Raw genomic sequence first — 72089 nt, 5'->3', positions numbered from 1 at the left:
GCTTGTCCGTTGCCAGTAGTTTGTTAACAGTTTCCGATAAAAAGTGTGCATATTTCTTAAGCTTTTCTGTCACATATATGAAAATATCTTTACTTAGAGTTAGTCTATGCATATTAATAACAATTAAGTTTTTTTGATAGCAATTAAAACGTGACTAATGCAAATTGACAAAATTAACGTGACGAACTTTTTATAAAACTTCAAAGTACTAAATAATTTCCTAAGCAAAAAAACCCATTTTCAAATGTTATTAAAGCAAGTCTTCAATTATAATTTAAAACAATTCCACATATAGCAAGAATTATAACTTTTGGACGTCCCATGTGTTGAAAACTGAAATAATTCAAGTATTTTGCTGTAATATGACAACTTATTTACAATATCAGCAAAACTCAAATAAAATGTTTTATGAAATGCTGCACTTAGAGAAATGCACTCTTTGTAAATTAGCCACGAACAATTAAATTAAGAAGGGAAAATAAAATAAAATTCAATATTTCTGCGAGGCAGTATATTCCTGTATTATAATAGTTTTATTATTAAAGTAAATGCCACGGGAAAACATATGAAATTCCAAATGAAGCAAGGGAAACAACTTTTCTGGGCATTCTCTATGTTGAAAACTGGACAATGCAAGTGTTAAGTTTTTATACAAACTTTATTGCAGCACATACATGTAAAAAACTATACAAATGATAAATATATAACAAAAAGCAAATGGGTTGGACAACAAGTTTTAGCATCATTAAATTATGCCCTTCCCAATTAAAGTGTTTTGGATGTAATATGACAACTTATTAACAATATCAGGAAAACTCAAATGAAATGTTTTGTGAAATGTTGCACTTAGCGAAATGCATACTCTGTAAATTAGTTACGAAAAATCAAATTAAGATGGGAAAATAAAATCGGGGTTAATATTTCTGCCAGTTATTATTCTTCTGTAGATTTTTTACTTTTAAAACAGTAAAGATAAACGCCACAAATAATCACATGAATTTATCAAATTTTTAAACCACATAGAAAACTGGGAAGTTTACGTAGGACTTGTTTGCATTATATGTAAATAGATTTCATCACTTTGCATCTCTAGCGTAGAGTTTAAGGAGCTTGCTCGTTCTTGAAATAATGTACTAATACACAATGGGGGATCTGAGGTCTTCCTCCACTAGCTGGAAAATCGCCGTAAGATCTTAACAGTGTTGGTGTGACTTAAAACATCTAACAAAATACAAACTGATATTCTAAACAAAAATATCAAGACTCGATTTTGACCGCAAGTCCATGTTATCTTGAATAATCAGTCTTGATTGCAATTCCTGTAATTACCAGTTCCGGTGTCGTATGAGGAAACATGGTTGTGGCCCAAACAGGGCTCGAACTTATAAGCACTACATTGCGCACCATTATGTCCACACTCTCCTCTGTATTTCTAGGTGCAATAATTTATTCACTTTTATTGTCAATCTTTTAACAGTATTTTACTATATTGATTTGTTAATGTTTGATGCTTATACGATTTTATGCACATTTAAGAGTAATGTTGTTATTATCAATTATGAAAATATAAAAAAATAACAAAATTACTTTCGATAGAAATTATCATATCATATTTTGATGCAAATTTATTTAAAGTTAAACATAGGCTTCATTTAATGCTTCTTTCTTAGTAGGGCTTCAGTAAATATATTAAGATGTTTCGCAATTTGTTGCTACTTTGACACGTTCATAATTTGATATATATTTCGCTAAAATGTTGATCATTTGATTGTTTTTGACCTCTTGATCTTACTTTTATGTGAACTTTTTCCAGTGTAGCATTTGAAACTTCGCTACAGCTTTGGTAAGAATGCAAATAAAACAGATCTTATATAAAGATATAACAAATACTATATAAAGCTATAACCTATGCTATCTTCAGCAATAATAGATGTTATATAAAGCTGTAATCTATGCTATCTTCAGCAATAATAGATGTTATATAGAGCTATAACCTATGCTATCTTCAGCAATAATAGATTTTATATAAAGCTATAACCTATTCTATCTTCAGCAATAACAGATTTTATATAAAGCTATAACCTATTCTAGCTTCAGCAATAACAGATTTTATATCAAGCTATAACCTATTCTATCTTCAGCAATAACAGATTTTATATAAAGCTATAACCTATGCTATCTTCAGCATTAAACAAATGTTATAAAGAGCTAAAACTTATGCTATTTTCAGCAATAACAGATGTTATAAAGAGATGTAACCTATGCTATCTTCAGCAAAAACATATGTTATAAAGAGCTGTAACCTATGCTATTTTTAGCAATAACATATGTTATATAGAGCTATAACCTATGCTATCTTCAGCAATATTAGATTTTATATAAAGCTATAACCTATGCTATCTTCAGCAATAATAGATGTTCTATAGAGCTATAACACATGCTTTCTTCAGCAATAATAGAGGTTATACAATGCTATAACCTATGCTATCTTCAGCAATAACAGGTGTTATATAGAGCTATAACCTATGCTATCTTCAGCAATAATAGATGTTATACAATGCTATAACCTATGCTATCTTCAGCAATAACAGATGTTATATAGAGCTATAACATATGCTTTCTTCAGCAATAATAGATGTTATACAATGCTATAACCTATGCTATCTTCAGGAATAACAGATTTTATATAGAGCTATAACCTATTCTAGCTTCAGCAATAACAGATTTTATATAAAGCTATAACCTATGCTATCTTCAGCAAAAACAGATGTTATATAGAGCTATAACCTATGCTATCTTCAGCAATATAAGATGTTATACAATGCTATAACCTATGCTATCTTCAGCAATAACAGATGTTATATAAAGCCATAATCTATGCTATCTTCAGCAATAATAGATGTTATATAGAGCTATAACCTATGCTATCTTCAGCAATAACAGATGTTATATAGAGCTATAACCTATGCTATCTTCAGCAATAAAAAATGTTATATAAAGCTATAACCTTTGCTATCTTCAACATAACAGATATTATATAATGCTATAACCTATGCTATTTTCAGCAATAACATAAATTATGTTATATTAAGCTATAACCTTTGCTATTTTCATCAATAACAAATGTTATATAGAGCTATAACTTATGCTATCTTCAGCAATAACAGATGTTATATAGAGCTATAACCTATGCTATCTTCAGCAATAACAGATGTTATATAGAGCTATAACCTATGCTATCTTCAGCAATAACAGATGTTATATAAAGCTATAACCTATGCTATCTTCAGCAATAACAGATGTTATATAGAGCTATAACCTATGCTATCTTCAGCAATAACAGATGTTATATAGAGCTATAACCTATGCTATCTTCAGCAATAACAGATGTTATATAGAGCTATAACCTATGCTATCTTCAGCAATAATAGATGTTATACAATGCTATAACCTATGCTATCTTCAGCAATAACAAATGTTATATAGAGCTATAACCTATGCTATCTTCAGCAATAATAGATGTTATATAGAGCTATAACATATGCTATCTTCAGCAATAATAGATGTTATAATAAAGCTATAACCTATGCTATCGTCAGCAATAATAGATGTTATATAGAGCTATAACCTATGCTATCTTCAGCAATATTAGATTTTATATAAAGCTATAACCTATGCTATCTTCAGCAATAATAGATGTTCTATAGAGCTATAACATATGCTTTCTTCAGCAATAATAGATGTTATACAATGCTATAACCTATGCTATCTTCAGGAATAACAAATGTTATATAAAGCTATAACCTATGCTATCTTCAGGAATAACAAATGTTATATAAAGCTATAACCTATGCTATCTTCAGCAATAACAGATGTTATATAAAGCTATGATCTATGCTATCTTCAGCAATAATTGGTGTTAAATAGAGCTAAAACCTATGCTATCTTCATCGATAACAGATGTTATATAGAGCCATAACCTTTGCTATCTTCAGTCATAACAGATGTTATATAGAGCTATAACCTTTGCTATCTTCAGTCATAGCAGATGTTATATAAAGCTATGTCCTATGCTATCTTCAGCCATAACAGATGTTATATAAAGAGTTACAATATATGTTATAATTATATAGATGTTATGTATTGATATAACATATGCAAAGACAGTCTTATAAAATAATTATATTTTAGTTCAAGTGTCTGTTCGTGCTGGGAATGGATATTGAATGCGCACCTGTTTCATCATTTGAATATACTTAAAATTTTCTTATATTAACATGCTTAAGTGGCGGGAGTTCAAGAACAAGGTAATAAAGGAGATATTTATTAAAGTATCTAATTTCGTTTTTTTAAAAAAAAGCGCAGCATAGCGCCAATTAATGAGACAATCACTTTGTAGGAGGCCTTTTCCAAAATGACATGCGACGGTTCATAAACGAACGATCTCCTTGAAATGTTGGGAAAAAAATACTAAATTAGTAGGGGACATAAAATGAAGACTTAACATATTCGCTGTTACAAACAAGTCTTTATAGGACAGTACTGTTAAATGGTCTTTCTTTGATAAATGTTCTAAACTTCAGTGGTCTGGTAAAATGACGTGTCCTTGATATAAAACAAACAACGCAAATTTTGACATATCTTTTAATATATATTTCAATATAAAGGAACATTATTTATAAACCATACACAACAAAATAGTCATTTTATCCATACAAAACAAATAGATATAAACATTCATTTTTACAACACATAGAAATTCTAAATTTCTAAATTTTCTGCAATCAGGGATGTACAAATCATTTAAAATTGCATTGTTCAAGAAAAGCACTGTTAGAAAATTTCATTTTCTTATACTTTCATTACTATCAAATATACGAAAAAATGCATTTATACTAAACATTATTATTAATACATATATATGGCTATAATATAGTTGTAGAACAATAAAGTATACAGCAAGTATTTCATTAAATATCACAGCTATTTTGATGGTTTTTGGCGTAATCGTAAAGGCACGGTCGGCAATACATTCCCCTCTACCCCTCCTCCACTGCTCTCACGCTCTCGAAACATAGGAACACATTGTATTGTATCAGCGATTGGAACGTGCGTCAATAAAAATACTCACGTAGCGAAACTAAAACCATGATAAAATATGCTTTTTTACCTTCTTAGTTACATAACCGATTACAATGTTCCTTTGATTTTAAATATGAACACATTCTTTCTTTCTAAAATGGCATATGAGGACGTTGATTAGACAGCCTGCTGTTAACTCTCTTGGGCGGTGATGGTGTGGGTACATTCCACTTGGATGTATTCTCTTACGAATCTCATTTGGTCTAAACTCAACTATTTAAAGAGTTATCTTCTTTACATTATCACTGGTACAACATAACGAGATCATTTATGATATATATATAACAAACATTGATGGCAAAATGTACGTGGTCAACCACTACCAATGCAATTGTGTTAATATAGAAATGTTCAACAACCGAACATTTCTTAGCAAGTCGTCACTTTGAGTGACGATTGAGTAAAACTTTTTCAGGAATGTACAATATATCTGATATTAACCGGTATTCTCGTCTCCAAAGCGTGCTTTAAGCACTTTCTCACCATCTAAACCCATATCCGCACTTAAATGCTGGATATTTGTAGTTTAAATAACATACCCAATGGCGAGACTGAGCATGATTTTGCACTATCTGTTTAATCTTCTCATAAAAAGAGAGTTCAAGATTAACTAATGTGTCGGCCAGCGACGTTTTCAAAAGTATTTGGAAAAACAAATATTCTTTTGAGCAAACTAGAAGTACAATTGCCAGCAATTGCCTCCTACTTGTACAGTGTTTGTAAAACAAAACAATTATTGCTGTGTTCATAGTTTGAACATTCCAAAATATGTCCTTGATGCTTCTGTAGTAACGTCTTGAATTCTTGATACCTTCACATACAGTTCGTCCCCCTTGTGTAGTCTTACAGCCGCACCAACGTAGCTTGTGTATCTCCCATAATCCTTTTGTTTCTCCCAGCATTGTGTGATGACGCTACGCATGAGTTCTTCATTACCATCTAGGGGATAGATGGCGTTGTAACGGTAGATGGCGTGGAACAGTGACTGTGTCGAATGTGTATTCTCGTCATTGTTGTCGTAATATATCAAGAAACCTGCTTGGCTGTATAAATAGTACAGACCAGTTTCCGGTACAATTATTCGACTATTCTCGGACTTCATCCTGATATAAGACATATGAGTGCCGGGCAAACCTTGACGCCAATGTCTGATTGGATGATATTCATCACCTTCTGTAAAGAACAGAAATTACAAATTTAACATTTTCTAAAGTTGATATATCAGGTATCGTACATTGTATTTCATAGTAAGATTGGTTCAAATAAAAGATACAAAAGCCCAAATATAAGTGTTCCTATATTTGAGATAAATACAGGAACTCTCTATTACATAGTGATCATATTTTGAAGAAAAATAATCTTATTAGTTTGATAAATTCTCAATCAGGAATGCACAAGTTATAATATTTAACTGTTGGATTTCAAATGACAAACAAAACACAAAGCTCGTTTATCATATATCAGCATATTGTTATTTTAGTCCAGTTCTAATACTTACTTCCGCTTTGTTTTTCACCCATAACCAGATGGGCGGAGATGCTGCCATTGGCTCTAGCAGGTGGTATGCCAGGCGAAGAGGGCGTGGACAAGTTGCAAGAGGCAGTTATATTCTCTTTTTCGAGTGATTCTGAAATTTTAAAATTTGGAATAATTTAATAAACATATCATTATACTAGTACAAAAATGTATATAAAATTAGAAAAAAAGTCTAGCGTAAAAATTTAACTTATATGTATGCATATACTTAATATGGTTATGATAAACATAAACATCGGTTCAGGAAAGGAAGTAACCTTGTTCATTACATAATAACACGTGCCTGTAAATCATTAACAAAAAAACACACAAGTAATCATATCTTTAGTGTAAAATTCCAAATATCAAAGCCGGGTAGTTTACATTATAATACCCCAAACAAAAAAATACATCAACAAATTATATCAAAATTGTGAATAAATCTGGAATAAATCATGTTTTCCTGATTTGTTAATACAATTTGTTCATGATTCATTAAATGAATCATAAATAAATTGTGCTTTTACTGGAAAGAAAAGACCCCATTTATTATAGATTCATTACAAAAGTCAGATTTATTAACCATTGATTACAAACATAAGATATATTCAATACAACTTATTGCAAATTCATTACACTTGAACTGGAATGTATACAATTTATTCATGATTTATTGGAAATAGAACTTTTCCCGACTGCATTTAATACCATTTATTACAAATTCATTACACTTTAAAGTTCTGAGATATTCACAAGTTGTTCATGATTCATTAAAATCAGAGATTTTCCAGGATTTATTCAATACAATTCATAACATATTCATTGTACTTCAGATGTTCATAATTTGCTTAATTATAACAGAAATTTTCATTGATGTAGGTCCTTTTGTTTTACTGTTCATAACAATTAAACCCCTCTCAACTATACAAATATTTTTTTTTAATTTCCCTTTACTCATTACCGTACTTGTTTTTAATCAGTCACTGGAAAATATATATGGGTTTTTCAAGTCTCTTAGTTTAAGCATCACCATATTATTAATTCCATGCTCAGCGCAAAACGTAAACAAGAAAAATATTACATACATTCGTATGTAATATAGGTACGATTGCATACTACTTTTTGTGAAGACTTTATGTTTGCTGAATTAAAGGTGTAATGTAAAATGAACAAACATGTCATGAGATATTTCATATCTTTAAACATTTTCATGGAATGTAATTAATGTATCACCATATTAAAGTTGCATGCTTTCAGATGAGAAAAATGATTTCAAGGAAATCAAAATATGAAAAGAAAATTCACGGTCAATTGACTGCTTTGAAGCATAATCACAAAATAAAATTACAGGAAATTAAAAACCTTTTTAATACACTTAAGGTAGAATTTCATTGTAAATCATAGTCAAAGATTTGAGATATGATTATTTATTCATATTAACCTCATTATTGGTTATATATTGATAAAAAAAAACGAAAGACACAGTTTGTAAATATTTATTACAATAAAATATGAACAATTTAAGGTATACGCGCCGAGGTTAGCTATAATTAAAATTCCCGCGCTAAGTCGCTGTGGTGCTTGAGATAATCACTCGATACTGTAAATGGCAGCCATTTTACGATACGAATCCTCGAAAAGTTTATTCTGCCGAAAAGATATGAAAAAATACTTGCAATTCAAAGTTTGCTGGCTACTTAAAGATTATCGATTTACTCTTTGCACACTTTTTCTCTGCCTGAGTAAAATAATATTGACGTGTTTTCATTGGCTTAAACCATCACGTTACCAATACACATGTAGGTGTGAACTAATTTCGTGTTCATTAAAATATTCCGTTAATAGACATATAACAATCTTATTTACAAATGAATTGATAAAACAACAATCCCAGAAGCATTTAAGATAATAACAATCATTGGAAAAAAATAAATGCATATAAATTGTAAATTTGTGTATGACAACTCAACCCCCTAAACAAAACATAATAGACTCAACCAAAACAGGCGCCTGCTTCTTCACCTAACTATGTAGTTGTGTGACCATGATTAGCAATTTAGCGAACCAAATCTAAGAGATAAACCTATTGTAAAAATAATACTATGACCACAGCAGGTTTCGTACAGAAAAAGAGTCAATTATACAAACTCGTTTTACTGTTAAATATGTTTAACTAATTTGCATTTAGATTTTATTTTTGAGTGATCAAGATCAGTTTTTGTCTTTCTTAATTATTGTTAATACGCAATCTGATCCATACCCACGGCTTTTTATGATTAGATCTATCATTATCAGTAAAAAAACTGTCGAATAGATTAACGTATATGCGTAAAAAGGTAAAATGTCGTAAAAAAAAGACTTAATTCTCTCGCGGACTTAACATCTGTTGTTAGTTTATTGTTTTGAACAGCATGGCTCCCAGCCGCGCGATTAAACGATAAGATCTTGCAGGGAACTGCAGCCTACCGAGCGCCCCCTATCAGCCGACAACAGAACAAGATTAATAGGAAACGAAATTTTTTGGCCATTTCAGAAAAAAGATAACTTACCATACAAACAGTTTTCTTTCTTTTGGATATAACTAATGTCAGAAACAAACTAACTTACAACAGATTTTGTCATTGCAGCTGCAAAATTAGGAACTTTATACAATACTATAGTAGCTAGGAATAACATTTCGTTTGCATTAATTCTATGCATAGGAAAAAGGCGGTTATTTTGGAAGATGAAAACTTGTGGTGTTACAAAAAAATATGGATAAAAAACAATATCAAGGCATCTAGACTACTGATAGATTGTATACTGATAGACGGTAAGTTCAAAATTTTCTTTCGTTCTACATAGCGTTTTTAATAACCTTCTAGATCATATGTAAGTTGGCAAAAAATAAAATTTACTGGAGAATGTGCAGATTAGGATAACGATCGATTCGCCCCATTACGACTCGCCCCATTTTTAGTGACGATTCGTCCCCCCCCCCCCCCCTAATGGCACCACCTTAAATTAAATATTTTTTTTATTCATTTGATTTGGATTGAAAAATATTTATGATACAAGATACAAGTTTTAAAATATGCACGCATGTGGATATCTATGTACAGCTCATTTTAAAAACATAAATCTGCATTGTTTCACACTGAGCTCATCTGCACATTTGAATGCGATGAAAAATGATGTTCTTTTTTATTGAAGACTATTTTTCTTTTACTTAGTTATCTCGCAGAAAACTGAAAAGAGCAAACTGAAAAGAGCAGCAAAGAAAGGACAGAACGTAAAAATCAGCAACTCTGATGAGATGGTAAAAAGCAGATGAACGGGAGATAATAAAATGCAGATGGACGGCTCTTTGATCGTGAAGAGTTTGCTATTAGTTATGGGACGAGGGCATTCCAAGGAAATGACATATATGAGTCTTTAAAGCGTAAGTATAGGGCTACATATATATTAATCATTTTAAAAACGACAATGTGCTTTTTAAATATTAAGTACTAGTAAATGATAAAAAATAATACTTTTCAATCTGAATTTTGTTCATGTACATATAGTAATTCAATGTCATAGCCTTTCAATTTCGTTTTAAATTTAATTGAAGCAAATGGTAAAAAACTGGACTTGCTACAAAATATTTGTTCATTCCTCTGTTGAAAATGAAATCGAACATTCACCGGTTTGTTTTATCAACAAATATTTATCTATCATCAGACTTTGTGAAATATACTGCTAGCTGGTTTTTATTCAATAGAACATGTACAGTCCAAAGTGGTTGAGTCCTTTAGTGTATTTGGCTCGAGTTGAAATTCAAATTCAGATTGTATTGCAAATAGAACAAAAATATATTATACTTTTTTCAGAGTGATATATCAGAAGTCTAAGTTTAAATTTTGATATTTTATTTATAAATATGATACTTTTTATGAGAATTTTATTTTCTATTTCAGAGTATGCCATTCATTGCCTCAGTATAGAGATTCAACATTTAATGATTATAGGAATAAAAAAAGGTGTAGCTTCAGACAGACACTGAAAAGGAAGGCAAAGATGTTTTCAGACTGACATAAAGCCCTAGTTTCTAAAACTAGAAATATATTCCTAACAGCAAGCACGAATATTTCCAGAATTATTCCCCTTTACATGTTTACCTGACATTACCTGTTTTATTTGCAGGGATATTTATGAAATGAGCTATGCACGTACATTATGAGTTTTCAATGTTATGATGTGGTGGCATAGATTTTTTCACAAATTTTAATCTTGTTATATGTTCTTGATTAATCTAGTCAGCTTTTGTTTGTAAAAAAAAAAGAAAAATAAATAAAATTTATCAAGATATGTTATTATTATTATTATTATTATTATTATTATTTTCATATTTTTCTCCGGAATTGACACCATCATTGGAACCTGCATTTATTCAAAATCCATTAAATGAATATAAGCAGGCAAGCCTGATTTGTTAATGATTCATTAAATACATTGAATTTCGGTTTATGGAAGAAGAAAAAATACAATTTATTAGTGATTCATTAACAATTTATTTGCAATTCATTAATGAATCAGTTGGTCAGCGAACCTAATTTATTGCCAATTGATTAACCTGATTTGTTGATAATTCATTGACTAAGTCAAGAAAAGGACCAAATTCATTACCCATTTGTTAACCTGATTTATTAACAATTTATAATAAGTTGGTAAATGGACCCAATTCATTACCAATTCATTTCACTGATTTATTAACAATTTATTCATAATGCATTGGCTCATTTGCATGTCATTTCCATCTATAATAAATTGGGAATAAATGGTAAATTTGTTTATCATTTATTATACTGATTCATTCCTATCTTTTTTTTGTTTGGGTAGCCAATCGCAGCAAAGCTGTCAATACAAGGAAGTTTGGATGATATCATGAAATAAATGTATTCTTTACTATATCAAATAAAGCTTAAAGTTTCGGTAAAAAGAAATACACATTAATGTGTACCTAAATATAAATTATAACAGCTCCATTTTTATCTGAACATTAAAGCCGCCTTCAGCTTTTCTAAAGGCTAAATAGGTTATTTTTTACATTAATCGTTTCATACAATTGTCAATTCAAAAGAATTAACTTAAAGGTGGAAATTAAAATTGACGCCGATGAAATCTATAAATAAAAATACCCCTGTAATCAACATGTCCGCTTTTCATTTAAATTAGTAAATCGGAAAAATCGTTTCCGATCTTCTAATTTTAGAAACGAACAGCGATATGATGCACTTTTCCAAGTGATTTTCAAAAAGAAAGTAAAAACTGAAGGTCCCTTTAAAACACATAAAGTTATGATACCTTGATATCATTAAAGAATGTTATCAGTCCTTTCAAGTATTATGCAAGGACAAATTTTGATATTTAATTTCAATCCAATCTAAATGTCATAGCATTTATATACAAAACAAAATATTGCTTATTAAAGACAGTATTTATTGCAATATATTTACCTTGAGCACATGATTCCATACGCTTTCGTTTAGCAAACTGAAAAAGAAATAATATTTGTATGAATCATATTCATTAAGTCGAGAATAAAATAAATAGTAAACGGAAATTGACCAGAATAATTCGTGTCCGCCTAAGAGCACTTAAACATTAATTCTAGTTACTTTTGTTCTTATGTTGTTTTTATTGTTTTAATGATGCTTCTGCAGCTGCGGCTGATGCTGTTGTAGTTGTTTTTGTTGTTTTGATTTTACATAAAAAGAAAAGAAAGTATGAACACTTACTAGATTCAGTATTGTTGAGAATTGTGCAGCAGTTTTTGCACAGCAAGTCGGAACGCCGTTTTCTTCTCTTTTAATCAGTTGTTTAAGGTCTTCATTTTCCTCCTCGAAAGGTCCCTGAGAAAGTTCTGCGCATGGAAGACACGTATGAAGATCCTGTTGCGCAAGTGAATATGACACCTGCGTTTCATTCAACTTCTTGTTGAGTTCTTCATATTTTGACCACAGATTTATTGTTAACATAATGCTTACAGAAGCTATTAAGGTGGCTAATATCGCCAAAGCAGTTATAATATAAAATGAACACTTTGAAACGCACTGTTTATCTACGCCACCAGCTGAGCTTCCCGTCGACTCGCAATCTTTGTTGCGCATACCGTTGGATTCCACATCCATGTTCCTCTGTGGATCGAATTCTAATGTCATGTACCCGGAGGACTGAACACTGTCCTGAGATAAGAGATCCGCTGTTGAAGATCCAACCTGAGTATAAGGATTGTTGATCTCAAGAGTAAGGGTGGTGTCTGGCTTGGTTTTTACTTGTTGACTTGTAGGGTCGAACACCTGCTTCGGAACTGTGAACGGGTCTGAAAATATAGAGAAACACACTTGTTTAACTTTCTTGCAGTATGATTTTTTGCATATTTGTATAATCTAAGAGTTTATAAATTATGTTATTATTTTCTAAATATGTTTCAATCTCCACTATTTCACTATTAACAGAAGTACCTACAGCGTCACCTGTATTACCTATAACTACTTCTGTTGTTGTTTTTTTTTGGTTGTTTTTTTTTTTTTTTTTTTTTTTTTTTTTTAATTTTCTTTACATTTTCGTTTATATCTTTATATATTCGTTTATTTATACTTTATTCGATTTTATTTATTTTCATTCTTTTAATTCTTGAATTAAACAGCATCATTGTCGCCATTATACATCATAAAATAGAATACCTTGACAAACACCATCTATAGTAAAGACAGTGGAAAAAGTGCTTTCATTGTCACCAGACATTTTATCCGCTTCTCGGCGCAAACCTTAATGACAAAATTTGGTAGATCTGTTTATACCAGGAAGTCGTTAAATACGATTAAATTCATATTTAATGTAATCGCACACACATGTTATCCAATAACATGGCACGTCATATATTGGTTAGGTTTCGGGGTAGTGCGCATTGAACTAAAATAAAAGTACTTAGTACTAAAACAAGAGTAACATGTACCGCACGAAAATGAAAGTTTGTGACTCGTAATATGTTTTTTTTCTCCAAGAAATTGCTGTGACCCGTTTATGCTTTTGACCTATTTTACTGAATGTGACGTGATAAAGTTACAGGTCGGACTATAACCAGTGCTGGTGTCATATGACGGGAAAATTGCCAAAAACAAATATGTTATATCAATTATATTTTACTAATGAGACTATGCACTTAATTTTTGTAAAATTATGTGTAAGGTATATCACTGTTACCAGCTTAAAACTAATCGTAAGCTAAAAGATGCATGCCTACAGATAAACCAAAATATTATAAGAAAATCAAACTTCTAAAAAATGTACTAAGATTTTAAGAAAGGTGAAAGGAGTCGAGATTAAAGTAATAATTTACATGTTTTGTATGATTAATGACTGATTTTGCAATATTTATCACTATATTTCATCCGTGTGACTAACGCAGTATGGACTGTTTTTCCTCTTTTCGGTAATTTACGTTGATGTCGTTTCCAATGTGTAATTTATTTTTTATGAAAATAAGCATGTATCTGGAGGCTGCTGCTTTAAACCGATTTACAAGTCATTTTCGCGCCAATTCGAACCCCAACAGTTTTATATATTAATGTAAATCCCAACCTAGTATTTGATTTAACGAGTAACAGCCTCAGTTAAATAAACAGAATCTTTTAAGGTGTAAATTTGAAATTTTCTGATTTTCTTTTCTTTTTTTTTAAATTCAATTTTTAAAATGTACCTCAGCCTGTGTCAATCCACGACGATTTTTTCTTACCCCTATTATTATATAAACAGTATAAATCCGATCAGATATGTGCCCAGTGATTGTGATGATTTAGACTGTTTAGACTTGATGCTTTGATTATATAGTTGAAAATCTTTAAAAAGAAACAATTTTGTTTAAAAATACGTCTTTTTATTTCCTTACTTAATAATAAGATTTAAGAATAGCTAGTTACGTAACAAAAAACCATGAGCTAATGTTTAAATCACCGAGGATGATATTTTGTTAAGCGACGAATCATGTTGGTTCATTTCCAAACAATTTTGGCGTTGTTTTAGCTACATTTAAAATAGCATTAACCGCAAATGAAGTTTTAATTACAGTCAGGCAATAGTTTAGGTGTCTTTTCGCTTAACAGAAAAGATTGACTTTTCAGGAAACCCTTTTGTATTATATTTACTTTTCTATAATTATACTAAGCTTGGTGGTTGGGAGATGTCAAAATCGGTTGAAATACAGAGTAAACCGCTTCTGTTATGTTTTTTGAAATCATTTATTTGTTACGCTTCACTTTATTGCATTACATTATATTAAATGGCATTACATTACATTACTTTTTAATACAACACATTTGTAAACGAAGCTTTTCATTGGATAATCGTGAAGTTTATATAAACTATATACACATATGAAGTAGACCTATTTGTTTTCTCAAAAGAAGTAGGTTCGCTGTTTTATAAGTTCTTTATAAATATAATTGACTGTATAGTTATGACTATACAGTTGTTTGCAATATAGAATAATAATTGTGTATGCCAACAACCGTTTATTCTCGGCCATGAAACTTGTCAAAAAATCTTCAGAATTAATGATAAAACAAAATTTATTTATGACATAAAATCAATTCAACTTTACAAAAGATAAAAGGGGTCAAAACTTGTTTTCATCAATTAAATCATTTGAACGACAGACTATGTCATGCTGTCTGGATATGTTATCTTAAATTAAACATCCTGTTACTATAAATATAAATAGCTAATACTATTCGGCTAAAATTCGGTAACGTATTCAAAAATAGAAATAAGTTTGCGTCATCGATTAATAGGTGGTTTTGTGACATGCTTTAGATTTCGGTCAAGGTTGTTTTTAGACTTTATAATTAGGCTTTAAAAACTTTGGTTGAGAAAGCGAAGAGATTTAATAATCAACTTACCTTATCAGATCTCTGCATATATAGGAGATGAACATATATAGAGATAAAAGGTATTAAACCTTGAATGCATAATATTTACTTAATATGACCCTTCTTGTCCATTGTTGTTGAGTTGAGGTTTGATACTATATATTATTTTAGACTGAAGTACACTGACTGTTTGATATGTATAAGATAGCCGTGTCATTATTATAATCACGTATGAACCATGTACCGAATACTAATCGAAATGGAATTGTATTCACATTCTTACTGTGAGAAGAGATTCATGTAAATGAAACAGACTTGTCACACAGAAGTGAGTTTTTAAAAATGAATAAAAAAAGAACGTCTGAAAATGTTAAAGTTTTATATATAAAGTATTATTTTACAAGTGAAATTAATTGACGTAATGATGGAGTTGTCTAATATCTTCATCATTGCCATTACTCTTCGCATTTATGTAAATAAATGTTAATTTCCCATATGTCAATGAGAAATATTCTTACTGTTTATTTAGGGGTACCATATGACTACAAATTTTGTATTGTGACATAGGTAGCAGTATTTTTTTTTTCAAAGTAAAAATCTGAAAAATAAAAACCTATAGAAACAGTACCCCAATGAAGTATTTGTTCAGGGTAATAAAATAAATAAAACATACGTTTGTGAGTAATAGCAAAAAAACATATATATTTTATTTATATAATGTTGAAACAGCAGATAAGTCGTAAAATACTATCACCAGTTAAAACAAATTCAAACGATACTTGTTTATTCATTTATTTGCACAATGTTTTTATGTCTTAAGATTGCGTTTTCTGAATTCCCCCTGCTGTCAAGAGACACGAAAAGTATGATATAACCGAGTCGGAAATGACGTGAACGATTCTTTAAGTTACGGAAAGTCAATTTTATTGGGCATCAGTTTATTTTCAAATAAAAAAGACGCCCAATAGCATTGTCTTTCCGTCGTTTCCGTTTCAGATAATAGTTTTCGCATTTTTTGACAAAAACACCTTGTTCCTGATAGACTGGTTATCAAAATGCATAGTACTCAACCTAAACCCTGCTAACTTCTATATAACGGTGGAACATCATAAACAAAAACACAACCACCGCTACCATCATCATCATGATCTTCATCATTATTATATTATTATTATTATTATTATTATTATTATTATTATTATTATTATTATTATTATTATTATTATTTGGTACTACGATGGAGACTACATAATTAATCAGCAATGCTTTACTATTTAAAGATAAACTTATGATCGAATGCCAAATAAGAAAAAATATGCGAAAAAGATCTTACATGTCTTAAAAAATGATAAGCCATTGTCCGTCATACTTTAATTAGAACTATAAATGTTTAAAAACAAAGTGCCTTTTCTATCAATAGTTTGAAGTTAAATTCGAATTAATCATCATAGCAACGAAAACTAGTTTTAAAAAAAACAACATATTCCTACCTCTACTGATTATGTACGGAGTTTCCATCTTGGTTATTGCAGAAAAAATGTTTGGTTATGAAAACTTATTGCAAAAACTAACTTTTATACACTACTTCTTATCAAATGAACTTCAGATAACTCAAGATAATGAAACTGAAATTAATGGGTCAGTTTTATATTGTAAATACAAAAAAGATAAAAAGATAAACAAACTTACGTAACTTTTACATTCGTTTGTTTATATTCGTTTGTTTGTAAATATTGAGTATCAAACTTTGACTAAATTTAATTGATAAAAATTGACATTTATCTATGCTCAGATCCCGGGGTTTTCCCTTTTCATTTAGCATTTGCTAACATACAATTGATAGATAAAACGTGCATTATAATTACGTTTTATATAGTACGAGATCCGATATTGTTAAAATGACGTGAGTTCAGTAAGATGTGCCCAAGCTCAAATTTTTCCAAAATTTTTACTGTAATCATTTCCTTTTATGTTCCGAAGACATATAATTTCATGACAATATAACATAACATCAAGTGTTGGGCTCACACTATCGCAGAATTGCCAGTCCGATATACAGAATAATCCAATATTGGACTACATGAAAAATCAACACTTCATCTAGTAAATATTACGAATGAAGAATGCTTTTTTTATGTATTTCCTCGTTCAATGCATATATTAGGTTAAATTAATTTGTTTTCTAAAAACAATGTTATGTAATAAAAGAAAGTAATCAATTAATTTTCACTTACTTTATGTTTATTTTCATCCGTGAACATTGAGAAAATGAATATTCCCTTCATTCAGGGCGGTTTATATTTATATCAAACATTATTTGTTTATATTTAAATAAGTACAAATAAAAGATATGTGAACTTGGTATTTACTATGGTGGCTGAAAGTTAAAAATACATATTTTTGCATTGTTTATAAAACTTGCTTGTAATATAACAATAATTTGGGGACTCGATGTAGGAAATGAGCCGTGTCACGACAAAACCAACATAGTGGGTTTGCGACCAGCATGGATCCAGACCAGCCTGCACATCCGCGCAGTCTGATCATGATCCATGCTGTTCGCTATCAGTTTCTCTACTTGTAATAGGGTTGGTAAGCGAACAGCATGGATCCAGATCAGACTGCGCGGATGCGCAGGCTGGTCTGGATCCATGCTGGTCGCAAACCCACTATGTTGGTTTTGTCGTGACGCGGCTCAAATATGGCGTTCGTCAAATATCAGATCTATACGTCATATGGAATGTTAGTACAATAATGGCGCCAGTAGTATGTTACAATCAGTCAATGCTTGTTGATGGAAATAAACTGACAGAAATCAGTCAGGCGTCATCTGTTAAGCTTAGGTTTAGTTCCGATACAGGACATTGGCTATTTGTTAACGTTATTTCTTCTTAATTTGTTTGTTGAAGATGTATTATATGTGTATTTTGACGCACATGGGTTACATATATGTTAAGGTTCATGGTTTTCTTTAAACGTTTTCGTCGGTAAATAGATGTCGCAATAGATTCTCATTGTTTGTCAAAGCTTACAGAAGAATCACAAGTCTGAAACTTTTACTTTTCAATCTTCTGCTTAGTAACATGAAAAATAAACCCATGATAATAAAAAGTAAGCCAGCATGTAAAGGTCATCCCTTTTCCCCACATTCTGATACCACACTTGCCGATATTTTGATCAAGTAAGTATATATAAAACTTCCCAATTACCAAATGCACACGTTTCTTTTTACAATTGACCGTTACGTTATATGATGATTTATCACTCTAATATTTCTGAGCTTTCATCGCTAAGTACAGTATTTTAAACATCAGTGCTTGGAGCCAAAGTTATAAGCTTTGTATACAAAAATAAATAACAATATAATACATTTAAAATATTGAATGATTTGAATGACATGAAAATACGTATAGAAATTCTAGAATACTTAACTATGTGTTGCAAAAATCTTCATTCATATACATTTGATGCATTATATATTTTTTGAAATCACTTTTGGTATTTTTTTAATGCATTTACAATATATATATAAACATTAAAATATCAAACCATCAGAGAGAGCATGGGCTAATACTGGTACAGTTCAAACCATTCAATGTAAAATCTGCTATTTGTTCTTAAACTTTATAAAAACAGCAAAAGTCTTTCACTTTATTCTTTATGAATAACATTTGAAGTGTGCAAAAAATCATTATCTATTATTTTTTAAGATTGACAAAACAAAAGCGCCGCAATGATGCGTGGCCACTCAAAAGCGCCGCAATGATGCGTGGTCACTTATATTGATTGATAGACAAATATATAAATATACAAACTCATTTGCCGAACATATTTAAAACAACAGTCACAGTAACCATTTCCCTAATCATATAATATTATTCTCTTACCAGTTTCTGTGAATACAGGTGAGTCCATATTCTTTCCACACTTTTAATCTACTTAACAAGGGAATAACCGTCATGGGCATTTAAGTTGTAAGGTTCTAACTTGCTGTTAACAATTTTGGAGTCCGGATTCGTAAATGTCAATATTCTAATTTTACTACCATTACTTTATCTAGGGTATTCACCCAAAATTCGTATGACTAACTCAATAATAGGAAATCGTCTTCCGTGTTTTAATAGGTGATTGTAAGTGCTTTAAATTCAAAATTAACCAGGTATCAAATTGTGCGTCTACCTTACTTTAAGTAATACATTAAAGCGTTTCAACCGCAAGTTTTTTTTGTTCACTACTATAGACTACTACTGTTAACCCCTCGGTAAACGTCTGAATGAGTGTTAAACTTTATTGATATAGATAAGAGAGAATTGTAAAGAAAAGGTGTTTAAACGTCAGTGGAAATGACTCATGCTTATATTTACTTTAATACACCTAATAATAATAGTTTTAATTCTTTAATGAAACTAAGTATGAATATTAAATAAGATATTTAATATTATAGCAGGCGAAACCGCAGTAGCGGGTCAAATAGTACATAGTAATTTATTCATTTGTTCAAAGTGGTTTATTCGTTCGACCTTGATCGTTTGATTTATTTACTCACTAACCTTGCTAGTTAAATAATTGATTTATTATCTGGTCTCTGAAGTTAGAAAACTTGAAACATAAATTCAGCACTTTTGAAGCACCAACCTAGGGTTTCAATTATACTTATGATATAAATGATAAAAATAATAATAATAATGATAATAAAAATATAATAATAATAATCATAATCATAATCAAAATCATGATGATGATGATAATGATGATGATCAATTAGGATCACATTGAAAAAAGGTTTTTTGATTTCATAGGCTATATAGGGCATATTTTGTTTGCACACATATCTTTTATATATGTTATATTTGTGTAACAGATAAAACGTACGAGCGGTACAAACTCTTAATGGTTGTACTGGTTTTCAGTTTTTCTTTGTGACCTCTTTGATAGCTGAACATTTTTATGTTTACATTCTGTGAAATCTATACAACCATTGAGTGATACAACATGCTTGATATATTTATGTTTTATATATTTTACTTTGCATTCTTCAAAATCTTAGAAACATTTCCTGATACATTTATGTTAACATTTTGCGATATTTTTGATATCTTTTAGTTAACATGTTGTGAAAACTTTAAAACATTTTTTGATACATTTATGTTAACATTTTGCTATATTCTGCGATATATTTTAGGTTACATTATTTACAGCATTCCGTTATATATTTATGGTAAACCGAAATAAAATAAGTTAAACATTTCATGACCAGTTTGGTCTATTTATGCATGTAACAATGTTAACTTATAAATCTGACATACTTAAACTTTTTGTCTTAGATCAAAACGCAACCATTTAAATGTGTGCCGGGTATCGCCCATAATTTTATAATATACGGTAATACCAGAAATTATTACAGATCGCTGCATCAATTTATTTAGGGTGAAAAGGATGTTCTAAACAGTCCGAACACTAATCCCAGTATCAACAATTATATAGATATTTCATACTGCGTAATATCGACGAAAATTTAGGCTATTGTACTTATGTAAATCAACACGGGACTTAACCAATATTATCAAATAGACACACTACAGTAAGATTAACTTCCCTTTAACAATTAATTCTACTATGGAATGTTTAATTCACAGTTATTGCGTTCGTTATGAGTGCAACATTTGTTTGTGTACAATGAAACTTGTATAAAATACCATTCATTACATGCTTTGATAAACCACATAAGTTGTGATACATATTTTGATAGTATAATAGTGGCAGCAGAACATAAAAAGGTACATCCAGTATATACACTGAGTGCGACCGTAAACTTCTAATAAAATAAAAGGAAACTTAAATATGTTAATGATGCAATTGACTTTATTTAGTTACATTGAAATTGTGTGATTGTTTGATGACATATCTCGGTAACTTTCGTACAAATAATATAAAAAAAAATGCCGATCATAAAGCTGAAACTTGACCGGTAAGAGCAAACATTTTAACGCCCACTTAAGATGAATGACCTATTAGCTCGGTAAAATTATAATGCTTAGTCACAGAATTCTTGAAACCATTATCTATACATTCACGAATTAAATTTCACATTTTATTTCAATTGTTATTTTTCGACAAGTATAGGATATTAACCTACGTTTTCTTTTTAATTTGTTCTAAAGTTTAAAGGGTCAATAGCCTTCAATTTCAATCAGAATCGAACAGTAAGAATGTGATAATGAAAGTACATATGTATTGTCATTTGAAAACTAAAATGGATATCATGAAACAATTTCAATAAAGGCCAAAGACCTTTATAGTTGCATGCCTCCAGATTAGCTAAAAGTATTTCAAGAACACCAAACTTAAGAAAAGTATATACAGATTTTTCAAGAAAATTTAAGATTTGATTCATAATTTACATATAATGTGCAATAAATGACTGATTTTGCAGTATTAATCAATATATTTTTACTGCGTGACTAACACAGTAAGGACTAATCTTGCATATTTTTACCTCCTTTTTTTTTGGTAATTTATGTGGATTGTAACTGTCGTTTACAATGCGTAAATTAAGTTCTTTGTTCCTTTCAAAATATTTCACTTTAAAATTCATTTAAATTTTTTCATAAAAATTAGAATGAATCTGGAGGCATGCTGCTTTAAACTAAGATGGCGTTTACATATATTGTATTTGTAGCATATACCTTTAAACTGTTATCATTATATATTTATTAAAAATAGATATATAGAAAATAAGTGTTTCATATAAGCACGGATTTATATTACAAATTAAGATTCATGGTATAAGTAATAAATTTCACAATTTTATTTCTGCATATTGACTATTTATAGTGCAATACGAAAGGAATATAAAAACAATTTAAAATAGTTAGAAACAATACAGAAGACGTAGATGTAATGACAATTTAAGTCTAAAAAGAAAACATTAAAACTGGTCTTTCCAAATTTAACATCAAATATTTGTAAATAATATCGTGAAATATTATAAAATATTTACGTGATACGATTAAATAATATTTTTTCTTTGTAAAACCAATTTCTATTTTGTCATTGAACAATGAATAGATTCCAAAACTGCTTATGAACTCTAATATGAGCAGGAGATTCTTACACTGACACCGAGAACGAAACATTCCTAATTTTCTTGCAAATCTATAAAAGTGTTAGTTTTTAAAGTAAAAACTGATAATGTAATGAAGCTAGGATTAGTTTTAATTATTGTTGCTCTATTTGATTTTTGAACAGTGATACACTATGCCAGATCACGATTGGTAGATAAACTAATCATGTGAGTCAGCCGAGACATCTTTGTTCGTAAAATTGGTCAGACTCCAGGCCATTCTATTTGAAAGAGCCTGATTAAAAGTATTTTAAAAAACGTTAACTATTATATTTACTCTATATTTGTTAACTTTGACAATGGTACTATGTTAGATTACTTAGCAAAAATTCCACCATCATTACAAGTCATAATTAACAATGAAACCTAAATATGGTAAAATGATATCAGGGGAAAAAATATATGAATAATTTAAAGTCCATACTGATATTTAGTATTGTAAAGTCTAAAGTCACAATTGTATAATTTAATTATTCATGAAAACGGATCATGTTTATTTTGTTGACTATATTAATTTAGGAAATTGCGTCAGAACACATTGTTAATAATGTTGGTGAAAATTAATGTGTCTGTGTGTTTTTACATACATTTAAGTTAACCTTATGAATGTGTTTTTAAGGAAGCTTATCAGGGCCTCCACTTATCTAAAGGTTTCACGTCATGTCAACTTGTTTCTTCTCGTTTTGACCAAAAACATTCCATGAAAACGTTATGATTAATACGTTATACATAAAACATTCTATGAAGACTTTATGATTTATACGTAATACGTAGAAGTTTTTAATCATTGCAACACAACTTTGTTGAATTATGTGAGCTATTTGTCAATGCGAGTAACGTCTTTGCGTCTTACTAAATATTTCATCAAAGTCGTGAAATCAAGAAGTTTCGACAGAATTGTTGTCGAAGAAACAAACACTTCAAGCTTATCGAGAAAAAGTCAGTTGCAATGCCTAAAAGCTTCTCATCTTTGTCAGTAAATATTATTGAGAAATGCAAAAACATCTTATCAATGCAAATAAAAATAAGTCGACTTAGCGCAAAACATCTCACCAATTGTAGGCCCTGATACGCTTCCGTATTTTTCTTTTCAAAACGATTATTATTAAAACTGATTTTTTTTTTAAAGATAACCATCTGCTTTTCTTGATATAACGAGTATTACGTTTACACTAATGCTGTCTTTATTTTCTCTAATTAAAAGTGACTTCAATAAAATTGTTTAACCAAATAAAAACAACTTTATAACAGTTAAATAAATTGTTCACAAATATATTGTGTTTTTCTAGCAGAAATCAAATAAATCGTTCTCACCTGATTTTGTAAATTTTGGCGGGAAAATCACAACTTCGGGACTCTTCGGACTATTGCACTCTCCAGACGTCAGCGAATATTTCATTATCACAATATTTTGGTAAATCGTCTATTAAAACTGTCTTTATCCTGTAAATAGTTGAATAATAAAAACCCATATTCATATCAAAGAAAACAAGAAATAAAAACACTTTCGAATTATCCGTGAGTTTTACAATTGAAATTATGTATAATTTAAGTTTAAATGTTGTTTAAATTCTTTTCAAAAATGCTTTTTAACTAATAAGTTCCAACAAATTTTAACACTATTCATTCAATAATGAGCGTAGATCTTTATCTGTAAGAAATGATTTTTTAACAACCTTATTCATTGCACGTATTATTATGATGCATAAAACAATATATGAGTATGTGCACAAGTATATGTTCCGTTCCGCTTGACATGAGATCATAATTATTTTTGCGGTACTGTACACTTTTAATTTTTATAGACTAGTAATCCGTTTGGGATGCGCTTGACTTTTTCGTCAGTACATTTGTTACCTATGCAATTATGATAACAAAAAATGAACTTAGTTAATAAGCTTACCTGAGTAATATCGCACTTACCAAACAAGATTTAATGAGCCAGCTCGGTTACAGACGCTGCACAGTCGAAAATATCGAAAATCCCTTTACTATTATGTTCTTTGAATATTATTAATAATAATCCACAACAAAGTACAGAAAAAAAGAACGGCGAGCTAACCTAGCACTTCTTCAAAACCACACACCAGACGAAAAACAATGTAACACTCAGAATGGTTGATTTGCACGTGATGGCAGAAGAAGTTCAACAGAGTACACGCGCGTTTGCGTACCTGGCTCAAATGTCGTCTGCAACTGATGCTCGTCTGCTTTCCTCGTTTATAATTTTAAAAACACATCATGTTTGCCCAGAGCGATTTGTAAAATGATGTAGGTATTTAAAATAGACTTGTGTCCAACGCCTCGAATTGTTATGTTAAGCAATTAATTAAATATAATTAAGTAGAAGGGTTGTGTGTTTGTAAAACCACTCACCTACGCACTTCCTGAGTTATCTTAATATAGAATGATGAATGAAGCTTATATACTTAACACAACCGTTTATATACTATTCTATAGTAATTCATAAACTGTTTATATAAATATATGTATATTTAAACCTTGGTATCATTAAATGTTGTATTTCACCAGCATAAATTTCTTTTTTTATATTTCTAGATAAAAACCAGCCTTTCCTCATCACAGCTGTAAGATATTTAAATAAGCGAAACGAAACTTGACACTTTAATCCATTCAATCTGAAAAATTAACAACAAAAAAATGAGAATTCTTGCTCTATCGTTCGTTAACCCTTGAGTACCTTTATTCTGTCATTTACCCGTGTAAAATGGTCAAAACTTCGAGAAGTTCATTATAATATAAAAGTTAAACTTATCGTGAATGTGTCATGCTACAATGATAAAGGGATAATGATTCAACATAGTCTATAACCTAAGGATGTAGGTATGTATATATGTATAAAAAAACTTCCTAACTTGATGTGATGATAGATAGAAAAGTCAGCAACAATTTACTTATCGTAGCTTTCACTGCTTTGGTTAGTGAGTCAGCGTTTATAAATAACGTTTATCAAACAGTAAATGCATATACACACGACGTAAGAACCCAGCCCACCTTGTCTTTTGTCTAATTATCCCTTTTCTCCGCAGTTTGACCCTCAATATTTATATACGCAAAATTAATACTTAAGAGTTTTATATTTTAAACAACAATTTCATTACTTAAAATAACGAATTTCGTTCATGATAGAAGGATTTTTTTTATACTTAAAACGAGTTCCAAACACAACATGATAACAAAATAGGTACACAAAGACAATTAAATCAACAAGTCAATAATCTAAAAATTAAGTAATTTTTTTCCAGAGATTAAAATTTGTTATATAAAATTCTTCACATGCCTTTCTTTCTCTCTTTCTTTTTTTTTCTTTCATTCATTCATTCCTTTGCTTTCCTTTCATTTTCTTTCTTTCTTTCTTTCTTTTCTTTCTTTCTTTCTTTCTCTCAATATCATAAAAATAACGTTTCATATCGCATTAGTTTTCACACTTGATTTATCTCTTGAACTGGTTAGTACTTAATATGTTGAATGAGAAAACACATTCGTTACCATTAACGCTCGAACCTCAGGGCCAATGATCGTGAGGGAGACGCCTTTACCTTGTGTCTTATTAGTTATTACTAATATTTTTGTATTTTTTCCTTTTAAAAATAGAATTGCGTCTATAGTGTGTGTTATATAAGATATCATGTGGGAATGCATGTATAAAATGAAAACCACATGATTGTATATAATAAAATGTTCAATACACCAATAAAAATACATTTATTATCTCATACTCATAAAATCTTTTTGTAACTTTTTCAAAACTATAAAACAGGATCTTTACAAATGTTTGGGGATTTTTTAATGCTCCGCTAAATACCACAAGAAAGTTTAATTTGCACTAGAGTTGAAAATGGCCAATAAAGTTTGAATATAAAAAACAGATGCAACTGATAGTTGTGTGTGTTCATTTTATAGATGGGTAGGAAGGTCTTGATGGGTTTGACAGGAAGGCCACTCGTGCGTGGTTTAAAAAAAATATGTTCTTCATTTATGTTAAAACTTATTTGAAGAAGAGTCTACTTGCAACAGAAGCACTTGGTCTAAGCAACAGATTATCCAAATAAAAATAACGGAGGATTATCTGTGTGCGGGTTCTTTGATGTTTCGTTTGAAGATAATTATAAGAAATATAGCTACACCTGTTAAAAGGAACTGTTCAGAAACACTTTTTACTTGTGGTAAAAGTTCAATCAGAATATTCCAAAGACAGCTGCGAAATGGGAGGAAGGGGCTGGGGTAAGCATTTCTTAATGTAAAGGAAAATGACCTATTACTGCCGTTTCAGGTCTCTTAACGACAATTTTCACACACCTAAAAATATACGGCCGTTGACAGTCAGGTAAATAAGAACGAAACTCAAAGAAAAGCATGCCATTAAATTAAGACAAAACGTAAAATATAATTGTCAAAACTATGTACAGAACATTACATGTATTAGCGTTTCAGAAGAAAGAAAATCATTCGTTTTATTTGTATCCAATGCGCAGGATGTTGGTTGGATAGGCTAGCATGAGAGAGTTACTTGTATATATGAGCCATGTCACGACAAAACCAACATAATGGGTTTGCGACCAGCATGGATCCGGACCAGCCTGCGCATCCGTGCAGTCTGATCAGGATCCAAGCTGTTCGCTTACAGATCCTATTACAAGTAAAGAAACTGATAGCGAACAGCATGGATCCTGATCAGACTGCGCAGATGCGCAGACTGGTCTGGATCCATGCTGGTCGCAAACCCATAATGTTGGTTTTGTCGTGACACGGCTCATATTTGCCTTCAGAAAAAAAGCTTCCGTTTGAGAACTATTGAGTATTGATGAATATTTACGCAAAACATATAACAAATCCGCCTACTTACGAAATTCTTTAAATAGCGGACTTTGTTTTTTTGTCCTGTTTTGTTGTTGTTAGGTACGACCTTTTTCACAAATAAAAATATCTGATGCCAATTTAACGAAAGGAGGCTCTCAGATGAAAGAATAAATTGTAAATTTTAAGAGAGAATATAAAATTTTGGAAACTAGAAATAATACTAATTCGCCTTCAATCAGCATTATCAGTTTTATTTTTATATTCGTTTACTACGGCGAAGGCTTAATGTACATGATGTAAGAAAGAACATAAATCGGACTTATATACGAGTATTATTCAGTTAAACGTAAAATATAGGTAAACGAATGTCTTATATTATTTTTACAAACTAAAGTTTAAAATGACACGATTATGTCAATTACTTCGGATTCATCATCAAAACATAATGTGAATGACCCGAATACCAGCTTGTGATAACTATTCTTTAATTGCTTACTTATCTAAAATGGATATTTTTGTCATCTTCAACTAAATGACCACTTCCCATCTACTTAGATAATTAGATGTTTGTTTCCGTTGACCTGTACTAGCATTACGAATCTTGATTTCTGATTTCCGCTTTTCTAACATTTTTTTGGTTTTATCTCCTTATTTGATCTAAGATGCTCTATTTAATAAAGTGAAGGAGGATAGCTAATTTACCAGGCATACGTGTTTTATATTTACTTGTTGTATTCTAGAATAAACATAATCCGCACGTACGACATTCCGACAATATTTCAACTAAATGGTGCAGGGGATCAACAAAAGACAAAATATTAGATCTGAGTGACCGCAACATTTGTTTCAAAATATTTAATAAGTTCATACACGAGCGAAAAATAAATGAGCCGCGTCACGACAAAACCAACATTGTGCGTTTGCGACCAGCATGGATCCATCCGCGCAGTCTGATCAGGATCCATGCTGTTCGCTATCAGTTTCTCTACATGGATCCTGATCAGACTGCAAGGATGCGCAGGCTGGTCTAGATCCATGCTGGTCGCAAACGCGCTATGTTGGTTTTGTCGTGACGCGGCTCAAATGCTGCTTGGTACAATTCAATAATATGAAACTATTCGCGCATTCATTGCTTATAGTCCTATAATGTCCCGGATATGATTTTAATTTTATTTCTCAAAAGCTATCATTATTTAAACCTAAAAATACTCATTTTTACCCTTTCTAAAGCAGGAAAAAACAATTATTTCTGTGGCATAATGTGTCTTTAAAATAGTACACAATATGTTTTATTACCACTTCCCATTCAGAATCACACATAAAAAGAATATGCCCAATCTTCATGAAGTTATTTAACACTTTAGAATACGCCAAATTTCTTAATGCTAGAATAATTCTATAAAACAATTATCATAAATTTTAAAACCGCTAACCAATGTGTCAGTCATGCATTTAGATTTTATACAAAATTTTATCAATGTTTCTTACTAGATTTGTAGCAGATGATAACTTTGAATGTTAAGATACTTAAACTCTTTCTGAAGAAAAACAAATGCTTACAAAACAACCGGAGGTTTTTGCGAATTTTCGATATACTCGTCAAAATACATTTGCAAAAATATATTTATAATTTTCATCATAAACACCCAATTTTGTATTATTGAAAACTTACTCGTTATGCTATTTTATGATATTCTCATAGACTTAAAGAGGGTGATTTTTCTATAAGAATGAAATGACTGACACCTAAAAGTGATATTTTTACATAGAGGTAGCAAACCAAACTTTTTGTAAATTACTTAAAAGAGAATAGCTCCCTCCCCAACCCCCTTTCATTGAATTTTTCTGCTGATCACGGGACTGACATATACTTTTTATAGATGCAAATATCCAAGTCACAAATTATCGTAGAAAATTATGAAATATTCAAGTATTATTTGGAGCAAACAATGCAGTGTTAGTTTCTAAATTAATGTTAATACTAAAAACATCCCATTATCATCCAATCACTTCATGGCTCACTGAATCTAAAGGTTTTTCCCTGCACTTGTTTTTCAGCCAATCGCTGACCATGTAACAATCTTACATAATTTCCTGAAAACATGACCAAATGAAATTGGAAAATGTTATATATTTTGCTACAATATAAAATTGTTTTCCACTACGGGACACTATTTCAAAAAGAAAAGTTTGGGTCGACATGTGTTCATTTCTCATTATTTTCTTCTTATTTTTGTCTCAACTCAAATAAAGTTTCCTTTTAAAAGGAAAGGCTTGCACAGTTGTGCCTTCATCCCAACATATTTATTTGTTTTTATTTTTGTAAAAACGAATATTTTTGTCAAAACGATTTGAAATCTATTCTCTATTGTATAAAACTAATAAAGAAAATAATCAATCGTAAAAATACTAACGTGAAGATCTATCATACTGAAAGGAAACAAGTGTGCACATTTCATTTAATTAATAAGCATGTTCCCAGATACGATGCGCTATCTATAAATCATCACGTGGTAAGGTTAATGATATGCATGGGCTATTTTTAGATTACCTCACCAAGTTCAGTAGATCTAAATATAACTCGATCATGCACTGTGTGATTTGGACCACCCTTTGAAGACGGAATACTACTACAGTCAACATCCACTATTGTGTAAAACTAATACAGACAAAAAAACAATTATAAAAGAAACTAACTTTTGCGTCTTGAAAAAGAACTGAAACGGAACAATTTCGTTTATAATTTATTACGGTTTAAATCAATAAATCAAGTAAAAATACGAATCCTATTTATATAAACAAACTGGGATTACCGAAGTAACTAAAATAGCTTAGATTTCCGTAATATTACTTCGTCTGATTCCGCAGTATGACAGAATCGCCCGAATTGTCACGATTGCAATCGGAAGTACATCGGCTATTATCATTAATCCGAAGAGTGACGGAAAAGGCCGAAAAGTTGCGATTGGCACGATTTCAGCTGGTTTCCCGTTCAATCATGCACTTATAAATGTAAGCAGAAAACCACCTAACCGGAACAGGTTTTCCAAATGAAATGGCTTGCAGCCGTGGCTGCAAGCCAAAAAAAAGAACAATTCTTAAATATTTGAGAAAAATTTCAATAGCCTTATATATGGTAATAAAACGTAAACGTGAAGTCGGTACTGATTCCATATTTATGTCCAAAATAAGTATATGGCTCCATCATTGAAATGATATAGTATGTCACGTGATCGATATCAATGACGAATACTTGACACTACAATGTCCAGTTAAAACGTGCGACAAGATTGAAAATTCGAATTCCATATAATTATGTTTCTGAGCAGGTTCATTTCACAAAATGATTTTGAAAAAAAAAGTTGAAATGAAGCAAGTCATGCTAGAATATTGTATATAATCATATAATCATTATAAAAATCAATGATTACACGTCAGTTTGTAACAGGATCCTCTCAGGCTGTATGACGTAGATAAATCCTTGTTACAAGGACAATATAATGACCTTTAAAACAATGACTATAGTAACGTTACTCTTTCTTTACGGATATTTCCAAGTACCTTTTATAGTATCATTTTCTGTTACAATGTCTCAATCATGATGAATAAACAAATCACCGTTATCATTATGTATATAAGAACTGAAATATTTTTAGAAATAATAAAGATATACATGTATATATAACAGACGTATGTATTTAGTTAAGTAAGGTAAATGATGAGACAATTGTTTGGCAGCACATCGATTAAAAAAAACGTGAAATTAAACAGCCTCTGTCCTTATGCAGAGTGCATGTCTTCCCTTGATTGTCTTCTTATGTTTGTTTTGGTTTAATTATAATTTATTTTCTTATTTGTTTGTGTTTGTTTAGTTTTGGTTTTTAGCGGGGGAGTTGGTTTTTTTGTTTTGTTTTTTTTAAGTTCTATCTTAACATATGTTGAACTTATTTCCTCAAATGCCTCATTTCATACCTTTTATCGATTCAAACTTTCATAAGAAAGAAAACTTCATTTTTGTAAGTGTTAAAGTGGCTTTTAACAAATTCTTTACAAAAGAAATAAGTTTCATTTTATTTGGTTTTCAATAGGCCCCGCCCCCCCCTCCTTCTCCGTTTCCGGCCTAGCAATTTCCGACTTTTTTACCATTTTCGTCCATTACGTCTATTTTACCAGTAAGTCATCCATGTTACTTCATCAATCAGAGAGACATTCGTTTTCTATGCTAAACAGCATTTAAAATAGTACAGCGATTTATGTTTTGAAGTTCTGCCTGTTGTTTAAAGTTACATAAGAGAACTTGCGACTTTCAAAAATAAGCAACACCTGCATAAGCAAGACCCTATTCTAGGTAAATCAATACTTCTGAAAATATATTTTGTAGACGACACGGAAACCTATGGGAAGTTTTGTACCCGTAATAGTTGCAAAGGATACGCAACGACGTCTTGTTCACGGGCTTTGATGGTCAACTTTGACGTCGTGTGTTCAAAAATTGGCTGAAAATATTGGAATAGAATCAATGTGATCTTATCAGAAATGTGGTCAACTTTCTGCATGCCAATTTTCAAGACGCTACTCGAAAGTTCGCAAAGTGTCGCGTTCTACCTTAATATTGTTTACTGATACTGAATTATATTTTAAAAAAGATCCGAAAAACTGCTTTGAATTTTTAAATAAAAGAGGAAAAAGAGGAAAAAGATGTTACATTTCAGACCTATATTCAAATCAAAAAGTAAAATTAAAGAGCAACATTAAAACATGGCAATGCTAGACAGATACCAAACTTTGCCTTGTCAAAGTTTTTTACTCTTCCGTAGACAGATTTTTATTTTATTGGTGAAAAAAGTGCTATTTGGAACCGGAAATTGCTAGGAAACCAGTATATGATAAAACAGCTTTCTGAGAGGAATTTGTTATTTTTAGATTGCCCGAAGTAAACGTGAAACTAGCCAGCAATCTACATTATTTCGTTTAATCAATTACATTTTGAAATTCGATTTTACCATTGTGCAAGTTGTCTTTTCCAAGGGAGGATACTTATTAAAATTTCGGGATATATATTCTTGCATAGTGGTCTCCCTGCTCTTGTGATATTTTCATATAACATGCATCAAAGAACCGAAAGTGTTGTTTACGTAAAGCTTGAGTTAATTTCTTCATTTTCTTCATATATATTTTAACTGCGATAAATAAATGATTTTAAACCATTTCGTTCTGCTACAGAATTTCGGTGTAACCAAAGCTTTGCCTAGACAACAGATCTATGTAACATTGTGAGGGGCGCATATGTGTGTAAATTCAAAAAAAAAAAAAAAAAGATAAACCCTTAGCCCATGATGGTAAGAAATCCTACCACCCAGATCAGACATGGGTTTATACCATCTCCACCAGGTATGGGTATGGGTTTTATATCATCGCCTCCAGATCAGGTATGGGTTTATATCATCACCACCAGATCAGGTATGGGTTTTATATCATCGTCACCAGATCAGGTATGGGTTTCATATCATCGCCTCCAGATCAGGTATGGGTTTTATATCATCGCCACCAGATCAGGTATGGGTTTATATCATCGTCACCAGATCAGGTATGGGTTTTATATCATCGCCTCCAGATCAGGTATGGGTTTATATCATTGCCTCCAGATCAGGTATGGGTTTATATCATCTCCACCAGATCAGGTATGGGTTTTATATCATCGTCACCAGAGTAGGTATGGGTTTATATCATCGCCTCCAGATCAGGTATGGGGTTTTATATCATCGTCACCTGATTAGGTATGGGTTTTATGTCATCGCCTCCAGATCAGGTATGGGTTTATATCATCACCACCAGATCAGGTATGGGTGTTATTTCATGGCCTCCAGATCAGATATGAGTTTATGTCATCACCACCAGATCAGGTATGGATTTTATATAATCGCCACCAGATCAGGTATGGGTTTATATCATCGTCACCAGATCACGTATGGGTTTCATATCATCGCCACCAGATCAGGTATGGGTTTATATAATCAAAACTAGAAAAGGATTATTCAGTTTTTTTTTATTTTTCCATATTACAGATAAATAAAACCAGATTATTCTGAGAGTGAAATACATATTTATCTTTCCAAGAAATGAAATTCATTAATGTTCGAAAATTACCACCTTACAAAAGATGTATTTTATTTCATAATCTTGCAATGACAATAATACAAAAAAATTGTAATTATATGCATTTTTATTATATGCTTTTCAGTGAATTACTGATTTATCCAAGAAAATTGTATTTGATAATTTCACAGTGAAAATTATCAAAGTAAAATTTCACACTTTTCAATGACGAAACTACATTTTTAAGATTTTCCCCATGTGGTACCTCAATTTCATTTTTGCTGACAATTCTGACAATGCTAGGGCTGTTTCGAGAAAATCGAAGGTAAAATTGATAAATAACTTAAATGTCAAAAGAAATAAAAAGAAGAAAACTTACATCTATTCATTCAAATTACCAATCATCAAATATCGTCTCTAATTTTTTTTTACAGTCTGAAAAATACATTTCTTCCACATGCAAAACTGCTCTTGATGACATTTAGGCATATTTAAGTTTCCTGCGAGCAGTTACTGTCGTATGCTTTATGAAAACTTGAAAAGCAATGACAGACATCAGCCCGAATAAGAATAAGAATAAGTTACAACCCAGCGTTCGTCAGGCAGCCTTTCAAAAATTCCATGTTTTCAAATTTCCTTAATCATAGCGCTTTTTTAATGTTTACACATCTGTCAACACTTCTTTATTGTCTGTTACAATCCTCAAATAAGTTTTCTTTCTTCTAAAAAGGTGTATGACTAACAAATCCAAATGATATCCCTCTGAATCAAACACAATTATTTTCCTCCCGTGAAATACACAACTTATAAAAATGGCGGTCGCTTACATTTCACAGAGTCAGCGCCGTAAGTAATAGAAATATAGATGGATGGTTTGACTTTTTCTCCTACTAGAATTGTTTGTTTTTTTATTATTTAAACAAGCGATCATTCATATTATTTGAATAAAATGAATAATATCATCGCTATTCAACGTTGATTGTCGAACTTTTTTTATTCAACCCAAGACTTTTTGCATTTTATGAGAAATTCGGGATACGGACAAAAGCCCCCCCCGGACGAAAGCCCCCCCCCCCCATCTAAAAATGAAAAGGTGGACAAAAGCCCCCCCCCCCCCATAAAATTTCCACATAGGACAAAAGCCCCCCCCCCCCCACATAAAAAAGCAAAGGTAGGACAAAAGCCCCCCCACCCCCCATGGTCCATCAATTTTACATATAGTGTAAATGAATTAATAAAAATGAAAAGAATTTGTTTTAATGTTTATTAATACTGTATATATTGAAGTGATAACAAAGTATGATAATAGATGAAATAATGCATGCATGCGATACTGAATTCATAGCTTTTCTTATACACAACAAGCGTCAGAAGAGAATTATTATCAATTATTCTTATTAAAGATTAACCTATTATCAATCAATTATTTCTATTATAGATGATTATAATCTAATAATCAAGCTAGTAATTAGAATACCTTAACAATAGCTGGGAATTATCAGTTTTGATCTTTAATCAAATTCAAAAGACTTTTATGTAAAAGTGGTGAATAAGGGTTTCATTTTGAACAAATTAACAAAATAAACAATTTTATTGAAAAAAAACATACATATACAAATATATGTTTTTGTTTTTGTTAATTAGATATATATAACAAAATAACCAAATTAATTAAAAAAAAAGGCAGATATTCATTTACACTAAATGTAAGTTTGATGGACCATGGGGGGCTTTTGTCCTACCTTTACTTTTTTATGGTGGGGGGGGGGGGGCTTTTGTCCTATGTGGAAATTTCATGGGGGGGGGGGGGCTTTTGTCCACCTTGTCATTTTTAGACGGGGGGCTTTCGTCCGGGGATGGCTTTTGTCCTACACTCAGAAATTCGACCAATGCATGTACATAATATAGGTTACCAGTGGGGAAAACAGATTTTAATAATGAAGTTAATATCAAGGAAATTTCGTTTTAACTTTTTTCAAGCATAAAATAAAAAGAAAATTTGTTTGTTTGTTGTGTAAGATGTAATTTTATTTCATCTCGTGAACTTTAAAAAAAGTATTCTCACGAGTATTTAAAGTGTTTTTAAAGACCACTCGATGAAATAAAATTTCATCTTACACACAAACAAACAAATATCCTCTATGTTACATAAATATAATAATCATAGTTCAAAGTATTTTTATTAACGACGGAATTGCCTTTTGTCAAACAATTTTTAATAACCTTCTATTTGACTTCCAAAAGGTATTTCGTCAGACACAAACTCTTTAATTCTGTAACACCAGTCTAATCTAAGACCCTCGTGAGGTGTAAGAATAAAGTCACATGGAAATTTTACAAATAGGCGAATAACACATAAATGGCAATGTAAATAGGCAAATTCACGTGAGGTATATGTGTTTGCGGATAAACAGCTTTCTATTAAATAACATTTAAACAAATGAAAACAGGTTAGGAACACGAACGAGAATTAAAGTGTGTTGCCACTTTCAGGAATCTGAGATGAAGTATAATAAAAAATGAAGACAACTAGCAATCTAGTAAAATATGCGAATAATTCTTGCGGAGATCATTAGACCTTATTTTATCTCGTTTTGAAAAAAGAGTCCATAAATGTCTTAACAAGTTTTGTCCGGACATATTGTTTATTGAGGTATTTTGTTTTAAATTTCTGTTCTTATCCATTCCCAATTACATTGATTGTATTGTTTTTAACATATGCTTTGATTTTAATGTACACATTATTTTTTGTTGTTCGCTTTTGGAAATATACCTCTATTTTAAGTAACAAAGTATAATGGGTTTTTTTTCCAGAACTATCAAATTTACATTATAAATTAGACTTCTCTACGGATGCCACAATGATTATGCATTATCCAGAAAATACTTGTGATTTTTTACACAATATGTTGTTCATATGAATGATAAATTTCATTTGAAAATTTAAAACTGCATCAGTGTTTTTATTCGTCGCCAGAACATTTAAAATCTGTTGCATCAGAGCCAGGCTTTAACGCGCCATTTTGTTGACACCACTGTAGGTCAACCGTATGACGACATGCGCAGAAACCGCCGTGAGGATCGAAAAATGTTCCCGGTGCGCAGTATGAGGTAAATACTTTTCGTTTGTAACAACGATGGAAAATGTCACATCTTTCCCTGCTAACAACATAATAATCTAGGTCGTCTGTACACTCATAGCCACAATCTGTAAGTAAACAAAAAACGTTGTTTGTATCTAATATAACTACCTAACAGATGCCTTTGTGTAACGTACAATTAAAGGGACCCCGCTGAGGGTTTTTGACATGATGGGACTGGAAATATTTTTGTGAGATTAATATTCCATTTGATGCAGTTCTAGACCAATAACTTGTGTACACAATTTCAGATCATTCGCTCACTCAATTTTATTCCAGAATGGCGTTGCAACGTTTTCACACAAATCGAGCTAAGACTAACACAAAAATACGATTTTAAGTTTATTTCTGAGTATATTTAGAAATACATAATCGTTTGCATATCTTATTTCTGATCTATGACAGAAATTCAAATTTTGTGTTCTAAGGGTATTGGACATCAGTGGAGTTCCTTTAATCCATTACTTAGCACATTGGTGGTTTAAAATCAAATCTGTACACGGACACAGAGCACTCGATTAAAATTTTTCTCCCCCAATAAACTGACCAAATATTCCAAATTTTATTTGATTAGAAATTGTTATAGAATAATCCAAATAACATTATCTCATACATGTGTTTACGGAATGTCGGGGTGGAGGTAAGTCATCTAACATGTTGCCACTATATCCTTTGTCAAAACAGAGTTGAAATCCCTCACTGTCTCTACCAAAGTCCAAAACATGTGATCATTACGCATTTCGATGTGATAAAAGAATACAGGAAGAACATCTGAGGTGTTACCCCCACCCTGTTTATATACCAAAACACTTCATATAGATATCAGCCAAAACAAAAAACATGTTCAATGATAAAATAAGATGAAACAAAAAGATGGGGAAAAAACGTACGTTTAGTAAGATCACATTCTGGTAATTCAATTTCTACTTCTAGCTCTTTTAATTTATCCTTGTCAAAGTCATCTAGGAGTGATGATCTTGGACGACACGTGATCCTCTCGAACTGGGCCATCAAATAATCTGGTATGTTACCCATACAAGACACGCTATAGCCATCATAGTCATTGTAATTTATGATGCATGAAAAATTTACTCCTGAAAAAAGTTATCAAAGTTCTTCACATAAAAGCATAGTCATTGTACTTTATGATGCATGAAAAATTTACTCCTGAAAAAAGGTTATCCAAGTTCTTTACATAAAAACATTTTGACATGCATATCTTTCAATAATTTTATGTCCTTATCTTGTTTGATGCTAGAGAAGTAAGGGATGTTAATTTTTCCATTTCCCCCCACGAATACACTCAATCAAACCGTGTCTGCAATTTTCAGGTTATTTGGTTGTTTTCATTGTTTCGTCTGATACCTTTAACTACAGTACTATATTTAAGCAAACACAGTAATATCATGATTGTATAAACATTAAATAATTTCGGTTTAGATTTTTTAAACAGAAGATAACAACAAATCAGAAGTGTAACCATGAACTATTAAAGAAAAGTTGATATCACAAACTAATTACCTAACTCAATGGATAAAGTGAACAAGACTACAGTATATACCATTATTACCGATGGATTGGAGCAAACCTTTTGAAAATAGAGCGGAGTAAAGGCCAAACAGGAAAAAATATCTTATTGATTGCTACCAAGCAGTCCGCACTATTTTTCTACTTTTATTTTTGAGATGGTCTCTAAATTCAGTGGACGTATTTTCTTTATTGTGTAGTACCTTTAAGAAACTGTTCCTCTTTGTTTATTTCTGCAAAGAAATCAACAAACGACTGCTCGCATCCAGAATTTGTTGAACAACCAAGGGTAAAGTCCGTATCGTTGTTTTCCGTATTTTGTGTCAATGAAACATTTACTCGTAACACCTCGCCTAAAGTTACATAAAATAGAAGAACGAAAATATTTTAACACTTGTGGGATATGTGTTTATAGAGCATGTAAAGTTTATATATATATTACAGAGTGGCAGCATATGCAATATTGTCACGAGAGGTGTAAGTGCTTAGATTTAAAATATCCGTCCTTGTGTCACATTTCGGACACCTTTGTACCAAGAATTGTAAAGAAATATATAAGAAAGTACATGTATAAAACAAGAACATATAAAATACTAAAACAGAAATAGACCTACATCAAAAATCGACCATGTTATTCTCTAGGCTGTATTAAGATAAATAAATTACAAATAGAAAACAATCTTAAGTAATGAATCATACTTTTTACAGATATATGCAATGTCGTATCGTATTTCGTTGATTTTTTGGTATCTCGAAACCCAATTTGATATTCTCCTCCAGTGCTGCATGTAGCCTCGGGTCCCCTCACCCTCAGTATGTAATGATTGGCATGTACGTCAAAATAAGCTGACCATGTAGCGTTCTCTACTTCCTGTAATAACAAAATATAACAACGGTAGTTAGAGTATAATAATCTAAAAATATAATAACATTAGCTCTCCTGTTTCACAGTGAGTTGCCTTATAGCCTAAAATCAAACAAATGAAACACTTAGGTACACACAATGTGCTTTACATTCCTTGTCTTAAAATTAGCAGGTACTTTATAAAGCACCATGCCTCAAGATTTGTGCTAATTTTCATGACAATTTTGAAAATACATTTAAAAGTAAAATTTATTAATTGAACAAAAAGCGCAATTAACAAATTGCAAACGACATTCACAATTTACGAAAAATACCAAAAGGCATAACAAAGAATACAATGCTTGTGATTCTGTATTCATTTTTAAGCTAATATTCAACGTGAATTATAAACATGCAAAAACAAGTTTAAAAAAAAACAACAGAAAATTTCTAAAGGATGGAAAAAGAACCATTTTAGAAATTGATGCTTAACCTTGTCCTGAACTTGTACAACAAATGGTTTCCCTTCATACAAATACAGTGGCGGTTTTATATATACTTCATTAAGTTTTTCTTTGTTGTAATTTGCCATTTTTAAACTACAGTTGAAATGAATGATGTCCCTCAATTTTACATACACCTCTGGACAAATACCTACAATATTCAGAAAATGTAGATTACATGCAACAAAATTAAATATCATTAAGTAGGATGGTATACAAGAAACAAATCATAAGATGATAGGTTTAATTAAAAGAAAATAAGGCATCATTTGTGTCCAAGGTAATGATGGAAGATGAAAAAACTAACACAGAGGTGGAACATATTCACAAATCTTTTCTTTTCTTTTTATTTTTATTTTTATTTATTTATTTATTTATTCATTAACTAATTTATTTATTACTTTTTACAGTCTAGTTTTGCGTTAACCAACAATGATACCGTTTGACTGATAAGAAAAGTGCTCATAAAGAACTAAACAAACCATGAAATAAATAATTTATCTTCTGCTAAATAGAATGAATTGAACGTAGTTACCGAACATTTCTTCGCTTTACAGTAATATCTAAATTACCGTGTAACCGTGAAGAATGAACTTGAAATATTTGAGCCGTGTCATGACAAAACCAAACTAATGGATTTGCGACCAGCATGGATCCAGACCAGCCTGCACAGTCTGATCAGGATCCATGCTGTTCGCTTACCAACTTTATTACAAGTAGAGAAACTGATAGCAAACAGCATGGATCCTGATCAGACTGCGCGGAAGCGCAGGCTGGTCTGGATCTATGCTGGTCGCAAACCCATTATGTTGGTTTTGTCGTGACGGGGCTCATTTATCTTAGCATTGCAACAATTTGAAAAAAGCGTATTTTAATTCTTAATAACTAAGATTTAAAACAATTCAATGATTAATTATGTGTAGATTCTTCTTACTTTTGTAGATCTCTTCTATTTCTGAAATTATAAATGGAAAATAATGTCAATGTATTAGAATATTATATATTTGTATCAAATTAAAACTCATTTATTATCATTTTTGTATTGAATAAGACAATCATATTGTTTGTGCAGCATTATTTTGGGGTTTTACGTCATACCAACAGAGTAAAGGTCTGGCGGAAGACATCATGCACCATCTGTGCGTTATTTCAGGCACAAAATGGCACTTAAGTAGAACCATTCGTATGCTAGCCGGATAGCCTTTTTCACATGAAAAGATGCTGGCGGGATTAGAACTTACGGAGGTGAAAAGCAAGTGGATGGAAATCAACGACCACAACCACTCGGTCTCGAACACTCCCGTTCAAAAATAATAAGTCTTTGCAAAACCAAAAAGGTCTGAACACCAAAAAAATAACTTTAAAAAACAAAGAGCTTTGCAATGATATCTACTTTAAGGACCCTGCCTTTTGTTCTTCCAGAGACTTTTATTACATAATAAAGCTCCATGATTCTCCCTATTCATGCATATATAGTTATTGCGGAATCTGGAACAGTATTGTATAGAATGATACCTAAATGTCACTTTGGTTTACTTTGAAAAAAGGTGGTTCACCAGAGTGTTTTAATTGAAAATTTCTGTTATTATATGTTTTTCATATAGGCCGCCAACTTCAAGACGCCAGGCCGCTGGACCGCTAGGCCGCCAACTTCACACATTAAGTTAAGTGATTAGAAATTTATAAGTTGTATAAGTTAAAGAAGAATTACCTTCCGTTTCGTCGACAATTACCCGACCTCTCTGTTCTGTTAAAAAAATAATAAGATGTAAATATGTAGCTACAGTCCATACTCGTTATTGAGCATTCATAGTGATAATAAATGGTTTCATGTTTATTTTCCTTATCTAGCAAATGTGACAGGGGTTCATATATTAGCTATCATAGAATACATTATTTTTCAATTAGAAATCGAAACCTGCTGAATTGTTTAAATTGACTTGTCTAATATTATCAATTTTCAAATTTAGGGATATCTATGGTGGCTGATTTGTGCCATTCATATTTTATTCGCCTCGCGCACTCACTATTTAGTGTGTTTTCGCTCCGCACCCCCGCCATTTTTAATTGTTAATTCTCGACTTTTCGCTTGGCGGGGTCGCGGGGCGAAAACACGAATGGCACAAATCAGCCACCATAGATATCTATGTGAGCCAGGTCTGACTAATCAGAAGTACGAGCTAGATCGACCACAAAGGATAACCATGTTCGGGGTACACGTACAACAAAGAAAGTGTTGAGTAGTTTATCAGTTATTTACCTTCTTACTCAATTTTATCGGAATGGATGGATTTTTCTTTCAAATATTATTATATTTTATAAGCAAGATAAAAAATACAAAAATCAAAAAAAATAATTATATGGAATGATACTTATAAAAGGTAATAGGCTGTCTTATACTGTCTTACCTCCGGGCTTGTCTTCTTTAAGAAAATAAACAAATACAAACACTCCTCCAACAAATATTGCAATTATCAGTATAAACAGTATCAACTTGGGTGCAAAGAGAACCTAAAAGAAGCAAAAAGGAAATGTATAATGTTAATTTGGTTTTTTATACAGTGTAAAGATTTCTATTTGAAGATCACTTCATACCATCTCTTATAATTCCATATGGAATGGCATTGCATTTATTTATTTTGTTTTTTAAATATATATGTATGTTTTATCATGTATATGCAATGATGAGATGTAAATAAAGATACTACTACTACTACTACTACTACTACTACATGTGGCAATGCTAAAACATATAATTAGACACTTTTTGAACATCATAAGCTAAGAGTACCTGATAAGTACTGATATTATTTTCGTTATTTTGGACAAAATTTAAACTCAGATTTTGCGTAAAATAAACAATTCACTAAAAGATATAATGAGATCTGAACGCAAGAAGTATTGTTAAACAGAACTTAAATATCTAAAAGCAAATTTAACTAGAAAGTTAAAGAACTATCCTGTACATTTTATTTCAAAACTATCTTTTACATTTTATTCAATAATGACAAGAACTATCCTTTACAACCTATTTTAGATTTGTCAATGAGATTCCCAAATGACATTTTGTTATTTTAAAAATGATCAATGAAAACTCTTCTTATATTCAGTTCATCTATGTAAATTTTACAGGAAGTCAAATTGAAAACTGACCAAAACTGAAAACTGGCCGGCCTTTGGTCGGAAAAAAAAACTGAACACTAGAATAAGAAATAGTTCTTATCGTAAACGTGTGCTTGTCCCATTAAGACTTGTTAACACTTGTTTAGTTTAAAACAGAGTAAATAAATTACAATAACACTACTTACTTTGTCTTCTTTTGGGTCGGTCTGTTCTGGAGATGGTTTCTCTATAATCTGATTAAAATATATAAAAGACTTTGATTAAAAGAAATCATTAATGAACCTCGTCACGAGACAAAACCAACATAGTGCGTTTGCGACAAGCATGGATCCTGATCAGACTGCGCGGACGCATGTTGTTCGCTTACCAACTCTATAACAAGTAGAGAAACCGATAGCAAACAGCATGGATCCTGATCAGACTGCGCGGATGGGCAGCTGGTCTGGGTCCATGCTGGTCGCAAACGCATTATGTTGGTTTTGTCGTGACACGGCTCATTTATTAGATGCGATGGTTTAACTGTGCTCTAGTGTTTTCAAAATGGTTTTCTGCCGTGATCCGTAGGGTAAACTACCAAAACCACCAGCACAAATCATGTATTCATAATGTATCAATATATAACAGAACAAACAAAAAATACACATGCCGAAATAATTGTTATCACATTAATTGTTAGATAAATTTACAGATTATCAATTAAATAACACGTGTTAAGTTGCGCATATAAATCAGAACAAACTTGTGTTATATTTGAAATGGGGTAAGATCTACAAAGGATACTCTCCTGCAGTATTGCTTGTTTAATAAGTTAACTATTGCTTGGGTTGAAGAATAAAAAATTGATAAGGAAAAAAAATATTTTAAACAAGTATACCTCACTAAGAATATGATCTGTGACATTATGTCTGTCGTGCTTTCTTATTTCACCTCTCATTGAACGTGTCATATCACTGGTCCTTGAGTCGTAATTCTACAAATGTATTGCACAAACATGTCCTTTTATATCATTATCAAATTTGAAGAATGTAGTTTTAGTTAATGAAATCGACAGTTTTAAAATGTCGCCTGCGCTCCAGGGTGGCGTTTTATCAACGTTCGTATGCCCAGTCACAATAAGTCAAAGGCAGATTATGCCTCAGAAGTTAATATCTTATATCGAAGTGTCAAGCAATAGATGTTATATCTATGATACAATCTATATACATGAACCTTGGGACCAAAAATATACTAGGACGGATTACCAGAGATTAGCGAGGCGTGAATTTCATTCAATCAGGTGCCAGCACAAAATAGTTCATTTTTAGGTCATCTGCTCCCGTAATGCTTGACATGAAAAGTTATAATTTCGTTTATTTTAGGGGGCTGAATTTATATGACGGTAAATGAATAAGATAATTCTGTATGTATCATCCTGTTTTGTTATTTTTGGTCCCAGGATGAACACGACTGTCACTTTAGCGATGTTTTATTATATTTTATGGTGTTAATAGTTCACATTTTCTACATGTAATTAAACTGAAAATTTCTTAATTTTCATTTTAAAAATAATTTGTGAAATACAGATCAACAACAAAATAAAAATTCTACCTTCTGAATTTGGGAAATATTTATACTATGCATTCCTCCATTTGTGAAGATCACCCTAGATCCACCATTTTCAGTCTAAAAATAGAATGTAACAATCAATTCTTACTTTTCTCCGGCTGTTGCGTTTTCTATTGTATTAATCAAAATATGTACACATTTTGATAAAATTTGCTGTAAAATATAGCAAATATGTATGAATACAAAGATTTATAAGATTCATCGATTGTACCCAGACAAATTAACAAGTATTGATGTCGTATGAGTTTCGCCGACAAAATGCACGTGTCAGTTTTACGCGGGAAATGCTACCGCAGAGAGCACAAGGACTTACCATGTCTGGAGTTATTGCTTCCCTGTCGCTAGGTATTGTATAAACTGGTACTTTATCTACTTTTACTTTGTCTTTTGCCTCATTGTCCTACAAAATAACACACAAAAATAACAATAATAATGGTCACATTTAATACTGAATTATTCTCAAAATCTTCATCTCAAATATTGTCATATCAATTCATTATTGAACGTTTTATTATTAAAAAAGCACAGAACTTTACGACATGTGTATTAGCTCTATCTACCGTCTATTGAGTCAAACACACGAAGGAGACCTAGCTCTATATCAGTTAAAAGACTTGAATTGAAAGTCAGGATGGGGTTTATCTAAAGTCATGTTTGATGCATGAAACACCATACGTTACGTTATATAAAGTCCCATCACCAGTTATCTTTGTAATTGTTGTACGAGAATATCAAGATCTTATTGAGATACATAGAAAATATATGATTGTAAATGATCTGTCACCTAGATCTAAAAGATTAATCACACGATAATCAGGCAGATATTTAGTATATTGTTGTAATTAACGTCGATAAAAAAGAAACATGCAAAGCGCACTACGTTGCAAGAGCAAAAATATTTTATATTCAAAGATTCTCACGGCAAACATTTACAAGTTGTTATCTTAATAGCTTAACACTCGCAAATTGTGTATCAAAACACCAACCAAATGTCTTACCGTTACATCCTCGTCCACGTGTACAAAAGCTTGTTCCTGAAAGTAAGAAATAGAAAGATAATAGATTGTCTATTATCAAATGGTTTAAAATATGATTGTATCATAGTTTGGAGACCTTTCTGTTGAAAATGTGTCAGGGTTAAATCGTATACATATACATGCACAGTGCGTTAACTGGAGTGCGGGTATTAGTTACCCGCACTCCAGAACATGCCCATTGATTGGCTCATTTTTGCTGGGGTTTACATATTGTGACGGCAGAGAAAGGGAAAGCGACAGAAATATCATATTCAGATGTTCGTTCATTGGTTCATTTTTGCCGGGGTTTCATATTGTGACAACAGGGAACGTGTTTTTATGTTTGACTATGATACAAAAGAGAAAGAACACCAAAACACTCGGTAATCTGAGTAATACTCGGGGGGCTACGCCCCCTCGTACAAATCAGATAACCTCGTGTTTCGGTGCTCTTTCTATTACTTAACCGAATGATTTACAATGCACTTCCAGAATGTATCTATTTTGCGATTTCATACTTTTTCTTTTTCTATGTTTGTTGTACTTTTACGACTTGAGTGTGATTTTGCTGCTACTGCTGCTGCTGCTGCTGCTGATGATGATGATAATGATGATGATGATGATGATGATGATGATGATGATTATGGTGATGTTAACAATGATGATGGGCCCACAATGTAACTATTTTGCGATTTGATTTTTTTTCTTTATTGTATCATACGACTCGATCCAGTCTATCGGTGTAGGCGCTCTAAGTCTTGACAACCATATAAAGGATATTTGTTTAGTTTAGTGTAAGATCGGATTCGGGAATATATTTCACCGAGTGAGCACCAAAAGGTATATTTCACGAGTGGCGCAGCCACGATTGAAATAAGAACTTTTGGTGTTCACAAGGCGAAATATATTTCGATCTTACACTAAACTAAACAAATTTTCTTTTTATTATTTGCAAAGAAACGTTTTAAAAAGACATTAAACCTATTACTGAATGAAAAGCGCGCCAAATAATAATACAACGTGACGTCATTTACGTTAAATTAGTTCCCAGTACTGTGCACGCTGGTATTTCACTGAAACAACGTAAGGGGCTTAAATTCAATTATGCACTTTATTTAAAACAGTGAACTTACCAAATTCGTTGAATTTCTTATTTGGACTTGTCTGGCTTCTATTTCTGAAAGAGTCCATTCCCAATTTTGGTAAATTAGGATTGAAATTTCGAGAAAGTCTGCGAGTAGGTAGTATAGAGCAAAGTCAGATTACAAGGATGTTAAGGCTGTCATGCCTCTATACTGGTCGAAACGCCCTATCAATTCTGGTTCAAGGTAACAATTAACTTTTAATATATTTGATGACTTCATAAGTTGGCAAAGATTTAGTACATTCTGTAACACATGATTGGGTTCAAATTTATCAACAAATCAAAATTATCCTGCAAATAATAAATTACTTGCCAACACCGAACAGTTCAAATTTAAATAGAATATATTTAGATACTGTTAATTGATTTTTAGCCATATCCTGCATAACTTCCTCATTGCATGTTAGCCGCTTTTGTTATTTATTTAAATTATTCCAATTGAACAGGTTATGCACTTTATTGTAAATGGTTCACACTATAGTGCTATATACGCATGCCATGAAGCACTCAAAAATATCGTTATGTTTGTTTTGTTGTTGAGGTTTTTTATTGACCCTATTTATCTGATTTGAAATCTATGGATAAAAGCTAACAAATTTGTCTCGTTTGGCAGCATCATTATTAATGGCACGTTTACTTCTGGCATTTTTTTTCAGTCATAGCAAAATCAAAATTTATGTAATAATTTTGCTGCTGCTGCTACTGATGATGATGATGATGATTATGATAATGATAATGAAAATGACGACGATGACAATTATGATGACGATGGTGGTGGTGATGACGATGATGATGATGCTGATGATAATAATGCTGATGATGATGTTAATGATGATGATGTTAATGAAAATTGTTGTTTAAATTATGGTCACATTTCTATAAATCATTTATTCTGAATATTCAAATTCTTTTCCTCTATTTTAATCTGACTTTCTTGAACACCTAGTTTTTAATTTGCCAACAATATTTTATTAACAATTGTTTATACCGGAATTACCCTGAATGACGATCGTAGTCCCTTCTCCTCGGCTGTACCCAGCTCTTGCATACTGCTGCTTTGGCTAGATGGCGCTGTAGAGGCTCCGTCATTGCTTTCACCCTGGAATTATATAGTTTTGCATTTCTGATTTACCAAACGTATGTGGACAGTCAGAAGATACTGCTTATTGTCGAAATAGAACTTAGAAATAAAGCTACATGTTTTCTAACAACATTTTAGTCTTACTTTCATAAGAACTTAATAGCAAAGTACTTCGTACAAGTATCTAGATATGTATAAAATTTTCACTTACAGAATTGTGTGAAATTGGGAATATTGTAAAGTAACTAACGGATATTAAAATGTGTAGATTACAAAAAGTTTCTTTCAAGCTGACATAACATGGCATAGTAAACTTATGACGAATTAAAATTTGTACCGTTTTGAAATTAATATTGTTGAGGTTGAATACGTAAAGTAAGGAATATATCTGCTTCCCAAAATTCTCCAGCCCAAACCTTAACCACCACACATATACACAACAAGTAAAAAATTGCTGGGAAATGCAGCAATGTGATTGTCACGGCGAAAAAAAGAAAAAATACCAAAAAAAAAAACAGTTATAAGTATAATGTTAAGGTATGTCCAAATAGCATCGAGTTTAATTGACAGGTTAACTTGTTAAGAAGGTTTTTGTATTTTCTGATCGTATGATCAGTAAATACATAGCTAACTCCCACGGTCTAACACAAAATTTCCTAACAGTCCTAACAACGCAAAGTAGTTCTCACTCAAAACTGCTTAAAAACCAGCAATTTAAAAGAAAGAATAATTTTTAATGTAGGCATTTAACGAATTACAGTGCATTAAAAGTTTAGATTAGTCAATAGAAATATGAGGTTACAATCACAAATTTCGCGGATGAATATCTTTTTTACCCAATGAAAAATGTTCGGCTATTTCCGTAAAGCTTCGGATTATCATGAATATCATTTTAATCAATGAAAATGCTATTTTTAGCTATGCCAATTACCGAATACTCCAGAGCGTAGTACACAAATAAATCTGACTGTCGAGTAGTGGAATATATACAAAGTCATGTCGGACTGTTTTGGCGAGAAGATTTTCGATAAATTATTTTCATCAGTGTTAAACTGTAACAATATCAGATACTAGTCTAACCTGCATGATTATTTTACCTTGACCTTTATACTATCAGTACTATTCCATTAATGCTTGAATGGGCAGTTCTTATGTATAGACAGGCGATTCCCGCCACTAGCCACTTCTGAGATTAAACTTGAAAAGCTCACATAGATCTGTGTTCTTACTTCAATCTATTCACATTTGTGAATTACTGAACTCCGTATCCATATTAAATATACGTACATAAATTACATGAGAAATATTACAGTTAAACAACACGTTTATCGTGAACAAAATACCTCGAAATTAATAAGGATTACAAACACGAAATGGAAATTCTCAATTTAGAATTACATAATGTATTCGTTTTTATTCAAGGTTCATATGTATAACTTCGCCGTGGTGCAGAGGTAAGCGGTCTCGTTGAGGGTGTGAGAGGCCTATGGTTCAAATTCTAGTCGAGGCAATTTTTTTTCATGCAAAATTCCATATGTAAATCTCAAACTGTTATAGAAGAAAATCAAAACGCTGTCGCTGCGTAAGATGAATAATAGTATATAAACTAAACTTATACAGGAAAGTACATACAGATAGTCAGTATGATTTAGATTGCAAAGATCAGAAAATACCATATAGTCAGTATGATTTAGATTGCAAAGATCAGAAAATACCATATAGAGCTGCAGCCCTTTGATTAAGTATTGTAATGTAACTTGTTACAAGAGCCATGCATATGTGGTAGAGCAGAATAATTTATCATTCTTGTGTACTGCATACCTCTTGAGTGAGATCTATCCACATTTTCATGTTGATATCTCAAAGGCTTTTGTAGTTATGCTCTGGACGAAATTAAGTATGAAAAGTAACAAAGGGCAATACCTGAAAAATAATGCAGGGTAGGTGTGTGCCGCACTCGTCCTCAATGAGATTTATCTTAGACTTATGAAGTTTCATGTTAATACCTCTAACACTGTTTGAGATAAGCTCCGGACAAAAAGTTTGAAAAACAAGCAATTATCATAGTATTGCAAGCAATCCATAAGTCCCCTACCGGTAAGAACCCCATCAGCATTCTGAAGGGCAATTGGCCATTCACTAATGTTTAAGTAAATTTGTTGGAAATGTTCTTTAAAAGTGATCACAGGAAAAAGTTTTTATGAACAGACAGACAGACGGACTGAAGGACACTCTAAAGTTAATATTTGAAACATCCCTGTTACCAAAATATAACATTTTAAAAAGCAAAATTCTTAAAGAGGAGATAACTCTGGAATTAAAGATGCAATTTCATAAAAAAAAATCAGCTCTTTTTGACTAATCACAAATATTGTTATATTTGCCATGTTTTAAGCCTATTTGTTGCCAAGGCAACCAATATTTTTTTCAAAATAGGAAGAACAGATAAGACATGCACAATCTCAAGACTGCCATCTACCCACATGTCAAGTTTCATAAAACTATTTCCAGTACTTTTTGAGTTATCACTGGATTCAGTTTATGTGTAAAATTTGCATATTTTCAGTATATGTGTTGCCATAGCAACCAGAATTTTCAACACAGGAAGAAAAGAAAAAGACGTGTATAATCTCCAGACTGCCATCTACACATATTACAAGTTTCATAAAAATATTTCTATTACTTTTTGCGTTAACACTGGATCCAGTTTATGTGTAAAAATTGCCATATTTTCAGTCTATTTGTTGCCATAGCAACCAGAATTTTCAATATAGGAAGAAAAGAAAAAGACGTGCATAATCTCCATACTGCCATCTATCCATATATCAAGTTTCATAAAAATATTTTCAGTACTTTTCAAGTTATCGCGGGATCCAGTTTTGTGGACGGACTGACGGACGGACAGACAGACGGACGGACGGACTGACGGAGGGAGGGTAAACCTAAAGTACCCTCCGGTAAACCGGTAGGGGACTAATAACAAAGGGCAATAACTCAAAAATAATAAAGGGTATCATTCTTGCGCACAACATTCTTCCTCAATAAGATCAATCCACAAATGAAGTTTCATGTTGACATCTCAAAGACCTTTTGAGTTATGCTCTACTCAGGTGAAAATTTAAGTATGAAAAAGTACAAAGGGCAATTACTCAAAAACTATGAAGGATAGAGTCATCACTCTTTTGCACTGCACACCTCCTGAGTGAGATCTATGTACCTATGAAGTTTCATGTTGATATTTCAATGGCTTTTTGTAGTTATGAAGTTGTAACCTCTAACAATTTTTGAAATAAGCTCCAGACAAAAAGTATGAAAAATAACAGAGGGTTATAACTCAAAAATTATAATGGTTAAGTTATCATAACAGAGGGCTATAACTCAAAAATTATAATGGGTAAAGTTATCATTTTTGTGCACAACATTCCTCCTTAATAAGATTTATCCACCTATGAAGTTTTATGTTGGCATTTCACAAGCTTTTTTTAGAAATATGCTCCACTCAGGTGAAAAATTTAGTATGAAAAATAACAAAGGGCAATAACTCAAAAAATATGAAGGGTAGAGTTATCACCTCCTGAGTAAGATCTATCCACCTATGATGGTTCATGTTATATCTCAAAGGCCTTTGTAGTTATACTCTGGGACAAAAATTAAGTATGAAAAATAACAAAGGGCAATAACTGAAAAAACAATGCACGGTAGGTTATCATTCTTGCGTGCTGCAATCCTCCTCAATGAGATCTATCCACCTATAAAGTTTCAAGTTATTCCCTCTTACACTTTTGAGATAAGCTCCGGACAAAAAGTATGAAAAATAAAACAAATGTCAATAACTCAAAAAATTATAAAAGGTAGAGTTAACATTCTTGTGCACAACATTCCTCCTTAATAAGATATATCCACCTATGAAGTTTCATATTGACATTTCAAAAGCTTTTTTTAGAGATATGCTCCACTCAGATGAAAAATTTAGTATGAAAAATAAAAAAGGGCAATAACTCAAAAATTATGAAGGGTAGAGTTATCACCCTTATGTACTGAACACCTCCTGAGTGAGATCTATCTATATATGAAGTTTCATGTTGATATCTCAAAGGCTTTTGTAGTTATACTCTGGACAAAAATTTAGTATGGAAAATAACAAAGGGCAATAACTGAAAAATATTGCACGCTCGGTTATCACTCTTGTGTGCAGCACTCCTCCTCAATGAGGTCTTTGTTTGTTTTGGGTTTTACGTCACATCGACACAGTATAGGTCATATCGCGACGTTCCAGCTTTACTGGTGGAGGAAGACCTCAGGTGCCCTTCCGTGCATTATTTCAGGCACGAACGGGCACCTGAGTAGAACCACCGACGTTCCGTAAGCTAGCTGGATAGCTTCCTCACATGAAAGAATCCAAAGTCCCTGTCGGGATTCGAACCCACAGCGGTGAGGGGCAAGTGGTTTGAAGTCAGCGACCTTAACCACTCGGCCACGGACGCCCCTCAATGAGGTCTATCCACCTATGAAGTTTCAAGGTGTTACCTCTAACACTTTTTGAGATATGCTCGACTCAGGTGAAAAATTTAGTATGAAAAATAACAAAGGGCAATAACTCAAATAATACATGTATGAAGGGTAGAGTTATCACCTCCTGAGTAAGATCTACCTCTAACACTTTTTGAGATATGCTCCGGACAAAAAGTATGAAACAAATATCAATAACTAAAAAATTATAATCAGTACAGTTATCATTCTTTCGCACAACATTCCTCCTCAATAAGATCAATCCACCGATGAAGTTCATGTTGACATCTCAAAGATTTTTTTAGTTATGCTCCACTCAGGTGGAAAATAAAGTATGCAAAATTACAAAAGCAATTACTCAAAAACTATGAAGGGGGTAGAGTTATCACTTTTTTGCACTGCACACCTCCTGAGTGAGATCTATCTATCTAAAGGCTTTTTGAGTTATGCTCTGGACAAAAATTGAGTTTGAAAAATAACAAAGGGCAATAACTGAAAAAATTATGTAGGGTAGAATCATCATTGTTGTGCACTGCACTTCTCCTAAATATGATTTATCCACCTATGAAGTTTCAATTTGATACCTCAAATACTTTTGAAGATATGGTCCGGACTAAAATGAGGACGGAAGGACAGACTGAAGGAAGGACAGGCGGACGGACGGAGACTAATTTTATATCCCCAACCGCCTTTTTGGCGGGGGATAATTAAACATTTTCCAGCTTATAGCTAAAGGAACTCAGAAATTGCTCACAATAATGAGACATGAATTCTGAATGAAGTTCAGAAGACTTTGTGTAAAAGACTGATTTACGGACCAAATTAAGTTATTGTACAACCTGGTATGGTAAATGCTTACTGTGAAACGCATATGGAAAACGAAGTCTCATTTTAGGGGAAAAAATGTTTTTATTATATACTTATAAATGAAATATTGAGAAATATTGATGAAATAAAATGCGTATTTTCATTTTCCGTATTTTCACTGTAAAAATTTATTTTTCACTGCAGTGAAACATATTTTCCGTATTTTCACTGGTGTCTTGCCGGACTACTTTCTTTTAAATTCTACCAGTACACAAAATTTTAGGGAAAGTTTTTCAAAATTTTATCGCAAAAAAGAGAAAAATGTACATAATAAACAGAAAATTCAAGTTTTTTCTATAAATACATGATTTATTTTCATCTTGTGGCATGAAAATTACCATATTTCACTCGTGGCTACCGCCACTCATGAAATATTTATTTTCATACCACTCGATGAAAATAAATCATGTATTTATAGAAAAAACTTGAATATCCTCTATTTATTGCGCAAGAAAATGAAATTTTTCAAAAAAGACAACAAGAAATCTAAGCATTGATGCAAAGCATCAAAGGGCGACGCCAAAAGAATTTGACCTAAACACTTAAAGCTACATTAAATAAATATGTTAAAATATTTTTGCCGTCGGCCTAAAAACCAAGCATACTACAGTTTCATTAACCTTTTTAACAGTATCGTTGTAAATCTCATCAAATATTGTTCATAAATTAGGAATTTAAATGGAAAACCCCACGGTAACACTAAAGTTCGTATACGAATTTTAACATGCAAATGAAGACTATAATCAGCTCGACGTCGTGTATGCGCTACGTCACGGTGTTATAGTTGCTATCCGGAACACAGCAAAATATAAGAATGTTTAACACACTTTTACCGTTTAAGCTTCACGGTGCACTAGGCCTGTGGTTCAGAAAAAATAATCATCTCATAAAAAAGATTAAATTTGTATGAAAATATCCGTTACAATGCGGAAATATACCGTTAAATAAGGACTGCTACTTATAGTCATGTTTGTTGATTTAACATTGATGAATGGATGATCTGAAGGTCTGATACTTGTACCTGTGCATATAATAAAGCTTAGTATTGCTTAGGGTTGCGGACATGTCATTGACATATTTTAGACATAAAAGAGGACCTAAAATGAACATCAGGGGGACACCATAGGTACTCAGAGCAGAAGTAGAAGGAGTACCAGCCACATCAACCAGCTGCTATCAGAGAATAAAACTTGAACCATGTAAGAATGTCATTACATAGATGCTTGAAGTTCCAATAAGAAGAAGAAAAAGAACTTCTTCATGTGCAGTATAGTGTGATCAACTGTATCAAATGCTTTTGTAGATCTAACAGTATCATGCAATACTGCCTTTGTCCATTTCAAATTAAATGCACTTTATTAAATGAATAAAACATGTGCCAGTCGCAAACCCACTTCTAAACCCTGACTGAAACTGCCTGACCATGACTCGAACACATGACTTTCAGAAGACCAACTGAGCTATCTGGCCGGCTACACATTTTCTCTTAAATAATGAAACAGTTCTAAACCACAACATATTTCTCAACTATATGTTATTGAATTTCTGATGTTAACAGAGCATAGTGAATTAAACTCATGGTTATATGCAGTCACAGGATGATAAAAACTTTCAGCTTCACCATAACTCAAACCTGTGACCCACAGAATAATGTACTGAGCTATCTGGCCACTTACACATTTTCTCCCCTTTAATAGTGAACAGTTCTAAACCATGACAGATATTTAGATTTTTCAAATTAACAGATAAATAATTCTTAATTAATGAATTATAAAGAAAAAAACCCTTATATACTCATATAGTCTTAATTAAGGTAGACCATGGGTAAAATGGGCACCATAAGGAACTGTAAATTGACAACATAGGACAGTTATATGTCTTCAAGGTCACCTGTATGCAAAATTTAAATAAAATTTACCGTGTGGTTTATGAGTTATGGATATATTTCTGAACTAAGATTTTGCCCTTAGAAGGGCTTATTTTCAGAAATGAGGAAACTGTAAATAATCTGTAATATAATCATTATAAAAAATGTTTTCTCTATTGCTCATTATTAAGAAACAAATAATAACATTCAGGGTAACACATTACACAAGCAAAATGTTTGTTTCCAAACAAAATGTTCTTAATACGTATAAAAATGTTACCCTACCCCACCCACTTTTAACACAAATTTTACCATTTCCCTATCTAAAATGCCTTATTCAAAATATCCCTAAAATTTATCGAAATGAGGGTCTGTTTTCAAAGTTTGCCTAAATTTTCTTAAAGGCATATTTGTTGATCATGCGAAATATAAAATACTTTTACCGTGTAGTTTTTATTTTTATCGAACTTTGAAAATATCTGGTATCATATTTGCTATAAATTTTGGCATTATTTAGCAAAAAAATACCTAAAATAATTAATATAATTTAAATCAAACTTTTTTTCTTCCATAAGGGATCAGAGAGATACATAAATAATGTTAAAAAGAAAAAAAGAAAGGAAAAAAAGTTGCCCCTTCTGGGGTTTGAACCCACGCCCCTCAATTTCAATGTAGTTTACAAGCGATTCTAGCCTATTTGAATACTCTTCAAAGTGGAGGTAATGCATTACCCATGGTCTACCTTAAGATAACAATTTCATATACCATTGTAAAAAGGGCTTAGACAGTTATTGGTTGTGCCATTATTTATAACAGGTCATTTTAAAAGTGAACATAACTGTGCTAATTCATGTACAATATCTATTTTTTGTACTGATAAAAAACTAACCTTTTTCTATGATAAGAAATTTTTATGAAGACTGATTTGTATTTTTGCATCATTGAGGGCACCGGGCGAAAACATGAAAATTATGCAACCAACAAACCACTTCGTGGTAGATTGTATTTTCATGTTTTCATCTGGCGCCTGGTTACTTTTCGTACTTTGTTGTTTTTCATGTGGCACATTAAATCACCCACTATAAATTTAGTGTACAAATTTATTCAAGGGCAAGTAACAATCTACTCTATTGAAAAGTATGTTGTCAGGTTGACTCAGGAGACCTGGAGATTTGAGACCGGTGTCCCTCCATTACAAATATGATAAGGCAGAAGCTGTCCATTTCAAACTATGCACATGTTAGAGAAAAAAAAATAGAATGTAACTATTTCAGAATATGATTTGTTTTTGAGACTTTATCAATTATATTGCTGGATCCAAGATTCAGGAACATTTTCAATCAATGCATGTATTATCATTTATAACTTTAAATGAAAGTCTCACCCCTTTTAAAAATTTTGACTAACTGGTAACTTTTTAAAAATTTCAAAAAATAATTATAAATCTCTTTCTTTCAATATCCTAAGATTCCTTCCATGTATGGCCATCTCATTAAAAAATTCCCATTTCTTTTTAAAATAAATTTGAAATCCAAAACATTAACTTTGGGTCAAAATGGAGGGAAATTCAAATCTAGTGAAAAAAATTTTTAATAAAAAACCGTTATAGTTTCTTTTTAAATTGGGCCAGCTTTCACGGGGGTTTTTAAACTCTTTAACCTTTTTAGACTGTTTCTGTTTTTAATCTTTTTATAAATTTAAACGGGTTTAGTCCCATCTTAAGGGTAAGGGTCTTTAAAATAAAAAAAATTTACAATATTCAATACTATTTTTTTAATTTGTTGCCTATTAAAAAAATAATTCTCAGGTTATTTTTTAAAATAAAATAACGCCAAATTAAAAATTTAAGTTTTTTTGGGGGGGAAATTTCCCAAAAATCTTTTTAGAAAAAAAAACTAAAAAATTTTTACATTTTTAATTGTTTTTTTTAAAAAAGGGTTAAAAAAAAATTCCCCAATTTTAAAAATTAAAAACTTTAAAAAACTTTAAAATGAATATCTTTCCCTTTTTTTCCCCATTAGATTTATATAAAACTAAACGGGGTATTTTATATAAAGGGTTTTTTAAAAATAAAGGCACCAAAAGTTTTTAGTTTAAAATTTTTAAACTTTTCTTTTTCCCAAAGGTTTTTTTTTGGAAATTTTAAATAAAACAAAAGGGAAAAAATTTAATTTCAAATTTTATAAAAAAAAAATTTCCCTTTTCCTAGGCGGGAAAAACCTTACGTAGTATATTTTTAAAAGGGAAAAAAACAAAAAAAATTTGGGTTTTAAAGGGTTATAAAGCCAGTTAAAAAAATATTATATCAATATTCACTTTCATCATGGCCTCTATGCTTTTGATTAAAAAATACCTTACAACTGGGTAAATTTATGAAACAAAAATAGTAAGTAATACCTAACTTCAACCTAAGATAGACAGAAAAGAACCCAGATAATTTAGTGAAACATGAGTTACTTCCCCCTTACAATTTAGAGAAAACCTGAAACCCAAAAGAACACCCCAAACATTTCAAAATTAAGAAATGTTGCAGGCTCAGTTTTATTAAAGCCATGGCAAATTCATTTTGTAAAGTAATTCATAAAAAAAAAGGGATTGGCCATGTTACAGCAGTTTTTGCAGAAAACGGATAGCTTTCAAACCATTCCGGGATACTGGTTACACCGTTGTAAAAACAACCATTTTGTGCAACAGATTTAAAGCGTTTAATATATAAAATTAATAGGATAATCGTTTTTTTATAACAGCCCTTTATATTTTTTATCTTTTTTAAAGTTACAAATTTGGGAAAGGGGGTAAACTTTCTTGTAAAAAATTTTGGAAAATAAAAAATGAATGAACAAAAAGGGGGTTTTTACATGTAGGGCATAAATTTTTAGCCACCCCCCGATTTCCCCAAAAAATCCGGGTTTTTTTAGAAATTCCCAAATTCCCTTAAAGTGTGCAAAAGGGATTTTGGCAAAATTTGGGGTGAAAATATATCCCCGCAAAAAATTTCGCGTTGTTTTATAAAATCTGAAATGATATTTTTTAAAAGGGAAAAATGTTTTATGTAACTTTTCCCCGGGAAGGGGCCTGTAAATGTTGCCCGTAAAAAAAAACCCTTTAAATTTCCCCGGCGTAGAATCGAAAGGAATTTTGTAAAGGGGACTTTTCCCCAAAGCTACCAAAAAAACTACCCTCAAAAATATCAGGGGTTTTTAGACCCCTTTGAAAAAAAATTCAGGGTGCGATCGTAAAAAAACCTTTTATAAGGGGGAAAATACCCCAGTTTCGCCCCTTGAGGTTTATTAAAAAAAAAAGATTTTAAAAAACTTTGAAATTTAAGAAAAATGGGGAATTGTTAATTTTTAACCCTTGTCCGGGGGTTTCTTTTTTTCCAAAAAAAAACCTGTTGTCTTAAAATCTAAAATTAAATTTAAAACAAGAAAGTAAATCTTATAATATAGGAAACCCCTTACTGATATCCCCAAAATACATTTTAAATTATATAATAAATTTTTTAATTTGGGTTACAATATTTTTAAAAAAATTCAGGAAGAAAATAAAAACTCCTATTTTTTGGGGTCCCAGGGCCCTAGTGAAATCTTTAAAAATTGCTTCTTTAAAAGCAAAATGTCTTGTATTTAAATAAAGAGTTTTACGTGTTATATACCTACTTTAAAGTTTAATGTGTTTAATGACATCTTTTATGCTTAACATTTTGGTGAAAAAATATTAAACATGTACATGCCAACGATGTTTAAGGGACTTAAAATTAAGTGGATGGGACAATCTATTTTGCGACGAATAAAAAAAGTGAAAAAGGGGCTTGAGCATGTCAAATGCATACCAACACCGCGCCTTGAATTTAGATGGAACTTTAGTGAAATTTCTTGGATTTTCTTTGTACTGGAAATAAAATTTAATGTAACTAAAAATGTTGCCGGTTAAAAATTTATAAATAGTCTACTATTTCCTGTGCTATTTCCCTTACATAAATTATATTTATGATTTCAAGAGATGAAATTTATTAAAATGCAAATATTAGCATATATTTAGACTGGTAAGAGTTTGTTTACCCTGCTTTTTTAAAGAACTATCCCACGTGTTAAAAAAATTCCAAGGGCACCAACTTTAAATATCAGAAAATGACTTTTAAATTTTCAATGGTTCGGGATTTTTCAGGGTTTTTCCAAAAAATTTCTTTGCAAAAAAAAGGGAAGTGCCCTTAATATTAAAAAAAAATACTTCTTTCCCCAAAATAAGTTTTTTAAAGCTGTTTTACAATTAAAACCGAAAATGCGAAAGGGAAATGTGCGCTTCAGATAAACCTGAAAACATGTAGGTGGTTTGGAAACCAGTTTTCCCCAGGGTTTGGGGGTTTTCAAAACCCCCGGGCCTTAGGTTTGTACCTTTTTCTCACCCTGTAAAATTTCCCCAAAACCCAAACCCGGGGCAAAAAGGGACTGCATTTTTCTTTATAACTAAATAGTGTTTCCTTGAAAAAAATTCGGGGGAAACCGAGTTTTTGTCAGGGTTTTGGGTTATTGTTAGGGCAAGGAAGGGGGTTAAGGGGCCCAGGGGGGGCCTTTTGGGGTTTCCTGGGCGGGAACCCCCGGTAAGGCGGGCAAAAATTTTTCTAAACTGTAACACATTTATTTTAAAGCGGGTTTTTTTGGGAAAAAATTTTTTAACCTTACTGGCCCAAAAATGTTGTTTTTCCGAAAATTCCCTTTTTGGGGTTTAATTGATCCCTCCCCAAAATAGGGAAAACCGGGAGCTAAAAAAAATTTTTTTTGATTTTAAATTTTAACATTAAAATGTACCCGGGCTGTTTTTTTGGGGGGGCGGCTTAATAAAATTTAAAAAAGGTAAATCGGTAAATAAAATGGCCTTTTTTTTTGTAAATTTAAAACTGTATACATTTAAACAAAAAAACATACTTTATACAGACAGATTTAAAAAAATTACTATTTACGACAATAACACCAACATGCAAACACATGAAAGAAAATTCACAATTTCACTGTTGGCCAAACATATATTAAAACCGTATACATATGTTATAAAAACATGAAACATTTAGTTCTAAAAAGGTATTAGAACAATAAAACCTAGGGTGAAACTATAGAAAGAGCCAAACCACAGCAACAAAGAGACTAGACTGTCCTTTGGAATAGAACATGGAAGTTGACCTCGCGAGGGAACTTGTACTGACAGACATTGTGCATGCACGTCCTTTCCAAATATCGTTCTTTGATCCAAATAAAGGAGTAGCTCAATATCACTGTGGAGCTACTAAAGAGCAATAAGACCAGAACATTTACTTGGCCTTTGCTCGAGACAATAATGTTCGTGAAATTGGAAGCCTAACAGCTTGGAGTTGGCAGCTACACCTAGCGGTCCTAGCAGCCTAACAAATGTTGGCATTTTCTTCGATTTAAAAAGAAGTGCTGGAGGAGAATTCTGTGCACGATATGTCAGTCAAATGATGACAAATTGGGAAAACTAACTTTTAAAGTAGAGGCGGAATGTTATCTAAACAATGAGTTCAGCGGCAGAACGTGTACCTAGCTGGTTGTTACTGAGACAGAAGAAGCAGGACTGGAGGCAGTCAACCACAAATGCACAGAGTGATCAGGACTGTGGATACATGTAGTATTCCTAATTGGCATGTAAAATGTTTTAATTTGTTGTCTGTGAATGTCCTATTACATGAAAAGAGAAAAAAAACTTGAAATAGGTTATTCTTGAGAATAGGGTTTCAAAAGGAAAGGTTATATATTCACATAAAAACAAATTTATATAATCCACACAAATAACATTATGCATTTTGATAGTACAAATATTCGATGTGTGTGTGTTCATTCCGTTTAGAACAGTATTCAATTGTAAAAAGGCGGCAATCAAATCAATGTTTTCTGAAAAATTTTCCGGAAAATTTTGTCCCTCCCAACGAAAGATTTTTTACATTTAAAGCACCCGTTTATTTTTAAAAAAATCTTTTAATGTTTTTTCGTTTGGGAATTCGACGGGTTTTAAAAATTTGGGTTTTTTCAAATAAAAATTTATTTAAAGGAAATAAAAAAGGGGCATAAATTCAACCCGGTTCACATAACAAAAACAGGGCCTGAACATTTACTTAATTTTAAGTAGTAAGATAGTATAAATGAAAAATAAGAAAATTGTTAAAGCATTTAAAGAATATAAATCGAAATCGACAATTGCGATTGGTTTTTTTAACAGGTTAAAGGGGGAAGAATTCAATTGGGGGAAAAAACTTTTTTTTCCTGTTATAGTAATTAGCTTATTCACGCTTTAAAAGCGTGATTAACTTATTTCTCCTTTTAATTTTCAGGAAGTGGTAAAAGAATGTATTCCCACATACTTTGTGTTCATAAAACCCGCTTTAAAATTTCTACATTTAATATGCATTTACATAATTATTATAAATAAAAATTTATGTAAGGGTCGGCCATTTGCATTTCTAAAAAGTTTATATAAACAACACCCTGTTGTTAGGCTTTTATATTACGATTTCATAGGGTTTTATGATTTGTAAAATATATTATGTCGTTTGTTAAAAGATTTTTTGATACAGCAATTTGTTTTGAAAATTTTATGTTACAAGGCTGGGATAGGATTTCGTAAACTATAATAAACATGAAAAACGCCGTTATTAAGTTTTTTGTTATTTTCCCATTTATCTGTGGCAGTTACCAATACAAGGCTAAATAACGTTACTTTACGTTACGTTACGTTAGTTACGTTATACTCGTTATTATGTAGTGTTACCACACGTTTACTTCGCGTTTATAACATTGAAGGCGTTTGTATAGTCGTTTTTTATTTGGATGCCCCGTTGACGTTTATCTAAACATTTACACGGCTGTCATAAACTTTATTTTTAATAAAAAAGTTTGCTGTAATAATTTCGTTATAACCTTTCTTAGTGGTTAGATGGTAATATTTTAATTATGAGCCGCGTCACGACAAAACCAAACATAGTGAGCGAGTTTGCGGACCAGATGGCCCCCAGACCAGCCTGCGCATCCGCGCGTCTTGATCCAGAATCCATTGTTGTCCGCTATCACAGTTTCTCTTACTTGTTATGTGGTTTGGTAAGGAAAACGATGGATCCTTTATCAGACTGCCGGATCGCAGGTGGTTCTGGATCCTGCTGGTCGTAAACCCATTATGTTGGTTTTTCGTGACGCGGCTCTATATAGAGGTGTATGCAATTTAAACCCTGTCTAGCGGCTCCGTAAATTTATGCACAACCTTCATAGTGAGCAAGTAAAAATTTATTTTATTATTAGTATGTTATGGGAAAACGTAAAAATATTCGTGTTTTGTGTTTATAAATAGTCTAGAACCAAAAAGGTATATGGATATCTGTCTTCCAATATCATATAAGTTATAATATCAATAGTAAACTGAGAAGTATTTACAGAATGAAGCTAAAATAATGAGATGTTTCCCGTATTTGAAAGCATCTGTCAATCATATACTGTTTGTAGAACATGGTGTCGATTTTTGTCCGCGTATTTTAAAGTTTTTTTAAGTTTGCCGGTTTGCATGCACTGTAAGCTGACAATATTGATATAAATCTCGTATTCAGTAACAAAGGCCTAACATTATATCATATTACAACAATATAGAATGTCACTTCAAAGTTACCTGAACATGATACATTAGCATAAGAAATATATATTAATGAATGCAACCAAAAAAAAAAAAAAACTGGAGTGATTGTAGGTAAACAATCTAACAAACCAGATCACGTGACACATTTAATTATGTCGGTCATTGTAAACTGTAACAACAGTAACTGACGTCTAGCAAATTATAATTCATTTATTTATTTTTTATTTATTTCTTATTTCATTATTTCATCATTTATTTATTTATTTATTTATTTATTTATTTATCATTTCTATTTATTATATTCTTACAAATGCCATATTTTCATTTCCGTATTTTCACTGGTGTCTTGCTGGACTAGTTTCTTTTAAATTCTGCCAGTACACAAAATTTAAGGGAAGTCTTTCAAATTTTTAATGTCAAAAAAGAGAAAAAATGTATATAATAAACAGAAAATTCAAGTTTTTTCTATAAATACACGATTTATTTTCATCTTGTGGCATGAAAATTACCATATTTCACTCGTGGCTACCGCCAATCATGAAATATTTATTTTCATACCACTCGATGAAAATAAATCATGTATTAATAGAAAAAAACTTGAATATCCTCTATTTATTAATTTTATTTATTATCTATTTATTTATGATCTATTTATTTATTTACCTACTTACTTTCTAATTTATTTATTTATTTATTGACTCATTTTTTTCAAGGTTTTGTTGACGTTTGTAATGACCATCGTATAATAGTAGAACAATCGCTTTCAAAACTTAATGTGTTCAAAGTGTGTGTTTCAAATTACAATTTTTCAATGATGTTTCAAATCAATGTAATGACAGACTTTTAATCATGCCCCCTCACCGCAGTGGGTTCATATCTGACCTAGGCCTCTGGACTCCCTGTTACGAGGAACATATGAGCCGCGTCACAACAAAACCAACACAATGGGTTTGCGACCAGCATGGATCCAGACCAGCCTGCGCATCTGCGCAGTCTGATTCAGGATCAATTTGCTGTTCGCTTTACACCCTTAACAAGTAGGAAAAACTGTAGCGAATAGCATGGATCCTGATCAGACTGGCCGCGGTATGCGCGACTGGTCTGGAAGTATGCTGGGTCGCAAACGATTATGTTGGTTTTGTCGCAACGCGGCTATATCTTGAAACTTAAATGGTTTAGCCGGGTTGTTTACTGATATCGGTTAAATCCCTGAAAAAGTATGGCCATGGCCTATATGTGTCCGGGACAGAAAGAATGACCACCCTTTTATTGACGGACCAAATAACCAAGCCAACCAAACCCATCCCCTTTTAAAAAAAATAAAATTTGAATGTTATAGAATTTACCATGCGAGTATTCCATTATTCCCCTTATAAAATAGATATATTGTGTTGAAACAGTTTTCCATAAATGTGGTGAAAAACCATTGCCAAATATCCATTTTACATTTTAAGGGAAACCACGAAACTTTATTTCCAAAAATATATTATATACCAAATAACATGCGATATGCTCAGATATTAATATACTGGCAAATTATACGAGTATCAAGTATTATATTTAGATGTATCCTTGCCCCGGAAAAGAATTTTTTCTTAACTACGAAAAATACACATACACGCACACATTTAAAGCAGTTATTATTGTTATTGTATTTCAAATCATCTACAAAGATCAATAATCTGAAATTAAGATGTTTTTGTTGAGGTTTGGAAATCCATAATCTGTTAAAATACATATTATAATACCTTTGTAAAAGAAATGCATGTTTAAGTTTGCATAAACCTACTGTAACCTTAACTAATCAATAGTTTTCGTATTGTTTAAAATTTGATGATATCGTACTGTATAAAACTATGCTACTTTAGATTGTTATTTATTTGAATTTTAACATACCGGTATTGCATAATGGTTGTACTCTGGTAAAGTTCCGAAAAAAGTTTATATTGTATTATGTTAATAACTAGTGAGATGTCGATAAAAAACGTTTTAATTGCCGAAGCTTCATGAAATCATTTGTTTTTTAATGTAAAATATTAAAAATATCTATAATGCTGTTTATAATTTATATATTAAATTCACACATTTTCACCTCGATTTATTTGAAAAAAGAGCTATTTTACTCACACCGGTGTCGGCGTCGGCGTCACAATTTTTGATTAAGATTTTGGCGTATAAGAGTTGGTATCTCCAAAATTATTTAAGGAATGGAGTGAATCTTAACCACATTGGTTTGATGTGATTATGTGTTAACATGGTGCACACACGTTTCCAAAACCCTTTAGGTCACTTTTTTAGAGTTGTGGCAATTTTTTTACTGTCAAGTACCGAGAATAGTCTCGAACGCTCTGCCTTACGGGCAGCTTTTGTTTTTCATAGTATTTTTATAGTACATGCACTTGAAAAATGCTAGGATGAGCCGGAGTGATCTTGTTGCAGTATATGTGTTCAAACCAATAACTTAATACTTCAGCAACCAACCACCAAGCAAAAAAACCCGCACCAAAAAAATGATTGTTTTTAAAAAAGATACCGGTTTTTTAAATTTAAAAATAATTCTAAATTAAAGCAAATTTCTTTTGTTTGGGTTTTTTTATTTTTTTTTTTATTTTTTAATAAAATTTTCTTTGTTTTTTTTTTTTGAAGTTTTTTTATGTAAAAGCATTTTCATGTGGAAACCCCGGTTTTAAAATTTAAAAATGAAAAACCGAAAAATTAAAAAACCCCGGGGTATAGTAAAAAATGTTTTGAAATGTTTTACAGAAAAAAATTTTAAACTAAATTGTTTACCCAAAACCCTCTAATATACATAATCTTTTTAAAGGGGCTGTTTCTTTAAATGTAAAGGGTGGGGAAAATAAAAAAAAAAGGTAATTAATTTTTTTCCAAGGACACAAAAACGTTTTAGAAAAACCCCCGGGGCTACCGAAGTTATTTCAACCTTCAGATATAGGACAACTTGATGAAATCGGATCACAAGAAACAGAAAAGTGATTTTTTATTATTATTTTTAATTTTTTTTAATATCTCCGAAACGAGCATAACATTTTCGATATAATTCACATATAAATGAAAATAATGTACATGCAGTACGGCACTATTATGTGTATATACATGTATATACATGTAGATATTTTAGATATTTTGTCAACATTAAAAAGCGTTTTCGTCTGTAAGAACATAATACCTAGACATTCATATTGTCCTTCCCAGATAAAATTATTAAAATGTTTTATATTTTATATATATTTCCGTTTTATTATTTATTTTTATTATTATTGTTCAAACATTTTTGTGCCCTCACTATAGTGGCGGGCATTTAGATTTACCCTTGTCCGTCCGTTCGTCCTTCCGTCCGTCCTTTCGTTCATCCGTTCTCTTTTGTGTGGCACGTAACTCAAAAAGTATTTGACCTAGAGTCATGAAACTTTACAGGAATGTTGATCAGCATGTGTAGTTGTTTCGTCTGGATTTATTCAGTATTTATAGAGTTATTGCCCTTGATTTAGTAAAAATTTGCAATTTTCAACTTGTGTCGCAAGTAACTCAAAAAGTATTTGACCTAGAGTCATGAAACTTTACAGGAATGTTGATAAGTATGTGTAGTTGTGCACCTGGGTATTTTTGTGTGGATTTATATAGTATTTTTAGAGTTATTGCCCTTTACTTAGTAAAATTGTGTGTGGATGTTTTAGTATTTTTAGAGTTATTGCCCTTGACTGAGTAAAATTTTGCAATTTTCAACTTGTGTCGCATGAAACTCTAAAAGGATTTGACATAGAGTCATGAAACTTTACAGGAATGTTGATCAGCATGTGTTGTTGTGCACCTGGGTATTTTCGTCTGGATTTATCTTGTATTTTTAGAGTTATTGCCCTTGATTTTTTTGCAATTTTCAACTTGTGTCGCATGTAACTCAAAAAGGATTTGACATAGAGTCATTAAACCTTATTGCTCAGTATATGTAGTTGTGCACCTGGGGTTTCGCTTGTGGATTTATCCAGTATTTGTATTATCAGTATTTGAGTTATTTCCCTTGACTTAGTAAAAACCGTTTCATTATGTTGTTATTTGTTTCTTGAGTGCTTGAGTTAGAATCAACCAACGTTACAGGAATAATGATCAACATCAATAAATTACAGGAATAATGATTCACATCACTGTGAAGCTATGCACCTGGGACTTTGCATGTGGATTTTTATGCCGCAGCATTTGCTATGCGGTGGCATATAGCGATTCACCTGTGTGTGTGTGTGTGTATGTGTGTGTGTGTGTGCGTGCGTGCGTGCGTGCGTGCGTGCGTGTGTGTGTTTGTGTGTGTGTTATATAGATTATATAGTGAACTTAAAAAATCTTCTTGTGAAAAACCACTAGTCCAACTTCAACCAAACTTGGCAGGATTGTTCCTTTGGTGAAGGGCTTCCAAAGTTGTTCAAAGAATTTCATTCCATGCAGAAATCTGGTTGCCATGGCAACCAAAAGGAATTATAAGAATAAATTTAAAAAATCTTCTTGTAAAGACCCAAAAGGCCTAGAGCTTAGATATTTTGCATAAGGCATCGTCTGGAAGACCCTTACCAAGATTGTTCAAATTATAGCCCTTGGGTCAAAATCGGCCCCGCCCTGGGGTCATTGATTTTCACTATATGTACATATAGTAAAAACTTAAAACACCTTCTTGTAAAGACCCAAAAGGCCTAGAACTAAGATATTTTGCACAAGGCATTGTCTGGTAGACCTCTACCAAGATTGTTCAAATTATAGCCCTGGGGTAAAAATCGGCCCCGCCACAGCGGTCATTGTTTTTCCTTATATGTATTTGTAAAAATTTATAGTAAAAACTTCAAAAAAAATTCTTCTAGCAATTGACAAATGCTAGAGGTTAGATATTTTGCATGAAACATTGTGTAGTAAACCTCTAGCAAGATTGTTCAAATTATAGCCCTGGGGTCAAAATTGCCCCCGCCCTGGGGGTCATTGATTTCAATACATACATATAGTAAAAAATAAAAAAAATCTTATTGTCTGAAGGTACAAGGCTTAGAGCTTTAATATTTGTTAAATAATATCATCTAAGGTACAAAAGTTATTCAAATTTTGCCTCTTGTGTCAAAATTAGCCCCGCCCCCGGGGGCCATATGTTTTCCTTATATGTATATAGTAAAAACTTAAAAAATCATCTTCTCTAAATTTACAAAGGCAAGAGTTAAAATATTTCGCAATTTGTAGTGAACCTCTTGCAAGATTGTTCAAATTATAGCCCTGGGGTCAAAATTGGTTCCGCCCCGGGGGTCATTGATGTTCATTATGTACATATAGTGAAAAAAATAAAAAATATTTTTGTCTGAAGGTACAAGGCATAGAGCTTTGATGTTTGATATATAATATCATTTATAGGTCCTCTACCAAAGTTGTTCAAATTTTTCCCCTGGTGTCAAAATTGGCCCTGCCCTGGGGCAGTGATTCTCATTATGTACACATAGTAAAAACAGAAAATAAAACAAATGTTTTGTGAATGGGAGAAAGCTATACTTGAAATGTTGTTTGGTGGACCTGTATCAAGATTGTTTGAATTAAAACGTTGGGTCAAAATTATGCCTTGCCCAAGGGGACAGTGACCTACTTTCTTGTCCTTTGATGTACAGCAATGACATTTTGACCATGTGCACAGTTTTAGTTGTAAAATTGAACTTTGATATCAGGTGACCTAGATTTTGAGGATGTGACCTACTTTCTTGTCCTTTGATGTACAGCTATAAAATTTGAACCATAAGGTGGCATAGCATTTTTCTCAAATGCAATCTTTTTAAATTTTGCCTCTTGTGTAAAAATCAGCCCCGCCTCGGGGCTCATAGGTTTTTCTTATATGTATATAGTAAAAACTCTAAAAAAATCATCTTCTCGAAATTGATAAATGCTAGAGGTTAGATATTTGGCATGGGACTTTGCGTAGTGAACTTCTACCAAGATTGTTCTTATTATAGCCCTGGGGTCAAAATTGGCCCCACCCTGGGGGTCATTGATTTTCACTATGTACATATAGTATAAAACTAAAAAAAAACAAATTTTTTAATAGGAGACAGCTATAGTTTAGAATTTTTACATGAAACATTCTAAATGCTATATTGTTTATGTATCATTATGTAATTATGTCCATGCGCACAATTTCAGATGCAGGAATGAACTACAATAATACCTGACCAAGATTTACCTTACAATGCAGCTGTTTGGTTTTATTTTAGATGCCTGAGATTTACAAAAATATATTTAACTTGTGATGTTGGATCTTATGCTGCATCGTGTATCAAGTGGTCATTTTAAACATTTAGACCTGACTACTTTGTACACTGAATAATGTATCTGATGGCTCACTTGAAAATAACCTAAAATTGTATTTATTTCTAAAATTGATCAATTGTAATTCATATAACAATTACATAAATAATGTAAAAATCTTTTAAATGTTTCATGTGCTCAGTCCTACAATATAAGTGCAATTGGGTCTCTTCCTTTGAGAAATCGCTTGGTTGATCATTCAAGAGTTTGCTTATACATTTATTATAAGTGATGCATTACATTAATTTTTTTTAATTAAATAAAAGCATGAAAGCTCACTTAGAGTGTTAGTGTTTGTATTATTTTAGTAGAAATTATTCTAAACAAACAGTAAATGCTTATATGAAAAGATGAAAAAATATAATAATCAATGCAATACATTTAAAAAAAAATGAGTAAATTAAAGCATGAAAGCTTACTTAAAGTGTTCAAGTTTGTAATTTTAGTAGCAATTATTTGGTTTACCTAAGTTTAGAAAGAAACACTTAAAAGATGACAAACAAGAGCTGTCACAGGAGACAGCGAAGCTCGACTAATAAAATACTGGACACAGTAAGGAGGACAAAACTATGAAAGAAAAATCAATTATGTATAATTACGTATTAAGTTATAGTAAAAAATAACATTTGTTATCATAAATTCCAAGATCAAGGGGAATAATTATAGAAATAGTCATGCTAGAGTTATGGATCTTGCCACACAACATTTGTGTAATGATAAGAAATATATATTTGAAGTTTGAAGTAGATACCTTAAAAAGTAAAGAAGTTATTATATTTCTTAAAGAAAATCCTAAGTTCAAAGAGAGATAAATCTGTAAATATTGCTTCAAGAGTTATGAACATTGTCACATAAAATGTAATTAATGATAAGGTATAAGTATTTGAAGTTTGAGGTAGATACCTTTAAAAATTAAAAAGTTAAAATAAAAAATAACGTTTTTCTAGTAAATAAATCTAAGTTTATGGGGAGATAATTCTTGCAATATTGGTGCTAGAGTTATGAACCTTGTCACATAAGATGTGGATGATGATTACGTAAATATATTTGAAGTATGAAGTTGATCCCTTTAGAAATAAATAAGTTACAGTAAAAAATAATATTTTTTATGGAAAATTCTAAGTTCAAAGGGCGATAAATCTGAAAATATTGGTGCTAGAGTTATGAACCTTGTCACATAAGATGGGGATGATGATAACGTAAATATATTTGAAGTATGAGGTCGATCCCTTAAGGAACAAAGAAGAAACAGTAAGAAATAGTATTTTTTTTAGGAAAATTCTAAGTTCAAGGGGAGATAAATCTGAAAATATTGGTGCTAGAGTTATGAACCTTGTCACATAAGATGGGGATGATGATAAGGTACATATATTTGAAGTATGAGGTTGATCCCTTAAGAAATAAAGAAGTATCAGTAAAAAAATAGTAATTTTTAAGGAAAATTCTAAGTTCAAGCGGAGATAAATCTGAAAATATTGGTGCTAGAGTTATGAACCTTGTCACATAAGATGTGGTTGGTGATAAGGAACATATATTTGAAGTTTGAAGTTGATACCTTAAGAAATGACAAAGTTATAGTGAAAAATATTTTACTGCACCAAAACTTTAATCTAAAATCTGGACGCGGACGCCGACGCCGACGCCGACGCCGGGGCGAGTAGGACAGCTCTCCATATACTTCGTATAGTCGAGCTAAAAATGAATAGGTATCTTCTGTACCAGGTAGGTTTTAAACTCTTATTTCATTAAAATTTGCAGAAAAAGCTTAGTGATTGAAACTTTATGTGCAGAACTTTTTATTACTAAAGTTGGAATATTGAGATACAATATAATTTAAATAATTATACATGTTTGTGACAATTAATTGTTCTTAAAGTGCATGTGACACTTCATTGTGATTGTGGCACTACATAGTGCATAATATTTGTGACAATTGTACTTAGTGCATTTGACACTACATTCTGTTTGTGGCACTACATAGTGCGTAAGATTTCGACAATTAATTGTACTTCTAAATGCAAGTGACACTACATTCTGATTGTGGCACTGCATAGTGCACAAGATTTATGACAATTGATAGTTTTTAAAGTGCATGTGACACTACATTGGGATTGTGGCACTACTTAGTGCATAAGATTTGTGACAATTAATTGTACTTAGCGCATGTGATCCTAAATTCTGCCTGTGGCACTACAAAGTGCATAAAATTTGGATAATTAATTGTACTTTTAAGTGCAAGTGACACTACATTCTGATTGTGGCATTGCATAGTGCATAAGATTTGTGACAATTGATTGTTTTTAAAGTGCATGTGAGACACTACATTGGGATTGTGGAGCTACTTAGTGTATAAGAGACTGTTATTTTTGCAATTTCTGTGTTTGATATTGCTGTAAAAGGTGATTTATTGATAAAGAAATTAATTAGGTAAGTCAGTGATAGATTACTCTATAAAAGAGTTGTATTTATTTCATTCCTGATCACATACTTTAAGTTTTTGAAACAAATAATTTTCTTATTGAAAAATGATTATTAACATTAATTATGTTTTCCATTAAAAATTGGTAAGGTCTGTAATAATCATAATAAATCATGTAATCATGATATCATGTCATCAATGTTATATACTAAAGAATTGGTTAATACCATGGAGACATTTTAGTATATTTTTCATTGCTGCATTTATAAGTTTAAATTACTTACAGTAAAGGCTCCTCACTGTACATTGTATTTCTTTAAGAACTAGAACTTTTAAGTTGTGAAAGATAGGTGTTGCAGGGATAGGTGTTTTGACACTATGTATTTATTGCTATTTTCTCCAGTAATACATAATGATTTAAATTATTTCAAAATGTATTTTGTGAGTATTTTAATACTTTGTCCAATTTTCAGATCAGTATGCCACGCCGTAAAGGTTGGAGACGGTCTAAGGCAAGGAGAGATATGTTGGCTGCAATTCCTGTGAACCCAGAGGAATTAGGCCAGGTGAACTTGTCACAGGCAGCAAGTCCTCTGAACTCAGAGGCATTAGGCCAGGTGAACTTCTCATGGGCCACAAGTCCTCTGAACTCAGAGGCATTTGGCCAGGTGAACTTTTCACGGGCCACAAGTCCTCTGAACTCAGAGGCACCATGTCAGGTGAATTTTTCACAGGCAACAAGTCCTCTGAACTCAGGGGCAACAAGAAAAAATAAGCAAACTTGTCAAAAAACAAAATTTGAATTAATAACAGACAAAACTGTACATGAAAAAATTTTAGGTACAAAGTCCCAAAGAAATGCTTGTACAAAGAGTAACGATAGAACATTAT

General features: G+C 31.7%; 2 protein-coding genes and 1 long non-coding RNA gene across 9 annotated transcripts; 1 reads left to right on the top strand and 2 right to left on the bottom strand.

Moving 5' to 3' along the window:
* Positions 1-4628: 4628 nt before the first annotated feature.
* On the bottom strand, positions 4629-25040 carry LOC132727163 (tumor necrosis factor ligand superfamily member 6-like). 6 transcript variants are annotated; one of them, XM_060712585.1, is made up of 6 exons: positions 24595-25040; positions 23986-24114; positions 12417-13000; positions 12135-12171; positions 6641-6769; positions 4629-6315 (listed from the first exon to the last, which is right to left on the bottom strand). In XM_060712585.1, the coding sequence occupies exons 2-6, from the start codon at positions 24068-24070 to the stop codon at positions 5888-5890; spliced, it is 1263 nt and encodes a 420-aa protein (XP_060568568.1). In that variant the 5' UTR covers positions 24071-24114; positions 24595-25040; the 3' UTR covers positions 4629-5887. The 6 variants fall into 6 exon arrangements, with proteins under 6 accessions (XP_060568568.1, XP_060568570.1, XP_060568573.1 ...); XM_060712587.1 differs by lacking the exons at positions 23986-24114; positions 24595-25040 and adding an exon at positions 19436-19596; XM_060712590.1 differs by lacking the exons at positions 23986-24114; positions 24595-25040 and adding an exon at positions 17783-17801.
* LOC132727165 (uncharacterized) lies at positions 8828-11517 on the top strand. The gene is made up of 3 exons (XR_009625301.1): positions 8828-9469; positions 9870-10078; positions 10596-11517. It is a non-coding gene; the product is annotated as an uncharacterized LOC132727165 (long non-coding RNA).
* Positions 25041-35465: 10425 nt separating the features above from the next.
* LOC132727166 (uncharacterized) lies at positions 35466-47613 on the bottom strand. Of its 2 annotated transcripts, none has more exons than XM_060712592.1 (14): positions 47488-47613; positions 45329-45364; positions 44644-44730; positions 44313-44387; positions 43600-43695; positions 42911-42958; positions 42011-42113; positions 41314-41349; positions 40537-40557; positions 39593-39753; positions 38955-39126; positions 38459-38608; positions 37619-37822; positions 35466-36796 (listed from the first exon to the last, which is right to left on the bottom strand). In XM_060712592.1, exons 1-14 carry the CDS (start codon positions 47536-47538, stop codon positions 36552-36554), a joined length of 1485 nt encoding a protein of 494 aa, XP_060568575.1. In that variant the 5' UTR covers positions 47539-47613; the 3' UTR covers positions 35466-36551. The 2 variants fall into 2 exon arrangements, with proteins under 2 accessions (XP_060568575.1, XP_060568574.1); XM_060712591.1 differs by having other exon boundaries at positions 47479-47610.
* Between the last annotated feature and the right edge of the window lie 24476 nt (positions 47614-72089).

Source organism: Ruditapes philippinarum, unplaced genomic scaffold (assembly GCF_026571515.1).
Source record: "Ruditapes philippinarum isolate M1 unplaced genomic scaffold, ASM2657151v2 ctg988_1_1_1_1, whole genome shotgun sequence".
Classification (NCBI taxonomy): Eukaryota; Metazoa; Mollusca; class Bivalvia; order Venerida; family Veneridae; genus Ruditapes; species Ruditapes philippinarum.
Note: the sequence above shows the minus strand (reverse complement) of the source record. Positions and strands in the feature narration are given on the sequence as shown.

Bases quoted from the DNA above. Each gene is read 5' to 3' on its own strand.
- LOC132727163 (XM_060712585.1), bottom strand. From the start codon at position 24,070: ATGAAATATTCGCTGACGTCTGGAGAGTGCAATAGTCCGAAGAGTCCC. The intron at 13,001-23,985 runs GTGAGAACGATT...CTATATTTTCAG, and splicing joins GCCAAAATTTACAAAATCAG to ACCCGTTCACAGTTCCGAAG. The intron at 12,172-12,416 runs GTAAGTGTTCAT...TTTCTTTTTCAG, and splicing joins TCTCAACAATACTGAATCTA to TTTGCTAAACGAAAGCGTAT.
- LOC132727166 (XM_060712591.1), bottom strand. From the start codon at position 47,538: ATGCAAGAGCTGGGTACAGCCGAGGAGAAGGGACTACGATCGTCATTC. The intron at 40,558-41,313 runs GTAATTCTTCTT...TTATAATTTCAG, and splicing joins AATTGTCGACGAAACGGAAG to AAATAGAAGAGATCTACAAA. The intron at 39,127-39,592 runs GTTAAGCATCAA...TTGTTATTACAG, and splicing joins TTGTACAAGTTCAGGACAAG to GAAGTAGAGAACGCTACATG.